The following is a 72,089-nucleotide window of genomic DNA, read 5'->3' on the forward strand; positions in this document are numbered from 1 at the left end:
TCTTGAGAAGTTGGAATAAATTGATCTACTTTAAGTTTTTGAATAATTCGCACAGAATCATTTGCATAATTTCAGAAGTTTAGAGCCACCAGAAGCCATCCCAAGTAACACAAATTAAGCCAACTAGCATTGGGAAGTTTTATTATAATTTTATTATATCATCATGCTTATATTTTTGTTTGTACCATATGTTTTCAGAGAGTTTTGAAAACGATAATAAAGCTTGTATTAAACATACTGTTTTTGCTGTTTTGAAAGAGTTATGAATGCTCTGTTTAAACTGTAGTAGAACATAAACTCAGAAGTTTGCCCCAGGCTTTCTTTGTCATGTTTTGTAATAGCACTCAATGCTTGATTTTTAAACCGCCATAAAACTTAGTGACAGTTCTAGATCAAGATGTGGAAACAGGACACGCTCAGGTAAGATAACACATATTTGAATTGGAATTCCCATTTTTACACATTTTTGATAAGCTTTGTGTGTTGGTTTTGAGTTAAAATTATAAAAAATATATAAAAATTTTTGAAAACTTCAAATTACCGGAATATCGTTTTGCCAAAAAAATCAAAGATTAGGATATATTATCTTTATATTTTACCTACTATAAGCTGTTATCACTACGCTTAATATCTATCGATTATTTTGTCCAAAAGATTATATTTCAAGGCGTTTTGAAATTCGAGGAAAGTTGTTATTTGGCTCGCGAAATCGTATGACTTAAAAGATAAATTTTTACTCCCTTTCATCTTGAGTATTTCAGTAAAAAAAAAAGGTACGTGCATAAATAACCTTACCAGACGTCCTACTTTGATAGGACATTTCCTACTTTTTTACCTTTTGTCCTACCGTTCTTCTTTAAACCCTAAATGTCCTGCCTTTTTGACATTTTGTTGGTCCAAAGTTTATTTCATTGATAGATTTTGTGTTTCAATATTTTTTTTCATTCGAAACCACTGAAGCACACACAACAAGTGATTAATTTGACAGTTGACTATCTATCAAACTTTCTCCAAAAATGTTTCAAGCGCCTGTCAACAACAAAGTCTTTTTTTTTATATATATTTGATAAAATTCATACACACCACTTGAAAGGCGAATTCCTCAACAATTACAAAAATATTGTTTCGATAAGTACTCTCAATTTTTCTCATTACACAGGTTATGTTCAGAAAAATTTACGTCCTGTACCCAAAAACAGGACGAATTCCAACTGTTTTTAGGATGTCAAGTCGTTTGAAGATTTTTTTTACAGTTTTGAATTACCAAATCGTGGAAAAAGGGGTATTTTTAATAAGGTGACGCAACGAAATTTAAAGGCATTTAAAATTTACAACGCGCTCGCAAAATATTGTAATGAAAGTTCTAATTCTCTTCAAACCTTTGAAGCCCCGTAACCCCGTTCAATGATTTTTTCAGAATAAAAATCGGTTGAGCAATATAAAGTTACAATGAGTAAATGAAATGATGTGACGCAATGTGAACTGTGTTAGGGAAAAAACTGTTTGCTTGTTTGCATATTCGTATTTTTATAGCGCCCTTCAGGTGCTCATTTTCGTATAACATATAACTTTTTTGGAGATAACACTTAGAATTTTAGGTCATTTTCAAACCATTATAACTTTTTTATTGTTACTCTAATCGAGGTGCAATCTCGGATGAAATGTTTTTCATGATATAAGGTTTAACAAACTTATCATTCCGAAAAATAGATTCCTATTTTAAAAAAGTTATTGATGAAAACCCAGTGCTACCATTTTCGTTGCGTCACATCAGGAGCAAAGCTCTGTTGCAGAAAAATCATGTGATGTGTGTAAATACAAATGACAAAAAAAAAATACGTCAAACGAGCAAACAGTTTGTTACCTAACGCAACGATAGATCGCTCGTAAAATTACAAAACGCACTTAAATTGAAAGCCAAAAACTTCAAGTATTTTGTCAACTCATGCAAAACGTATCAACAAAATTTCGTTAAATTCACTCGATAAAAAAGCAGAAATCTTCGATAACGTAAAGAATTTTGAAGACGCTGAAATTCCGCCTGATGTGACGCAACGAAGTAAAAGGCTTTATCTTGTAAACCACTGTATGGAAAAAAATTTATTGGTTGAAAATTAAAGGTAAACTCGAACATATCACGGTGATTTATAGTTTGTCCAGTAAAATTCCAACACCTAACAGTTCCCGAGGTTAGAGAATGTGCTAGCTTTTCTTACAATTAAAAATTTAGAACGTGCTACATTTTCATGAGTTGCCAGTAAGTGGATTTTTCCAAGTATCTAATTGTGTTTAAGGATTTTCTCGTTCGAGATAAATTTGATTATTTTCTCAAATGTTTATCTAAAGTTTTTCTCTTTCGAATGAGTTATCATTATTATAAAATCTTTTGACAAAATTTTATTTCAAACAGTTCGATTACATAGTTACCAAAATTACAGAAAAAACGGTATCATACATCCATCATAGAGTATTTTTTATTTTGATTGCATGCTCTTGACCCAAATGTTGCAGCCAAGTTGATTTTGTGTACTGGTAGTTGCATAATGGTGGGAATTCAATGCAATTATTTAAGTTAATTTTTTGTGAATTGGCTCATTCATTATTAGAATTTGACTTAAAACATGGCTCAGCGAATTTTCTTCACAAGGCATTTTAATTTTCAGTCTATTTCTAATTTATTTGCGCTGCATGAAATAAAAAGAAAATGCTAAATTTAACTTTATTGAATCTGTCCAGAACTAAGGACAAATACAGGTCGATAAACAAAATACAATAAAAAAAAATCAAACTAGACATGTTTCAGCTTGATAAGCACATATGTGGATTTATATAAAAAAAATGACGATTTAATGTGGATGTGAGTAGTCAATTCAGCTTAGCTCTAAAAGTATCACCAAAATAATCAAATAAGTTTTCCAAATAATGTCATGCAACGCTAGAAGAGCTCAAATACATCATTATCCACTTCTGCTTAAATATTCATTTTAAAACCGTTCTTTTCTAAAATTCGTTTAAACTAGACGTGTCTTCCAGAAAGAGGTTGTTACTCATGCATAGTTAAATCTTTAAACACTTCCAAATTCCAATGCAAGTTCTTATTTTCAGGATTGTTTTGTTGCTTCTTTTGATAAGTTTCGTTCAACCTCTCTTTTTAATTTGATTTACAATAAAAAAAAATGAAAAACAATAAAAGCTATTTGTTTAACAATTGCTAGCAATGGTTTTCTAACAAAAATAAATTATAAACAATTTAACAGAATACTATGATTTTAAATAAAGCTTAGTTCTTTTAGAAATGGGACAGTTACGAATGTCTGTATCTAAAAAACCATTCGTTTGAACGAAATACTTTCTATGAAGAAAAAGAAGGTAATGTTATGATCTTTTATGAAAAAATTTGAAAAAAAATATTTACCGTTTTTTGTTTAAGAAATTTCTACTTTATTCGTGGTATCTCCCATTGGCCGGCGCACACTTTTTTCAGTCATGGTATTGATCAGTTTCTCCAACTTATACTTCGTAAAATCTATATTTTAGGTGGCTTCACCCTCCTTCTTCAATTTCTGATACTTTTTGGTCCAATACTTCTCTGGAAACTGGAAACTGGAAGCATTTTAGTGGATACAGTTGTTTCGAAATGAACAAATTTGATTATTTTTTACCACATTTTTGAACGTTTTTTTTCGGTACCGGTTTTACAGCTTAAGAGCTTTGGAACTATCAAAAAATGGATGTTTGAAGTTGGATTTCAATGAGTCATCACTAGGCAACACTATCAGCTTATCGGAGAAAATTGTTTTGGACATTTCAGCGATCTACCCTTAGTTTTTCGTTTATTAAAAATTAAAAATGCTGGTATGAGACTTGACTTCCTTGATGATCCTTAACCGTTGTTGCCGATCATGTGCTTCACTCCAATGCTTGATTTGAACTTTGTGAACATTATTGACAGTGTTTGCATACTTATCCACCACAAAAAGTCAGTAATTCTTTGAATAATCAACGGTTTTGTCAGCTATCAATTTGATAATGACATATTTTAAAGGAAACTGTGCAAAATTATTTTTTTCTTTTTCTCTTGCATCGTACATATCTCAAAAACGCGTAAATTTTAAATTTTGAAAAAAATAGGTCGAATAGTACTTTTTACAGGCAACAAAATGCTGTCAAAATTTTTAATATCCAATAACTAGTTAACGAGCTATTATCAAATGAAAGTGTCCCATTTCTAAAAGAACTAAGCTTTAGACATGTGTAGCATTGAAAATAAAGTTCTTTTTCTCTGTAGTAATTTCTATTACTGTACTTTTAATTTTTCATACACCACAAGGGTTCAAAAAACATTTTTGGAATAACTTTACAACTGATTCTATAAAAAGCATCAATTTTGTAGAACGGCATTTGTAGAACGTTCTATGTGTTAACAATTAAAAAAAAATCTTAACCTTAGAACACATGAAGGAAAAACAAAACTTTAAATTTTGTATTTAATATACTTCTAAATATCAGTTCAGCGAAGGAAGTAAAAATAGAAACAATCCTCAAGATAGAATCAGGCTAACACTCCATACTGTTTTGAATTCATATTTTTAGGGCTGTAGTAATGACTGAGTCGATTTGGGGTCATAATAGAATTTCTCAATCTATCGGGTCTAAAAAGTTTCGTTTTGGTTGAATTTGAAGTTTAAGGTTTGTATCGAAAAATTGAATATTTTGTATGAAAAATCAACATCATTTTTGTTTTATCTGTAGAAACGAGCCTACTAATGGTTTTTGTGCCAATTTATAAATTCTATAAAGAAATTTTTCCGCTGAACATCCTTGTGCAAGATCGTAACCTCGATTCTTATTAGGGAAAAAAGTTATAAGCTGTTTAACAGGGGTATGTCTTATGGCATTGAAAAACAATAAATTCAATTGACATCACTGCTTGTGCCTCACGAAGTATTGCATGAAAAGTATTCTAGCAAGGCCTAAATAGCAGTGATGTCAATTTTATTTATTGTTTTTCAATGCCAAATGACATGCCCCCATTCAATATCAAATTTTTTTTTTGTCTAGTAAGATACGAAATTGAGGTCTTCAAAAAAGTTGAACAACGATAAATTTCCTTTAAAGAATTTATAAATTGGTCAAAAAATTATAAATAGGCTCGGTTCCACAAAAGGAACAAAAATTAAGCTGATTTTTCAGTACAATATATTCAATTTTCCCATACAAACCTTCAAGCTCAAATTTACTCATGTAGACGTTAAGGCAGAAACACAATACAGCGTCGGCCGTCGCGTCACGTCAGCGGTCAACGCTGTCGATAAGTACTAAAACGCGGACGCGACGCACCCGACGATTTTTGCATCACAATTCAGCGTCAAGAGGTCGGTCGTCGCGTCACGTCAGCGGTCAACGCTGTCGATAAGTACTAAAACGCGGACGCGACGCACCCGACGATTTTTGCATCACAATTCAGCGTCAAGAGGCATCTTAGATGTCTCTTGACGCTGAATTGTGATGCAAAAATCGTCGGGTGCGTCGCGTCCGCGTTTTAGTACTTATCGACAGCGTTGACCGCTGACGTGACGCGACGACCGACGCTGTATTGTGTTTCTGCCTTTACTAAAAAATTCTGCAAAAAATCATGAACGAGTTTTAATCCAAAACGAAGCTTTTTAGACCCCAGGGTTTGAAAAAATGCCCCCAAATCGACTCAGTTTACAGAATACTTAAACACCATTACTTTTAATTGATAGCTTTGGATTGGAAACTGGTTTTGTCAGTATGGTTTACCTGCAAAGGGTCACATATTGTTCGAATTACCTGAAATTAGAGAAAAAAAAGCACATTCATTATTTATTCATAAAAAGTAAACTGATAAATTTACAACAATCTTTCTATCACATCTATTTATTTATTTTGTATTGGAGTGAAGAATATTTTATGTAATTAATCGAATATTTTTGTCAACATTTCATGTTTTCAGTGCTGATGCGACGATACCATACTGAAAGAAATATTGTATATTAATTGCGATCAAATGTAAATTGGTTGAAGGATGGTTTAGTTCCGAATAAGATGAGATTGATATTGTATGGAAGGATCTTTCAATTATGCGAGAGAAGACTAAAACTATCCTCAAGTCCGAAAACTTCATTCATTAATAAATTATACAAAGGGTGGCTGAGTGGTGTTTGAGTTGGTTGATGCTTAAGATTAATTTACTAGGGAACTTCTTCTTGCCCAGTTATAGAAGAAGCATAAGTTTCTTTCTGGAAATGTTCCTTACATAATAATCTTTAATTTTGTGGGACCCCATCACTCGTTTAAATTGATAGGATTCAAGGTTATTTTCAAAACCGTTCTATGAAGTCCAGAAACTTTACCATGTCAAATTTCATGTCAATCAGTTGAACAATGTTCAAAATGCATTGTTTTTGACGATCCTTTTACCTGCGATTACCTGACTTTGAATCTATTCTTGGAGTCTTTTTCTTATCAAAATAAACATCGTCATTAGGATGTGATTCAAAATAGCATTTCGTCTAGAATTCTGGAGGCTCATCCTTTACAAGACAGCTTTGGGCGTTAAATAATCATTCTTATGGCTGAGACTCAGAAAAAAATATGTCTAGGAGTCGCATTGGTTCGTTTTTTAATAAAAGGTCATTTATACGACTCTTTTTCATAATTTTATCAGATCTCGCAAAAGTATAAAATACAAACTCTTACATTCTTAGATATTTACCATAACGTAGGTTTTGAACTATAAATTAGCTGAGACTGTTTCGAACTCTTCAGTTGTATGTTTGATTTTTTATTATTATTGTTATGAGTTTTTAGGAAAAAAATATTTTTAAACAACAAATAAATAACTTGCAATTTTATGAAGTCTAAATTTGCAAAGGAAAGTGTTTAGCCATTAGTTGTTTCAAACTCATTTAAGTTTTACTGTATTCAAAAGTCACAAATTCATTTTTTTTTCCAAGCATGTTCATTGTTTTTCTTCAATGATTAGTGAAAATGAAAGTCATTGCGACTAATCAATAACTTATGTTTTTTCTTCCAAAGCCGATTATCGTGTAGACATATAAACTTTTGATAAATATTTAATCAAAATATTTCCATACACTGCCAAGGTGACTCGGTGAAGAAAAAAAAACGTAAAACTCTATACCTATCTACATATACTCACTAAGTAGTAGAACCAAACAACAAAATAAGTAGTCGAATCAACGATAAGCTTCTAATAGCTGTTTCACTCCAACAAAAAGTGAGTGAGAGAGATAGGAAAAGAGAGAAAAAAAAGCGCAAAACGTGAACGCCTAGTCACGGGTCATCACTGCTACTGCTGTTGGCCAGGGCCGATGGAATGGGCGATTCAGCGGAGCAAAAAAAACAAAATTGTGGTTCAGTAGATACGGTACAGACTAACAAATATATCTAGGGAAAACCTTACAATCGGTGCAATCCCACCCACTCCTGAAGGAAGTCTAGCCACGTGTGTTTGTTGAATAAGCACAAAATGGGAAGGAAGAAAAAAAACCTTCTTCACGTACCTTCCTGTTCAGGTCTAGATTCGCTGGAATCAGTCAAGGAAAATTAATAATTTTTTTCCTCCAAAAAAAGGTCTAAGAAACTCTTCAAGGCTTTTCCAAAAGCAAAATGAGAGAAAAATTGGGTACGAACTTTTCCGAAAGTCTTGAAGTTTTCGAACATCACATCGAAATACAATAAGATTTTTTTTCCTGAAGCTACTACATTGACCTTTACGAAAACGAGGGAGAGAAATTTCTTTTCTCCAGTGTGTTATGAATATTGATGATGGTTGTTGGTTGGATTTTGATGTGCTCCAAGGCAGAGGGAAAAACTTTTTAATGCAGGTTCATTTGCCTGAATCACAGCATGGCTCGAAAAATTCTTAAACTCATTTTCTTATTTTAATTTACCCCCAATTCTTTGATTTTTTAAAATAAACCATGAAAAATTCAGTTTTTGTTTGCTCTAATTACATTAGATTTTGAAACATGATTTTTATAGAACAATTGAAACTCAACAGATATAATCCATGAAACTTGAACCAGATAAAAGAATCTGAACAAAAATTTTTAAGCAGATTGTAAAACTTTGGACGTTCTCTTGAGCTTCGAAGTAGACATCAGTAGAAGTAGGTATATCAGCCATATTGTCCATATGGAATAACAATTTTCTTCTCCAGACGCCCACCAGGGAAAAGTGAAATCGAATGAAAGACGAGAGATTGTACTGTCCGGGAAAGAACTGCCAAAGCAAACGAAAACCTAGCATTTCCACCAGCGGAAGCTGGCGATAACTTTTTTTGCAGCTGTCTAGCAAAGGATATTCACTTTAAGGAGTGAATAACTTACTTTTTTTCGAAACAAAATTCATGAAAACTAAAAATTCCGAATTCAAACTTTTTGAGAGATAATCCTTGAATGTAAAATCATTCGCCTTAAATGTTCTTTTAATTGTTAAAAGCCAAATTCAACCTTCAATAACGAAATCGAAAATGCGTTTACCTGACACCGGTCAATGGTTTCCATCCTCCTCACACCTAGACTCCACACCCTCCATCAATATTGGTGCTAATTTTTTCCATTCAATTTTAATAACCGCCTCAGCGATGAGTAACCAACCATCAGTAGTACTTAGCCTGTAAGGGGTAGGTATGTTTTCATCTAGATATATTTGTATGGGTGCCCATTAGTAGGGGAGCCTGTCCTAAACTTTGGAAGAGTGGTTCATGTACTGAACACATTTGCGGCGCGATTTGAATCTGATGTAATCACGGATCCGATATTGCTCGCCGCGACCGACCGACTCGGAATGCCGGTCTATGTTTTTCGTACAAAAACATATCCCCTCCCCCCCGGTTCCATCTACATCAGCAAAGAGGGTATTGCAACTATTTTACAATTTTTTTTTTCTCTCTCTGTGGTGCATACATACCTTGCATAGAAGCATGTATGCATTTGACTGCTGCCGGCCGTCCGTCTGCCTTAGTCTAATGATGTTGGTGGTGCGGTCAGAAAAGCCTTTGACTTTGCGGCAACCAGCTAGCATTCGTACATATTTACTGACGCATGGAGAAAAAAAAATTCTTGCACGAACGCGGAATTGTTAGGGAAAAATAGCAGAGTTTGAGCGGTTTTTTCGGACGAAACATTGTTGTATCCATATCCAGACCAAAAGAAAAAAAAAAGAATATTTAAGGGTCTATTTCTTTTGGAAAAGATTGATATTTGAAAAATTGAAAAGTTGAAAAAACGATCATGGCTTTGAAAATGTCCCAAGTTCATTTTTACAAAAGTTCTGTACTTAAACGGTGAGCTTCTGAAAAATACAACCGTGAGACTTGAGACTGGAGACCTAAGAATTAAAGCTTAAGACATAAGACAAAAGACATAAGACATAAGACATAAGACATAAGACATGAGACATAAGACATAAGACATAAGACATAAGACATAAGACATAAGACATAAGACATAAGACATAAGACATAAGACATAAGACATAAGACATAAGACATAAGACATAAGACATAAGACATAAGACATAAGACATAAGACATAAGACATAAGACATAAGACATAAGACATAAGACATAAGACATAAGACATAAGACATAAGACATAAGACATAAGACATAAGACATAAGACATAAGACATAAGACATAAGACATAAGACATAAGACATAAGACATAAGACATAAGACATAAGACATAAGACATAAGACATAAGACATAAGACATAAGACATAAGACATAAGACATAAGACATAAGACATAAGACATAAGACATAAGACATAAGACATAAGACATAAGACATAAGACATAAGACATAAGACATAAGACATAAGACATAAGACATAAGACATAAGACATAAGACATAAGACATAAGACATAAGACATAAGACATAAGACATAAGACATAAGACATAAGACATAAGACATAAGACATAAGACATAAGACATAAGACATAAGACATAAGACATAAGACATAAGACATAAGACATAAGACATAAGACATAAGACATAAGACATAAGACATAAGACATAAGACATAAGACATAAGACATAAGACATAAGACATAAGACATAAGACATAAGACATAAGACATAAGACATAAGACATAAGACATAAGACATGAGACATAAGACATAAGACATAAGACATAAGACATAAGACATAAGACATAAGACATAAGACATAAGACATAAGACATAAGACATAAGACATAAGACATAAGACATAAGACATAAGACATAAGACATAAGACATAAGACATAAGACATAAGACATAAGACATAAGACATAAGACATAAGACATAAGACATAAGACATAAGACATAAGACATAAGACATAAGACATAAGACATAAGACATAAGACATAAGACATAAGACATATATTTTTTTTATTTGCATAGTGCTCCGTCTTGCGACTAAGGTCGAATTCACAGTGAGCGCGAGGCGAAGTGCGAAGCGAATTTCCAATTCGCGCGAAAAACCGCTTCTCATTGAAACACGTTGAAAAAGCATCGACCGGCCACAGTGCAAGCGAATTTTCGTGCGAAGACCCGGCTCGATCGCGTGAATTCATTCTGTTCATCCAGACATACACTGAAAATATTCTTTCGAATATTTTTCATCGCAAATGATTATTTATCAAAAAATCTTTTTCAAAAGTTTATTTATTTAATTTTCATTGCCGTTTCTGTGTTGGTTATGAAAAATTCACGGTTTTTTAAAGCGGATTTTTGAACAAACGTGGTTTCAGTCTTTTTCAATTGAAACTAATTCTAACTGGCAATAAACGTTCGGCATAGGTGTATAGGGTGAAGAGATTGAACGGATAGAAGTTGGAATTCGTTATCCGACGCCATCTTGAAATCCAATATGGCCCCTTCCTCTCAACATTAAAATGCTGGCAGTGACTGAAAAGCACATGAAACTTCCACAATAAGGGTATTGGATGAAAGTGCTCAATAAGTAGAAGTCGAATTTGGCTGTCCGACGCCATCTTGAAATAAAAGATGGCGGTTTCCGCTAAATTCAAAATGCAGTAAATAACTAAAAATCGCATGAACCATCCACAATATAAGAAATAAGTAAAAGGGATCTAAAAGAAGATGAAAAATAATTGACAAAAATTTAACGAAAATTTTAAGAAAACTGCAAAAAAGCAGTGAAAGAAATAAACAAAAATATGACAAGTGCTATAAAAATTAAGTAATATTGACAAAAATATAACAAAACTGTGGCAAAAATATGAATAACTATTACTAAAATTTGACAAATGACAAAAATTTGAAAGAACCATGACAAAAGTATGACAAACAAAATAATAACAAATGACAAAATTTTTAATAAAACACGAAAAATGTGCTGAAAAAATTATGCCGAAAAATATGACAAATATTACAAAATTTGACAAAAATATGAGAAAAATTTCACATAAATGGCAAAACTATGACAAATGTGAAAAAATATGACAAAATTAAAATTAAAATTTGACAATAAAATAACCTGACAGAACTTATATATATAAGGATAACTATTTGACTACTAATTTACAAAAATGACAAAGTAATAAAAACAATTTACAATAAAATCACAAAACTGACACACATATAAAACTATAAAAAAAATATTTCAAAGGTGGTAAAAATATGGCAAAAATTTGACATTAAAATGAAAAAAATAAGACAAACGGGCTAGAATATGACAAAGTCCTGGAAAAAATATGACCAAAATTTAACAAAATAATGACAAAAAACTGACAGAATTATGAAGAATGAGATAAAAATTTAACAAAATACCTTTAAATATATGTAAAAAAAATTACAAAATGATGACAAATACGACAGTAGAATTACAAAAGTTTAACAAAATATGACAAAAGTCCTAAAATATAATGAAGAATGTGTTACAAATATATGGCAAATACGACGAAAAAATGACAAAATATGACAAAGACAAATCTATGGGCTTGTGATATGTGTAGCTCAATTGGCGAGTTCAAATACAAGAGTATACTTATAATCATTATATAATCATCGAACACAGTTGTACCGGGTAAGACTTTCAGTATGAAGAGAAGATGGTAAAACGACTATAATCAAACGAAAAAAGACAACTATAAAAAAAACTTACAATCAAATAAACAAAAATCTGACAGAACCATGAAAAAAAACGACAAAATGCAGATTTATGTTATTTTATAGCAAAATTTTGTCATTTTTGTAATTTTTGATTAGTTATTATATATATATATATATATTTGTCATATTTATATTTCATTTGTCATATTTTCCATAATGTTGTCAAATATTTGTCAAAGTTTTTATTTCGTGTATTGTTATTATTGTTATTTTTTGTTATTTTTAAGTCAATTATAAATAATTTTTATCAGATTTTTTTAATATTTTGGTCATGGCTTCACCATTTTAATGTCACATTTATCAAAGTTTTGGTATATTTTTCTAATATTTTTGTAATATTTTTATCACCTTTGCCATATTTTTCTCAAAGTTTTGTCAGCGTTTCGTAATTTATGTTTTCATAATATTGTAAAATTTCTTTCCATAATTTTGTTATATTTTTGTCATAGTTTTGGTAGATTTTTTTTTCATGCACTTTTCTGTCATTTGAAATATTTTAAAGTTGAGCGGAAGCCGCCGAATTGGATTTTAAGATGGCGTTTCATAGCGTCAGACTGCAAAATTCGACTTCTACTAATTGATTCCTTTTACCTAATACCCTTATTATGGGTGTTTTATACTATTTTCAGTCATTTAAAGCATTTTGATGTTAGGTTGAAGCCGCCATCTTGGTTTTTCGGAATTAACGCGGAATGTTTTTTTTTTTTGCGCGCGCGCGTAATCCCCGCTCACAGTTTGATTCTGCAAATAAATTTGCAAAGATTTTTTCACGTGTGAATAGTTTTTGCAAGACACAGGTTTTTTTCAGTGTTGAACCGCTTCGCAATTCGCGTGCACTGTGGCCGGCCTTCAAAAACGAACTTGCGAAATTCATCCGGTGAATGAATATTTCGCTTCGCAGTTCGCTTCGCGCTCACTGTGTTCGTACCCTAAGATTGTTCGATCTTGACGAAAAGATCAATCCCCACGTTTTAATTTAGCTACTCACGATTTATCGAAATCGGCACACAAAAACTCTACTAAAGCCAATATCGAATTGATATCGAATTGATTAAGGTTTCCAGAATTTTCCCAGCAAAAATAAAACATTAGAAAAGCTCAATTTGAGTTTATGGTTTGGTTTTTTCCAAAAAAGTGGTTAAATCCGGGCCAAAAACAGGGATTTTTTCAATGAAATCCACGCAACCGGACCATACTGGACCTTTTCCAAATTTAGAGGTATAAAATATCCGGACATTCTGGCAAACTTAGACTAGATGCTCAACAGTTGGCACTGTTTGACATTAAATCGGTAATCAAAATTTGGTCTACATATCTCCGCTCAGCGAGAAAAGGAATCCAAAAGATCGGAAGATCATATCTAAAACAACCGATCTAATCGATTTTCTCCATGCTAAAGAATCGATCCAAAAAATCGAAAATTTTAGTTGAAAAAATCGATCCGAGAACGACCAATCCTACTCACGACATAACTTGATGAACAACATTTTTCAGATAAACTCGGCCATGGCAACCGTTTTCCAATTTATCTAGCATCCTACATTCGCCAGATCACGCTCCACATGGTCTAACCACATCGTCTGTTGCGCCTCTAGCCCCTGCTCGTCTCGTTTCCAGAGGATTCGCAGCGAACATCTGTTTTGCAGGACAGTTACACAGGACACTCGATACACTTTTTTCTTCTTTCAAGTTGTAGTCCTCTCGACTCGCCTTAAATTTCAATCTTATTTCAAGCTGTCCTCTTAACTCCTTCTAATTTCAAGCTGTTCTTCCAACTCGCTTGAAATTTCTATTTAAGCCTTCAGGCTGTCCTCTTAATACGCCATTCAATATCAAGCTGTCCTCTCAACTTGCTCGAAATTTCTATCGATACGCTTAGGCAGTCCTCTTAACTCGCCTGTCAATTTCAAGCAGTCCTCTCAACTCACTTGAAAATTCTATCGGTATTTTCAGGCTGTCCTCTCAACTCGCTTGACATTTCTATCGGTACATTCAGGCTGTCCTCTCAACTCGCCTTTCAATTTCAAGCTGTCCTCTCAACTCACTTGAGAATTCTATCGGTATTTTTAGGCTGTCCTCTCAACTCGCCTGTCAATTTGGCTCGAAATTTCTGTCGATACGCTTAGGCAGTCCTCTTAACTCGCCTGTCAATTTCAAGCTGTCCTCTCAATTCGCTTAAAATTTCTATCGATACATTCAGGCTGTCCTCTCAACTCGCCTTCTAATTTCAAGCTGTCCTCTCAACCCGCTTGAAATTTTGAACATGATCAAGCTGTCCTAACCACTTGCTTGAAATTTCATTTTTATTTCATGTTGTTTTCTCAACGGAACTTCAACCGGATTCACCATTTACAGACTCGGCATTGTTTCACAACACGTCAACATGCCAAAAAAAGATAATTATTTAATGGCACGTTTTTCCCTTTTTTACTTTTTTTCCTTTTTTTCTCTTAAATCTTGAAAGCCACCGGAAACCATTCAACAGTGTTGCATTTCGTTACAACTACATTTCACTTAATTTGTATTCGAGTTACTCATTTTATCACGGAGTTGAAAAACTGATTGATTTTCAAGCAAGCTTGATGAAAATAAATTCAGCGTGAATCGATAACCACGTTTATTTACTTTTTCGGTTCGTTTTTTTTTTTTAATTTCTCGTTTATAAAGTTATCAAGAAATTACCTGACACGACCGCCAAATGTGCAGACCTGTTTGGAGGTCTACAACCCGGAAGCAACACAGGTAAGCTATCCGATCTCGTACTACCAAGGGAACCACTACAAGGCTAGCTCGCTTGCTGGCCGACTGACTGATCGACTGACTCGCTGCACGTTTTTGACGAATGACGCAGTATCAGGTAAATCCAGTCACACAAATTAAATGATTTTTTTTTGTTTCTAAAGCGTAAACATTTTTTACATACACATTTCAAGCCCCACATTAGACGAACAACCATCAAAACCATTAATAGGCTGTCGAAGACGTTAGATCAACGTACACACTTCGAACTTTCAACTTGTAGCTTGAGACGCCGTATTCCGTAGATCACCGACCACAAACTTTGTTTTGCATCAGGTGAATGCCCTCCTTCAGGACGCGTTTGTAAACCTAGAGTTGGGGAACAAGACGTTCGGTGCTTGATCTCGACCCATTGGTCCCTGGTGATTGGCGTAGGAAAGATCGGTTGCATTTTGTACAAAAGTTAAATTAGATTTGGCCATTTAAACACCTGTGGTTACTTTTATCATTGTCTTTGATTGAATATCTCTCTCGAATAGCCCCGACCTAGAAAGCATAGGAAGTGGTAGTGTACCTACTGACAAAAGTTGCCAAGAAGTGTTGTCTACCAAAAGGTATGTTGTGGAGATCATCGCGCAATTGGAGCGCCGTGTAAAACTAAGTTCATTTTCCTGACAGATTCTGCCAAACATCCACTACAGCCGCCTAGAGGAAATCGTCTTACACCGATCCATGTTGTTAAGAGCACCTTAGGAAGACAAAAATGGTGAGGCAGTGGTTGTCCAACACCTAAAGTACTCCAAAAGCACTCCTATTCGAAGAACATGCTGTTTCAGCGATTGCTATAAATTATTCGTTATCGGCTAGCAACTTTCGCAAGACTTATGCTGCGCGAGCGCGATCATTTAGTCGCACTTTTAAATCGTAAACTAGTAGGACTAGCGAACCGCATAAAGTAACCATATCATCGAATTTTGTCACTCGTTATCACATGATACAGGTGGCGCTAAAGCCACCCATTTAAAACGGAAGTGTCGGGCCTCACGCTATATGGTCCGACATTCTCACAACGTGTATCCGGCAGCCTTGGCCACCTTCTGGGTTGACCGTAGAGTAGCGTGAGCTCGTGGTTCATTCTTCGCCTCCCCACTCCGTTCTCTTACCAATGACGAGCCTTGACACTCATCGCTCGAATACTTCGAGGGTGGACAACCGCGAGGGCTAAGTTTTCTCGAATGCTTGTGGAGTCCACAGTAAGCACGACTTCCGCTGATAACTCGCCGCCGGATCTCACGGCTGGTGTCGTTGTCTGTGGTCATCAGTGAGCCGAGATAGACAAAGTCTTCGACTATCTCCAGCTCGTCACCGTCGATCGTGACCTTGCTATTATCTACTGGACAAGCTAGCTCTCGGATCCGTAGGCCAGCATGTATATCGTCTTGGACGTATTAATCGTCAACCCAATCCTTCCTGCTTCGCGTTCAAGATTGCGGTAGATCTCCTTCACCGCCACAGATGATTTGCCGACTATGTCAATTTTACGTCGAGAAAGCAGATAAATGACACCTTCCAGCGCCACGTTGAACGTCATGCAGAATAGACCATCGCCTTGTTAAAGCCCCCTGCGCGATTCGACTATTTAACTCGACAATTCACCCGGACAGCGTTCCATCAATCGTTGCCTTGATCAGACAGGTTAACTTTCCCGGAAACCCGCTATCGTCCATAATTTTCCATAGCTCGTCACGGTCGGTTGTGTCGTATGCGGCTTTGAAGTCGATGTATAGATGTAAAGCTGGCCATGACTTCCCACGAATCTGTTTGCTTGTGGCGTTAGGCTGCGGAGAAGGATTCGGGGTAACTCTTCGTAGGCGGCATTGAAGACAGTGATCGCTCGATAGTTCTCACAGTCCAATTTTTCGCCCTTCTTTTAGATGGGACATATTACCCCCTTCTTCTACTCCTCCGGTAGTTGTTCTGTATCCCATATCCGGACCATCAACCGGTGTAGTTCAGAAGCGATGCCATCCTTCCCTGCCGACTGGTTGCTATTCAGCTGGCAAATATTTAGCTTCCTTAACTTCACTCTTCGTTGGGAGTGGCTCCTCTAGGTCGTTGGCTACACAGGCAATGTATCTTTCCCCATCGTCTTGGTCTCCTGCATATGTGCCGTTCGAAGTGTTCATCGAAGTGCTGCTTCCACCTTTTGATCACCTCACGATTGTCCGTCAGGATATATCCTTCCTTATTCCGGCATATTTCGGCTTGCGATACGAAGCCTTCGCGAGATGCGTTGAGCTTCTCATAGAAAGTTCATGTTTCTTGGGAACGATGCAGCTGCTCCAGCTCCTCGAGCTCCTCTTGCTTCAGGCGGCGCTTTTTCACCAGAAAAAATCGGACTTGCTGCCTCTTCCGCTGTCGGTGATTTTCCACGTTTTTCGACGGGTCTTTCTCTTCGTCCATCACCCTTCCTCGTCAAATCAGTCGGTCGTCGAGTTCGTTCCACATGCCCGATGACGTTCTCTGCAACGCTGTCCTGATGGTATTCCAACAGTCCTCGAGAGGAGCTTCCTCCAGACCTCTACCGGCCGCGCTACTTCGAGCGAATGCGAGTAGTCTGTCGCGATCTCAGGTTGCTTACGTCGTGCGATATTTAACCGAGGCGGGCGTCAGTTTCATATGTTGTTCACTACGGAGAGTTTTGGGCGTATCTTCACCATCACCAGACAGTGGTCTGACTTGATGTTGGCGCCTCGAAAGGATCTGACATCGTTGATGTCCGAGAAGTGTTGGGTGTCTAACAAAACGTGGTCGAACTGTGATTGCGTTTGGTACGGTGATCTCCAGGTGTTTAGTAGGCGAAGCTGGAAAGCTGTACTTCATACAGCCATTCGTTTGAGGCGTCAAAATCTAAGACTGTCTCTGGTTTCAGGTCTCAGGTATTATGTCTTATGTTTCAATGGTTTGGTTCCACTTTTGTAGCACTATAAAAAATATTGAAAAAATCGGAGCTCATCTCTAGAACGCAGTTAAGAACCACCCAAAACAAGGTAGGTACAAATTTCATTCACATAATCGATGCAGATTGTTGCCATGCCACCTACCGAAAATATCGAGATGAAAATGCACAACCTTCAAAACAGCAACGTACTCATACACACAAGATGGCTGAACGGAAAATCGTCTGCCTCGTCCAATGAACAAGACAGAGAGAAAAATAAACGTCGTTCCGTGGCAGCAAATTAAAGTATAGCGATTCATAGATTTGAGTATAGTTAACCGGTCGTCCGTCGAAAACACTCACATGTAGAGCACAGGAAAATTTTCGTTCGTTCGTTTTTCCCCCCATTCAAGGTGGCGAACTTAAGCCGGATTGAGTCAGCCAATAGTTATTTTGTTTGTCTTCTTGTTGTTGTTGCTGTTAATTTCGTCTTGGCAGGCGCTAAGTAGACGATATTGATCCGTTTGAATATTGTGGTTATAAAAAATTAAAATCGCTTCGAAGAAGTTATGATGTGTAGCCGGTGTGTGGTTCAAGAGAAGAGAAAAAATCCAATCAAATCCGAATCGTACTGTTTGCGTTCGCCGTGCAATCTCACTTCGATATCGTTAGCAAAAAAAAACGAGATTCGACAGCAATTAAAATGGTGTTAAAATGTTAACTAGCGATACACGCGGATGTACTGTATGTTTTCAGTGCATTGCCGATCAGCGCTAACGTCTCCCTTACTTAAGATTTTTTTATAACGTTTAGACGTTTTTTTTAAAGTAAGGTTTAACCACGATTAACAGCAGTTAATTTTTCAAATTGCGAATGCATTCACGAAATGTCTTCTCAAGGAATGAATCGCAAAACCATTCGGCAAAATTTGCAACAAAGACAAACAAACGTGTCCCTGAAAAACGTACGAACCATCATCAGGAGACAGATGTACGGCTCAAAAATTGCTGACGCATGTTCCCATTTTCAAAACAAAACGCTTTGCTTCTGCTAAACTCATTCTCCCAGCACACATTTTCACATGCCGGCCGCCCACATTCATCTTGCCCCAGCGACATTCGTAGAGTAATTTAGACGACAAATTTCTTCGGTCCTACCCCTCATTCAAGAAGATGTTTCTCTGTGGCTATCTTTTCGGGTTTTGTTTTATTTTTTTTAGAAAATAAAAAAACACACTCTTTACCGTATTTGGGCGCCTAGGAATTTAATCAAATCGTCCATCGCATGGGAAGGCGACAAATAATCTTAATATATAATAGCAACAGCGTGAGCACTATGACTCGTACGAGTTTATGAACGATAGCAACATAAACAGATGACGGAAACGTGGGAATTCGATTCGGTTCTAGTCTAGCTGATTTGGGAACTTGGTTTTGGCTGTAGATGGTGGTTTACTGAACTCGCAGAAACAGTGTCTCGACTCTTTGAAAGATAGAAATAAAATTCGATGAAACATAAGGGCATGATAATTGCTTAAACGAAATCATAATTTAAAAAAAGTTCAAGTTCTATTTTAAAGGATTGTATTCGAAGAAAATGCAACACTTTAATTTGTGAATAACTTTTGAGCGGACTGATGAAAATCTGTGAAATTTTCAGTTATACTACCTAATAATGTAATGTTTACATGTGCAAAATTTTGTGGCTTTCTGTTGTGTGATTTTTGAGATTTCGTCCAATGAATAAATTCATTGACCAAAATGTTTGGGCAACAAATGCGCCATCAATATTGCACACTGTGAACTAGTATTTTTCTAAATCAAAGCTATTTTTTGTTGACGTTATTCATTTCCTGGAGCTTGATCTTCAAAATAACTCAAATGAGTCTATTTTTTCGAAGTTACGACCAGTTGAGCAAATTGTTCTCCTTCTGCCAAAAAACAGCATTATTGAATTTTTATCAATCCACAGTTTTCGCATTATGGCACGGTTTGAGATCCCACAAAAATATAGTATTTAATTATGAGAAGCCTTCGAAAGTGCTATGGGAGGAAAATTGTCGACATTTGTAAGCATTTTCTTGTGTGTTTGGCCGTTGATTATGCCAATCGTTATGTACCACTTATCGATTTGCATCTTCCACAGATCGTCAGAAAAAGTTAGTAATAGATATACTTAAATTTTCTTCTTGTTGTTCTCCGGACTTTTCAGATGGAGCTTGTTAATGGAAAATTTCTGGCTGGAGATACGCCAGGTACCCGCCAGAAAGTTCATTTCGATTTCCTATACTAAATTTTTCAAATTCCACCATTTTGCGCACCATTTCACCTTTGAATTTTGAATATTTTATCGGTGGACAATTTATTTGTCGTTATGACACGATGTTTGGTCTGTTTTTGTCTGTTGGGTGAATCAGACAGAAAAATTGACCTGTTTTATCACTTCTCCAATTGAAAGGTTTGGATTGCGCTTTATTCAACCCCTCACTTCCCAAACTTTCATAGAATTGATCTTTCTTACTTTTATTTAAATTAAAGCTCACTGTAAGGTCCTCTAGGACTTCTAGAACGATTAACCACATGAATTATGGTGGTAAAGTTGATTTCCAGCAGTTTTGGGGGGACTTTCCAAGATTTTTCACGATCCTGCCCAAAAACTTTGCCCAATGAATTTATTCATAAAACGCTGACACAAAAACCGAATGACAGATCGCCACAAAATTTTGCACATGTAGATATTACATTACTAGATAATTTCACTGAAAATCATCAATTTTTATCAGTTATTAAAGTGTAAATTAAAGTGTAGCAGTGTTTTTTTTAATACAGTCCTTATATAAGTGTTGTATTCCGTATTCCAAATAATAGTCAGGCCGAATGAGTTCTAGGTCGAACGTTCATTAGGCTGAATGGTCGCTTGGTCGAATGGACGGTAGGACGAATGGACGATCGGCGATCTTTATCTTTTATATGAATCTAATCAGACCTTCTTTGAGGTCATTTGGTCGAACGCCGTTAGGCCGAAAGGAGTGAGACTGAAGTTGGGTTACTATATCCTACAACGTCAAAACGAGTGCATTGAGATCATATTTCTATTCAGGAGAGCGGAAAACTAGGATAAAAGTCATCAAATGCAGCCAATTATTTGCATATTATGTAAGTTACATGATAATTCTAAATTTTTGTTTAAAATACTTTTACCCTATCTGAAATTTGACATTCCAATTGTACATTTTCTTTTAATTGTTTAGCGAAAATTCGAAGGCTCAATTTTGTAAGATTAAACGAAACAATAGAAGTTTTTAATTTTATGCTGAGAATATTCTGCTTATCAAAAGACTGTTTTTCATAGCAAAGAAGACTTCTTTTAGCCCAAAACATTATTTTTAATTCATTTGATTTTCATTTGTGTGTGATTTTTTTTAAGAAACATTGTTGACGTTGGGCATATTGCTTACTATTGGCATGTTTTATGCATATTCAAAGGCACTGATTGCCTTCACAATTTAATTTAACCGGAAGATGCATTTTTAGAAATGGATTTATTAAAATTCTTTCTAATCAAAGAGTTAACTTTTATTTTATTGGTATCAATTGTTCAGAGACTTCTACATAAGAGGCAAAACTAAAGTACCATTCAAGGAATGCAGTAAAAGTTGATATTTTTCAGGAATTCTCCTATATGTAAGATAAAAAAACTTAATAGTTTTAAAGAAATAAATACGATCTTTCATAAAAAATGTGTTTCAACAAAAAAAAGAGTGCATTAAGTAAAATTTCACAAAAAAAGAGTACGCTCAATTTTTGATCGAAAAAGAATCTATGTACTATTGAAAAAGTGCATATGGTATCCCTAGACTGAAGGTCACCAGGCAAAATGGGATTTCGTCTTTGACGTTTATCTATGCATACAACCTTGTATTGATAGTTTTCCATTTATCTTTTAACTGTAGTTTTTGTTCGATCCAAAATGAAAGAAAAAAAATTAAATCTAATATTACGCCCCTTCATTTCTATAGACTGTATATATTTTGTTACAAGTAGGGGAGATAAGGGCATAATGGCCACCTTAAGGAGGACGCTTATTTACCATAGAAAATAGCTATAATATGTGAGGTACCTAATTGTTTCGTGTTCAGACGCTCGAAAAGTCTAACTGTTTGAAACCTGAAAAAGTAGTTAAAAACTTTGAAAAATGCATTTTAAAATTTTTTTTCGAGAGCTGAAAATCAGTCACTGTAGGGGCAAAATGAGAATGGTAAACCATATTTTATATAGGCAATTTTTACATTTCAATAAAACAGATTTCATTACAGATTTCTTGTTTTAAATTCAAACCACCGCCAAGCTGCCCGACTGTTAGCAGCTGTGCGTGTGTATGTAAGCAGGCAGTAAGAAAGCAAAAAAAAATTTTTTTCGTTTCCAATTCCTTTTCCCATCATAAGACATTAGACAATACGGGCAAATTCCCGGCCAAACGCCAGAAAGCCAGCAATGCCTCAGTAAATATGAAATCGTGTCAGAAATGATAACTTAAGTTGTTTAAAATGGTATTGCGAATCACAATTCCAACTGCGTAGTGAAAAGATCGTATAAAAGTCGTCTGAAGTCAGTTTAAATCGGATATGTATGATAGAAAGTCCGCATTGTTTGTAAATTTCGAAATGATTTTGCTCCCGCGTAGGCTTCAAATGAAAAAATCATCGTCTTGTTCTCTCTGCAACTAGCAGTGCATCCAGATGGCTTCAAATCAGATAGGAATTGAATAATATTGACCAATGAGAGAACTGGAAAATACTTTTTTTCTGTTCATCGCTCCACATTTTCACTCTAATATGCGTTTTGAACCTACTTGGTTGAATAATTGATTGAAGTGCGTTTATTTGGGAGGGTGCCGTGCGCCAAGCGATTAAGCTCCCTTGCTTACTTGGTTGAATAATTCTACCTTTTTTTAAGTAAGAATTAAAGGGAATCTTTTAATTGCTTTGATACGGCCATATTTTCACTTTTTCAATGGTACCTAATCCAGTTCCTAACTTCCCATTTTTCATCACATTCGCAAAAATTATGCAAAATCAGGCATATTTAAAAAAAAATCAGGAAAATTCAATGACTTATCAGGTTGTCAGACTGAGCCTCGAAAAATCAGGCAAATCCTGAAAAATCACGCACATTGGTATCTCCGATTGTCACTGTCCACGATTTGAAAACTATAAGAGTAAAATCTTGCACTCTCTTGCATTCTACCGATAGGTACGAATAAGTGTCGGATTACGCCCAATTGTTGTAGTTTTTGTCGCTTTAGAAAGAAATTAAATTTATGTATGTATATTGCCTTCACTTTGGTAGGTAATTGCTGTTTTTTTTTTTTCAACATTCATACGATCATTTTTTAATGTATGGAACGTTTGATATACAGCATAAGAATCCCAGCAAACATAAAATCGTAATAAAAATGATAGCTCATGTCGTTAACAATGTCAATGCGAATCGCAATTTCCAACAAATAAGTAAACGATCGTAAAAATAGTTTCTTAAAGTCGGTAAAAATCGGATATGATAAAAAGTCCGCAATGTTTGCCAATTTGCTCTCCCTCGTGGGATTCAAGTGAAAGAAAAACCTTGTTGTTCTCTCTGCGATAAGCAGTGCAGCCAAATTGCTAAAAGTCTGATGATTCATTTGGGAAAATTGTCCAATGAGAGAAGCTGGAAATATTCTTGCTGGCAATGGTTTGCAAGGTTTGAGAGCAAAACTTAAACTCTCTCGTATATTTTCAAGATGTGCGAATAAGATGTTGAATATCGCCCAATTTGTATATTTTTTATCGCTTAAGCCATTAATTAAAAATATGTATGTATATTGCCTCCACTTTGGTAGGTAAACGCTGTTTTTTTGAGTTTTTTGCGATGGTTCTATAATGTATATGAAACGTAAAACAAAGTTTGTTGCGAAATATACGTACAAAAATGTTCACTGGGATAGAGCTACAAAAAAGTATGCTGAGGTGCGTTTTTTGTTTGTTTGGCAGAAAACTATGACAATTAGGACTCATTTTCCATCTAGCTTAAAAATCAAAATTTTGAAATCATTTCGACGAAAAGACGGAATTGTTGAATATCTAACCCCTGTGAAACTCCTGTGAAGCTGAAAGGGAGAACTGCTGCGCTATTAGAAAAGAAAATTATTTCTTTCATCGACAGAAAGCACTTATTTTTACATTATTGTTTCCTTAACCTGAATTAATACTTCATTGTAACTGATAGGCTACGTTTAAGTTAATAAATTACAAGTTACAAATTACAAATTATTTTAAGGACTGCGAAAAAGAAATTTTAAAAAATTTGATCATATTCTGCTTTCTTTGTGTTGTTTTTTTTTTTTTTGTTTTTCTAAATTAAATTTGAATTTATAATTCTCACGTTAATATAAAGAAAGAAATAAATTCTTCCATCTAATTTCAATTTGCCCCCCATTTCGCTCACCCATCATTTCAAATAGATCGAGTACAGGTGCAGCAATCAATTACACTGACAGTCGGTGCAAATAAACTCCAATTTCCCGAAATCAAGCGTTTGCTCGCGTACCGCTATATACGTACAAATTGGATGTATCGATTGCCGTCAGAATTTTCATTGCACCTTGACAGTGATAGCTTCGATTTGTGAAAGTGTGGAGGGGTGACACTGAGCTTTTGACTGGCCGCTTTCTGTTCGGCCCATAAAATACACTCGGGCCCATAAAAATGGGGAAAACTGAACACCGAAATGTGTGTGTGTGTTCGACAAAATTTAACTGCATTTCTACAATGGGGGTGGTGGCCCCCTTCTCGTCAAATGTGTCCCCTGGATTAGCTATTCGCGAAATACCTCACAGATAACATGCCTGCCTGGCCTAACATGTGACCAATTGCGCGGCGCGTAGACCCCGGATCCTGGTAATTAAATTGGCGCCTGAAAGCCCCGCGGAACGTGTGTGTGCCGTGATGATGAGGAGGGCAGGTCAATTGCCGGAAGGGAGGAAGAATTGGGTGCAGTCCGGGCGGAAATAAATCTATTACCGAGCCAGTCGCCTTTCGGTCACTCGGCCACCAAGTTAGTCCCCCTTGGCGGCATCACAAACACACACACAGACGCATCCACGCACACACAAACTCAAATTCAGGCAGTCCGCCAGAGGTAATGGAATTGAAAAGTCGGAATCACGAGCCAATCGTCGTTGCTTTTTTTTTGCCGTTGTTGACTGAAAAGCCGCCTGATGCCGCCTGTTGGGGAGGTAAAAAAGTGTCCTTCAAACGAATTTTCCCCAACGGGCAGGCACGGTTCGGTGCGTGTGTGTCTGTTTTTTCTCCATCCTCTATTCGTTTGCGCTTTCCTCGAGGCAAACGCGCCTCGCCAAAGGGAAAGTGGCTGGCCGTGATCGATGGATGTAGTTTTTATCCAGTTGGTTGAAGGTCCAATACCGGGGCAAAGCTGTTTATAAGTGAGTAAGAACACATGTGACACATTCCAGTGCCAATGCAGCGCGTTTGGAGTGTGGAAAATTTGAAAAGCTTCATCCAAACGACTGACGCCGATCCGGTGCAGAAATAAATTGATCGATTGATGGCCGACCCGATGAGCTAGCAAAAGTTGCTGTTTTAGGTGCGTTCTCAAAATTGAAGCTTTGGATTGAGAAAAACTGTGTTGGAATTATGGATTGAATGCAGAGTTACTTTTTTGCCATCGCAAATTTCCTCAGTAAGGCTGTACAAAACTAAATATTCTTCTTTTGTTATCAAAAGAAGCGACATGCTTGCCACCCACCAGAGGCATCTACTTTTGCGTCTATTTTCGATTAAATGGAAATTTAAAAAAAAATGGTGTGAATTAAGTATATCATTGTATTATTTAAAGTTGAATGATGGCCTCTACTTTGATCCTAAAATGCCGGAAATTGGAAATAACTCATTTCACTCGCAAAGGTTTTACGATACTACTAATCAAACAATGAAATAATGTTCTTCATTCAGCCAGCATACCGTTTTTTACCATAAAAAAGTCATTCTAAAAAAATTTTCCACGTTTTTAGAAATGTGCTTCTACTTCAGCAGTTCATCAAAACTCCTCAGATCGGCTTGTCCAGTGAAAGAGAATGCAATTTTTTTCGTCTGCTCCTCCAATCTGTGCGGGAGAGATAAATCGCACTAAAATCAAGAGTGAGATTGTCAACACATAAGAGTGAGCGAGAGCAATCACATCTACTGATGGAGAGAATTCCTTTCTTATGCACATTGTATTGAGGAGAAATCTGAGAGCTATCACTGTTTTTTCTTGGTAAGTTCACGAGAAGCGACGCTGCTCTCCGAACCAAAGGTGCCAGAGGTGTCCTGATTTCCGAGAAGCCGTCCCGATTTCTGGGAAAAAAGATTCTAACTATAATTGAATTTGTAATAAAACAGTTTATGCTCTGGAACCGATGGTAATCCTCGGTTCAGATGCTATTTGAATGGCGTTTTTTTAGATATAAACTACAAGCCAGCTAACTTCTTAACTCGCCTGTTGCATAAATTAACGCGTTTACAGTACCGTTTTTTCGCCTGAATTTATGCAATCTAAGAAGAGCTGCATTTCATTTCCACCAATTTACTGGTGTCCTGAAAAATTCTGTTTTTTTCTTCGTGGTGTCTTGATTTTTGAAGAAACCACCTGGCTTCGAACGCTACTTTTTGCAAAAAAAAAATCCAAAACAGCCAACAGCAATGGGCATGGTAGCGTGGGAGAAATTGTTGTTATTTTTTCTACGTTCTGTGGTGAGAGTCTAAATATTTTTTTTCTTCATTCACATTGAGATGTATGACTGAAATACTAGGGCGCTCTTTGCTTAGAATTCTCTTCCTCCCACTCAGATACGAAAGCTCTCACACTTGCTGTCCGAGTCACTTACAGCCAGGGTTGCCAACAATTTTTTTAACAAAAATCAGGGAACTGGTGAAATAAAAATCATGCGAAATCAGGCTACGTTAAAGTAACGGAAATTTCGCTCAAAGTGATGACCTCTTTTTTTGGCCATCGCTCCACATTTTCACTCTAATATGTGATGTGAGCCTACTTGGTTAAATAATTCTACTGAATCAAAGCAATCTAAAGATTCCCTTTAATTCCCTTTCCTTTTGAAATAAAGAATGACAGAGAATCTTTCGATTGCTTTGATTCAGCCACATTTTTACTTTTTAACTTCAGCAATGGTACCTAATCCAGTTCCTTAGAGCAAGTTCACTGGTGTTGGGAAAAAGTGGTAGAAATTTTTACACTTACGGCACATTTTTAAAATTTTGCCATGCAAAAACATTTTCAAGATCTGTGGCCTTCTAGTTTTTTGACAACACTTGTTGTATTTTCGCATGCTGTGATGCAAAAATAGCAATATTTCTATCACATACAGTTGAAATAGAAACAGTGTTGCAAAAAAATACAACACCCCAAGATCTTGAAAACATTTTTGCATGGTGAAATTTTCGAAATGTCCAAATTTCTACCACTTTTTCCCAGCACCAGTGAACTTGCTCTTACTACCCATTTTCATCACATTTGCAAAAATCAAGCAAAATCAGGCATATTTTAAAAAATCTGGGAAATTGAATGGCTTATCAGGTTGTCAGGCTAAGCCTCGAAAAATCAGGCAATGCCTGAAAAATCAGGCACAGTGGCATCTCTGCCTACAGCTCTTGTAAACTCGGTTTACGAGTTGCGCACGATCAGCGAAAGAAGATTACACTCGGAAGCCGAATTGAAAATAGTGTTATTTTCTCTCGCCTCTTTTTTGTTTGGGAGGAGACGACCAACCATGCTCTTACAAATTTTTAAGGGAAGCTGAACATGAGCTAAACAATTTATTTTTTAGTTAAACTTTTAACGTAACTTGAAGTTTCAAGGTTGAAGAAACCACCCACCCGCCAAACGGAATAGAGATTTAAATACAGGCAATTTTTACATCATCAAAAAGTGTGCCAAACTATATGAAAGCACTAAGACATTAGTTGTTGTAATGATATGAATTTATTGAATATGAGAATCTTCATTTGATAAAATAGGAAGCGTCTATCAATTTCATCTAATTTTGTTTCAAATTTATTGCGGTGTTGATTTTTGAAAACGGCAAATGCGCCAACTGTAAACTAACCCACATTATCATACAAACGTGTTAAGCTTTCTATCATACAAACGTGTTAAGCTTTCAATTTTACGTCCGAGAATTAGATCTTCTTTTTTACTTTTCTCATTTAAGATTCTAAAAATTTAATTTTTAAAATAAAGCCAATCGTATTTTTATGAGTGCCAATCAGGGTTAGCCCTTTCGCCTTATGATCCCATATGCAAAGCGTCGTTTTTGTTTTGATTTCTTTTGAAAATATTTTTTTTCCTCCCAAATTTCATCACGAACAAAAGATCAATAGTATCATTGAATTAAAAAAAAAAAAGGCATTCTATTTTTTAACAGCAGTTTTGCAAGGCTAAAAAACGCCAATTTCAGTGAATTTTCGATAGTAATACGCTGAAAATTGTGCTAATGTGAATTTACTAGCTGTGTTTTTAAAGCCGAAATTTGCTGTTCTGGTAAGTGGACCAAAAAACGATCAGTCATTCTTGATTTAAAAAGGGTTCTTACATTTTGACGAATAGACAAAATGAGCTAACAAAAGGGCATAAAATCCAATTTACTAATTTTTTTGGTAACAATCACGAAAAACCTATATTATCCTATTTATTTCGGAACGAAATTATGCTTATTTTCAAGAAGTTTAGTATTAAGGAAAATGATTAGATACACAGAAAAAATTTTTGACTACTACGTGTCACTAAAACTGCAATCTTTAAAATAAATCAACCTGTAATTAACAAAACCTGTAATTTTTAATTGTGTTCCTTGAAAGTTAACGAAGATTCATTTTTTATTACAGCAATTGTCCTGTAAAAAAGTTGTACACTGAAAACTAAATGTCACGTAATTTGTTTTTTTGACCTGTAAAATTACGGTAAATGTCCTGATCCTTTTCGTTACAGGACATTTGCGTAATTTTACAGGAAATAATTTTTGCTGTGTACAGCGAAATAGGCAATTGACTATATTTTCTGAATATTCGAATGAGTTTTTCTCAAAACAGAGGTCTTGGCGAATAAGCCCTTTTCCAAAATCGATATCGATTTGTAAATTAAATAAATTATCTCATTATGTCAAAACGCTTACGTTTTTTCATTTTTTACAAAAATTCTTCGAGAATTGTTGAAATTTTGTAAAACTTTTGTTAACATTGTATGAGAGCCGCCCCCTTTTTTTAATCAAGAGGGGTTTGAAAGTATTATAGAAACCATTTTCGGTCTTGAAAACAGCTTCACATGAAATTTCACTTTAATCGGTTCAGTAGTTTCCGAAAATTGTTCGAATTGTGTCGTATTTCTATTAATTTTGTTTGGGAAACCCTACCTTCTTTAAGTCGAAATTGTTTGAAAGTATCTGAGAAACCATCTCCATCCCCAAAAAACTCTTACAAACCAAAATTCACATTGCTCGTTTATGTAGTTTTCGAGTCTATAGGAAACAGCCGACTAACATTCTTTTTTATATACATAGACTACCTGACCCAGTGTGCATTGCTATACCTTCTTAAAATAAATTAAATTTGTAAAAAATATTACTTTTTTTTGTACAGTTTAAGTATAGCTTTGTATCAAAGATGATTTCTTATTGAAAGTAGATCTTCAAATTTGTTTTTCAAGATCTAATCCCTCTTCCAAAGTGGGGAGGAAACGAACTTTTATTAAAACATTGTTTGTATCTAAATGACGTCACACGTCTCATTTGACTCCATTTGTTTGATAAATTTTCAAATCAGGCCAGAAAAAATATGAAAAAAAAAACTTCTATCCTTCCTGTTTCCACCCTGATAAAAGAGAAGGTCTCAAATTATTCGTATGCATACAACCTATCTTATAAGAGATGGTACTTTTTGATTGATAAGGGCTCGATTTCTGCCAAAAAACGCTGTATAGGAGACAGCCCCCTCCCCCCCTTCCTTTTTCAACACTCCATCCATCATAAGGAGGTAGGCGTTTCATATGACCATCCCCGGTTTTTCGTACCCAAAAATGCCAAAAACCCTTTCATTTCAAATTTGGTTCCAATGGTCAATAATTTCATGAGCGATACAACAAAATTATATGGAACCTCATCCTCCCCTCCCTTTTCCTCCCTGCAAAGCGGAAGGGTTAAAAGAAATCTCAGAAAAATATCTCGTACCCAAATATCTTTCCATGCCAAATTTGGTTCCTTTTGTTGATTAATTCTCAAGTTATGCTAACAAAATAGTATAAGGGCTCCTCCCTCTTTCTATAAACTTATTGAAAGAAAAGTGGTATCTCAAATAATAATTGAACAATTTTTCGTGCTCTAATCCTCTTTCATGTGAAGTTTGGGATGAAAGCCTCTCTACTCCCTTCCTATATCCCAAATAGAATAACAGAGGAGTTTCGAATAATCATGTTACCATTTCTCGTATCAGATGCTCTGCCATACCAAATTTGGTTCCATTTTCCTTGTAAACTATCAAGGTATGCCAACAGTTGTAAAGAAATCCCTTTCCTATCCCTCCACTGGAAGGAGGAAGCGGTTCCTAATAGATATCAATAGAAACCTTTTTTGTTCTGAAATACCCTTCCATGCTAGATTTGGTTCCATTTTCTTGAATTGTTCTCGAGATATACAATAAAAAATGTATGGGAGCCCTCTCTCTCTCTCTCCCTATCCTCCCTCTGGATACCAAGTGATGATTTGTATCACCAAGGATTCAGGGTAATCATTTATTGTACCCTGATACCATCCCATGCCAAATTTGGTTCCATTTGCTAGAATTGTTCATCAGTTATATTGAAAAATTGTAAGAGAGAGCACCCCCCCCCCTCCTTTTCCCCCAATTGAAAGATGGGGTTCTCAAATACTCATTAAAAACATTTCTTATTCCCAAATATCCTCCCATGTCAAATTTGGTTCCATTTGTTAGATTAGTTCTCCAGTTATGAAATAAAATTATATGGAAGGCACCTTCCCCTCTTCATATCTCCCCACTGGAAGGAGAGAAGGGTGCCAAATATTCATTGGAACATTTCTCATACCCTAATACCATCCCATGCCAAATTTGGTTCCATTAGCTTGATGAGTTTTTGAGTAATGTAAAAATAATCATCAATATTCAAATAATCATAGAAATATTTCTCGTCGTACCCAAATGCTCTCCCACGTCAAGTTTGGTACCATTTGCTAGATCGGTTCTCGAGCTATGAAAACATTTGACATTTGTTTTTCTTTTGTAACTATTAACATCCACTTAATAAACATCTCTGCAAATCATTTGTGAACTCTGAGTTTCAAACCACACAACCAACTAAGTTTTCCCAAAAAAATTCTCACAGGATGTTAGCGTCGTGAATCAAGAGCCTTGTCAAAGGTTCACTGTAATCCACCGGAAGGGCTGCGGTCAGTATATTTTGTCTTGCTCTAGTTTTTTTTCCTTTCTTTTGGTCTGCGAGTAAAATCGAACAAAGAAAGAGCAACTAACGCCGGTCTGGCTTATATTTGTTGTTTTGCTAAAAAATGACTAACCACTATCGAGATCTATAATTTATAATTCAATTTTGACTACATTTGTATCTCCCCTACTTTTAAAAAGAACAAACATTGACCTGAGGGAAGCAATCCTCCCTACATGCTTTCATTCAAAATGCATGTAACCGTTATCAGTTGCATAGTCGTGGCTATCTTCTTGAGGTTTTTATTTTTTTTCCTTCTGCTTAGACGATAACCGGTAAACTAAACCACATACCTACTCACAACCGAGTTTGCTGAGAAAGTACAAACCGGAGTACAAAAAAAAATACAAACAAACAGCGTACATTGACATTGACCGATGGATGGTTAGCTGGTGGCAAAAAGATGAATGATTTACTGTACTATTACCGGATATTGGTATCAACAAGGCGTTTATTCTTATCAGCCGGTTGAGAAAAAGCACAGCAAAGTGTTGCTGAATTTTCTAAAAATGCATCCTGTTGTTTTATTAAGCTAAAAATTATGTTTTTGTGTTCTATATAAAAAAAAATCAAATTGCAATCTCAATTAGGCTCTCAAATCTATGAATGGTAATCAAAAATTTCCAATCAATCAGAAACCATTAAAAAAACGAAAAACCACTCTCAGTAATTTCCTTTCTTCACAGGATCCTATCTTAATGGTGCCCCGAAACAGGTCATACCTTTCTTATCAATGCACTTTTCTGTTGCTGCACCGATTGCAATCCACCTCCCAGAGGCCAGTGAACGGAAAACAACGAAATAGATGGATTTTTCCTTCTTCTTCATCAGTTGATGGCTTGTTTCAGTTCCATTCATTTGATTTGTCGGTTTGGGGCGCTCTGCCTGTTGGTGTTTCTGTTTCGAATTCTGCGGTAACTTTGGCTGATAACACCATTTTTTTACTTTTTTTCTTTCTGTCGATTGACTTCATTTGCTTCAACAACCGCGATCTAGCTGTGTAGTGCACTTTTGGTTTGGCTGGCCATTGAACGATCACGATTCGCACACGATCGCGATTAAAAAGACAATTTCAATAACAATATACCTACAGTAAAAGAAAAAACAAACAAACAAAAAGGCACCAGTTGATGGAAACAAATTCAAAAATAGCGCACAATTGCAGTTTAAAATTCGATCGGTGAGCCGCCCATGTTTTTTGGCAGTTAGCTATTTTTGCCAACGACTTGATTTCAACGTTTCGCAGCATTTTTTTTTGTGTCGTTCAATCACTCACACACAACCAAAATTGCTTTTGTCCGAAAATTTTGCATTCGACGTCGTGGCGCTATTTTGCTGATTAACCAACTTTAATGGCCGCTCGTCGTCAGCAGCAAGCAACTATGGGGTGTTAATTTGTTGTGATGGGTCCAGTTGAGTGCGAAAATATATGATGATACGAGGGGCAGTAAAAATGGACCCCTATAATGCATATTTCTGATTTGAATCGCTTCATTTGGTGGTTGATTTTTCAACAGCTTAATGAGGAAGAAAAGTTTTCAAACTGCTTCTGTTTGAAAATAAATTGAACTCTTAGCTATGATATGCTTGGTAGATTCAAATAAAAAAAATAATCAAAAAGGGCAATACGTGTTAAGAAACGGCAATACGTGTTTGAATTACGATATTCAAAGGATCAATAACACAAACAAATGAGAACTTCAAATACAATTTTTAGGCTTTTCTTGAAGAAAATGTTTGAACTCTTTAAAAATATTATGCTCGTTTAGCTACTCTCAACACAATTACAAAACTACACGAACAATTAAAGCTAATAAGAGCTTTTTTTTAAATTACTCTGAACCTTATAGTAACACAAACTCTCACAAAAAAAATAAAAACTTTTATTTACTGTCTAAATCGAACAGGGTGGTAAAAAGGGGTATGTATCCGAATTCAAACCTTGAGGACTCAAATGGGTTAAGCCAAAGGGCTTTATGCCAATTTAAAGCTCAACAGCTCAACTCTAAGAGGTCTGATTCTATACAAATGCTTTGAAGATTACAAGTGCTTTAAACACAAAATTGGCATGAAGCCTTCCGTTATATCCAGAATCAACAACTTCTATTTTGACCACCCTAGAAACAGTTGTAGCACTTTTATATTAAACGTATAAAATAAACTAAATTTAGTATTAAAAAAAAATAATTTAAAAATATCATTTAAAAATTTCTTATTTATTATAGAGTATATTTTCGTCAGAGTTTCTGAGTGTTGAAATTTCAATCAAATTAAACAATATATTTCTTCGAATGAAGGCAATACAAATCACACATTTCTGCGATATTATGATGCACTCAAAGGAGAGGTTGAAAAATTTCGATGCTGTTTGGGGCTAACTGTATGCCAAAAAAGCGCAGAAAAGTGTACTGTACCATGATATGTTTGGAAAAGCAGAACTGGCATAAAGACTCGAGCCCCCAGGCAAAACAATGCATTACCACTACACATTATATGGGTTTTTTTTATCCTATCGGATAATTAATCCCAAATAAAAAAAAAGTTAGAATCGAACCTAACGCAACATTCTTCTTCGACTCGCCAATCCTATAACTTAACCAGTGCACCACCTGAAACAGTAAGCAAACGATGATTTATTGTCATAGTCCTTCTGCCACGTCAAAGAATCTCGGAACCACGAGAATATTTTTCAAAGATATATTCACATAAAATATTCTAGAGGTCAAAAGACATTGGTTCATGGAAATTCAACTACGATGCTTCAATGTATATGTCAGACATCAAAGAAAATATGCAGAAAAAATACGAAAATCAAATTTATTTATTTAAAAAAAATAGATTTCGAATTTCAACCTTTTTTTAAATATAGATGAGCCACAAACATCTTTCTGCACCTAATCAACAAAGTTTGGAAGAAATTTGAAAATCGTATTGAAATAAATCAACATTATTATTATCAAAAATGGTTTTCAACTTTGATGAGCTGTAAATTTTATAAGACTTCAATTAAAGGCTTCAAACCGGTTCAGTTGTGTTATTCGAATAAAAATGTTATTATTTCACTGAAAGCCATGCATAAGAAAAAAAATTCTAGAAAAATTATCTAGTTCGAGCGAATATATTTTTGATTTCTTTAAACTTTTCAAATTGAATCTCTTAATTATTTGTCGATTTTATATGTGGAATCCTTGAACTTTGTTTCAAGGCTTACTTTTCTTCATTCCAAATCCAAATTATGATTGAGTTTCGATTACAGATTCGTAACATATCCACCCAGCAATCATTTTTGTTTATACGTTCAACATACGTTGTAGAATGATCGTATGCAAGTTGGAGAAACAGCAATTACCTACCAAAGTGGAGGCAATATACATACATAAATTTTATTTCTTTCTAAAGTGACGAATACTACACAAACTGAGCGTTATCCGACACCTTATTCATACTTATCGGAAAATGCAAGAAAGCGCAAGATTTTTTCTCTCATAGCCTTCAAATCGATGCCAGCGATAATATTTTCCAGTTCTCTCATTGGTCAATATCACTCAATTCCCAGCTGATTTTTAGCCACCGGATGCACTGATGGTTTCAGAGAGAACATAACGATAATTTCTCTCTTGAAGCCCGCGTGGGAGCAAAAACATTTCAAAATTTACAAACATGGCGGACTTTCTATCATATCCAATTTGAACTGGCAGCTGACATTTTCTACTTACTATTTTTTCACTATGCAGTTGGAATTGCGATTCGAAATACCATTGTAAACGACTTAATTTATTATTTCTGATTCGCTTTCATGTTTGCTGGGCAAGTTTCCCAGCAAACAATAAAACGATAACTGAAGTCGTTTACAATGGTTTTGCGAATCGCAATTCCAACTAAATAGTCAAAAGATCGTATGTATAGTCGTCTGGAGTCTCTTTAAATCGGATCATCCGCCATGTTGGAAAATTTTAAAATTATTTCGCTCATTTTTTTCCTTCAGCATGGGCTTCAAGTGAGAAAATCATCTGTTTGTTCGCTCCGCGAATAACAGTGCAACCAGATCGCCAAAATGCAGAAGGGGATTGAATAAGAAGTGTATTCGAAAAAAAATGCAACACTTTGTTTTGACAATAACTTCTGCATGCATGAAGGAAAATTAATGAAATTTTCAGTGAAGCTACCCACTAGTGCAATATTTACATGTGCAAATTTTTGTGATGTTTCGACAAGTGATTTGTAAGATATTGTTCAATACAGAATACACTGAGTAACAAAAAAAAGATTTATTGAAAATTGTCCAGGGTTTTCCAACTGAACTAGACTAATATTGACGCCCTGAGTCCGAAAATGACCACGGTTTTGTTCAATCAGGTCAGGATATTAGAATACTGTGTCTCAAAAAGTTGACCTGATACAGCAACATCAATGTGATATTCTAACTCAGGACACAAAAATTAGTCTAAATCAGCTGAGAAACCCCAGACTATTTTTTGGCTGTCACCCAGTGATATCATTGAAAAATTGTTTTGGGGCAGGATCATGAAAAATTCAGGAAAGTCCCAGTGGGGTACTCAAAACCATGTAGAAATCAACTATTCGACTAAAATTTATTTGATATATCGTTCAAGGAGTCCAATAGGATCTAAAAGTGTGCTAATTCATTATAATAGTCACAATTCATAGAGTGAAGATGATGAATTCCATGAAGGTACGGAATACTAGAGGTTTTATCAAGCACAAATCAAAAGCTTCGATTGGGGAAGTAACAAAAAACCTTTTTATTCTACTATTTCATCTAGCTGACTAGTAAACACGTCTGACTTCATTTCTGCAAGAAAAAAGCTGCCCGCCGTAAAAAAATAAAATACGGTTGCCAAATCGTGCGCAAAATATTGGAACCGCTAGCGGGGAAATTTTTTTCAAATTTACGTGTAGGAATAGCAAAACGAACTCTTTAGTGAGAACCTGGCAAGTTTCCAGCCAGAAAAAAATGAAAATTTTGATGTCTAGCACTTGTGGTGGCTGACAATCTGTGAAAGCTGCAAATCGATCAGTGCTACATAACTGAATGCGCTATTTTTCCCTAAATAACACTTTCAAAGATCCTACAAAGTTGAAACTATATTTTGATGGGATCTCAAGTGGTGAAATTATTCTAAATCAGAAGTGGAGCGATTAAAAGCCAAATATGTTGTTTTTGTGTCGAAGATGGACAATCTGCTAAAATTGTCAAAACTACGATCAAATTAAAAATTGTGAGTAATTTTGAAAGTCAAGCTTAAAAAAATAAAAAAAAAATTAAAAAAAGCCTTGATTTGGAAAAAAAAAGGTTGTTCATAGTATGCTTTATAGATGGCGCAAAATCTTAATTTTTAAGTCAGTTCGGATTTTTTTTTTACATAACATAATGGAAATAAATGTTTTTTTTTAGATTTGAATGCAAATATGTAGATGCGCTTTATTTTTTTTTTTTTGCAATTTTGAGTTTCAATTACCGTATACAAGAATTGAATTGCTTCTGATTCATAAGGCTTGACTGAGATTCTGAAGTCAACATTTTAGCTAGAAAACAGAATTTAAACTACATCTTTTCTATCATTGTGTTTTGTATTTCAAATTAGGATTAGGATTTTAATTTAAATTAAATATTTTTTCAGTCTGGTATTTTCTAATGTTCACCGATTTAAACTTTTCTAAACGAAAATATATGAAATTTTTGCTAATGATTCTCAATTTCAGATCAACTCTCTGAATTCGACTTTCTAATCTTTATATCTGAAAATTAATATTTTTCTTTCTGTCTGTTCTCTGCAGGCTCGCAAATGATTGCACCGATAATCGTGAAATTTCTTAACCCTTTATTTCATGATTTTTTATTTTCCTTAGAAATCATTTTAAACAGTTGGAAATCATGAGTATGTACATAAAGAAACAAAATTAAAATAAAATACGATTTTTCACTTTTTCCGTACATCAATTGTTGCAAATTTGTTACTTTATGAAACGAAGGGTTAAAAGCTACGAGCATTTCCCACCTAAGAGAAGAGGGGGTTCCCATACATATAATCATAAAGTTCAATTCAATTCAGTTTAATAAAATTTGTACACAAACAAGTTTTAACATAGCGTTATAATTCATTGTACTGGTGGACAATTTTTAATATATTTTGCTGAATTATTTTATTGGAAAACCCCTTATTTTGTTCAAAAAGAGAAGGCTCTTTTGTATAAATTTTGATCAAATTTTGCAACCATTCATTTTTGTTATGATGATTAGATTAATTAAACTGCTTTTTTAATTATAATAAGACGTTTTTCGTTTTTTTTGAAAGGGGGCTCCCATACAAAATACATCCAATGCTGTCAAATTTTAAACCAATTTTTTTTCGTAAATTTATAAAAATCTTTTGAGGTTGTTCTCGAAATAGATTTTAAAATTGAAAATTCTAACAATCATAAAATGAGTTATCAATAGTCCGAAATTTGAATTATTGTTACAAAAGTAATTATTCTATAAATTCCAAGATTCAAAAATCCATAATGATTTGAAAATTTTAAAATTGTTGGAATCGAATTGCCACTTTCTTAGAGTTTACTGGTATAGGTTTCACTCAAAAGCTGAATGAAGTCGACGAAGACAAATTTTGGATTAAAGAAATCAAGTGGCCTGTAGAACAGTGAAAATTCTTTCAGTGTTGCGGAAGCGCGTGCACTCTCCATTTTTTAGTACTCAAAATTATATATAAGTGTTTTCGGTTATCCTGTAAAATGTTTTATAGTTTCAAACAAAAAAATAACTTTTTTCAAGATGACAAGTACATTTAATTTTTCCCGAAAAAAAAGTTGCTAAGAACATTTTTGCATCAGTCTTAATGTAAAAACTTAGAAAAAGTCTACAGTCAAGAAATACTTTTGATATTCTTTCGGTTTTCTCAAAGGTTCTGAGACTGTAAAAATTAATCAATTTAAAAAGTTTCATTTAAAAAATGAAATATTTTTGAAATCAACTTTTTTTACAAGCGAAACAGATTTTTTTTCCAAAAATAGGATCTACATATAAATATGTTCAAAACATTGTAATGTGTTTTCCACCGCCTTAACCTTCAATGTGCTTCAATGTTCTTTTTATCATTTTTGATTACTTACGAGTTCTTATAGTGTCTGAATAATTTTTAATTTACCTGCAAAGAGAGAAGAAAAAAAACAATTTGTTAAAAAATATTATTAAAAAAAATATCAAGATTAAGGTTAGAATCTAGAAAATTCCTCCTAAAATATCCCTAATTCAATTTCTTCACAAATTCACCTAGTCCCCAAAGCCAAACAGACTCATTGAATCCACCCACTTGTTGTCGGTGCTCTACAAGACGAGACACGCAGAAATATTTTCATTTTGAAGGCAATGAAAATAAGAGAAGCAAGGGTAGATACCTACCTTCTTCTCACCCAAAATTCCCACCCCCAATTAGTAGATACCTCAATGCTGTCGCCAGCCCGGCCTACAAACCCAACCAAATTGGATGATGTACGTTATCAGCATTCGTGTTACTAGTCAAATCGATGTCAAGTGCAGGCCCATCATCAACATCATCGCCATGAGATCGTGGTGCAAGAGTGCAAGTGAATGGAACTTGGTGGAATGGTTCAAATCTTTTTGAAAAAATCTAAGTTTTCCCTATAATTAAAGAAAAAAAAAACTTCCAGAAGGGAAATTTCGAAGACCTCTAAAATTTAAAAAAAAATCAAAATTGTGTTATGTGATTTTTTTTAAATTTTACTAAATTGAACCAATCCACTCAAATAACTGCATATTTCTTTCAATTTGGACTGTGCCAAGTTCCAAGTGAGGTGGATTTATGACGATTTAATATTCCAAAGGACAACAACTCGGCAAACGGCCGGCTTCGAGGGATGATTCACTGCTGCCCCTAGCTCAGCAGAAGAGTAGCTACTTCGGTTTAATTGAATTTCTTGAGAAAAATCAATTTATGAGGTGCAGGCAAAGATTGAAGCATTTGGGTTAGATACGTTTATTTTCGAATGGAATCGAAATTCTTTTAATTTTTAAAAGTCTAGCTATGTTTCACATCACAGTTAATTTGATTTAGTCTGATTTCAATTAAACTTCAATTTGATCCTTAAAAGAAAAAGAATTCATTTCAAATATCTTGAAAAATTTTAATTTTGAAAAATAGTTTCAAATGAAACATTAAAATTCAAAAAATAAAACTTATCAACAATTTCAATCTTCGGCTTCGAGAAACTTAAACTGCATAACGAACTTCAACTTTTCGAGCCGTGGGTGGGTGGTTTGCAATTCGTTTTCGGGTAATGCGGATTCGTTTCTTTTCAGGCATAATTTGTAAAGCGATTAATTTTAGTTCGGTAACGAGTTTATCAGCAAAATGTTGGGCAGCTCCGGCATGGCAACATTCAGAGAGAAGTCAATAGATTTTCAGTTGCTAGGAGGTGCCAAAGTTTTAGGACGGTAATTTAGCATGTCGAAAGCACCTGTTGAAAGGTTTTTTTTTATTTTGAAAGGTCGAAGATCGAAAAACTGATTTTGACAGTCTGTGGTGTCGAATGTTTTCAACTTTTGATTTTTATTTTTTACGTTCCGGGCATCTGGTGGATCGTCTCATAATCGTTTAAATAATATTTAGGTATGTGAATTCAAAATGATGGCATAAGCTGTTTGGATCGTATAAATCTCACAAATCGAAAAGAGCAAAGAAAAGGTTGCCAAATTTCAACGCCGATTGGTGCTAATTCTATGTCAAAAATATGCTAAAATGTGCATTGCACCAAAAATGACCTATAAGGGATTTTCAACCTTTCTCAGAAATAACAAAATTGATAAAAAAAAAATGGCCAATGAGAGTGATCCTCGAACTCAAAACAATTGTCAGTTGTGTAAGTTGGAGGGCGATGGTTTATTTGTCATAATGTTAGTGTCATGGCCTTTAGGGTGTGTCTAATTGAAACTTTTTTCGAATTCTTAAAACGCCTGTAATCTAAAAAGTTTCTATGTTTGGCAAAACGAACGTCAAAATTTATACAGATTTTGAAATGAAATTTAGATACCCGGGTAAGTTTGGTAAGAATGTAAGGTAACGTTAGATTGTTACTTTTTTTGGTTTTTCTTGAATAGTTTGTTCTTACGAGGTGCAAATGAAATCCCAATATATGGAGCTAACTGGAATATTCTCTGGCCGTACTTTCTTACATTTAAAATTTTGCTCATTGCAAAATCGCGTTCTTTCTTTTCGTGAGAGCATAACATGATAGTATGCTGATCCCTTTATTGTTGGCGTGGTTGTTTCCTCGACAATTTTTTTTTGTAATGGCTGAAGCATAAGTCAAATATTCCATGTGATAGCCAAGGAATCGAGCAGCTGGTTAAAATGGAGTCTGCGGCCTCAGACAAGGATTACTCCATTGAAAAATGGCATGCATTTTATCGACCCCAACAAGATGCACTATTGGAGTACCCAAAGTTAGTGGAAAATGCGATTTTAACAGTTCATTGTAAGAAAAACAAAGGCAATTCAACCTGATGTTAGTAATTTTTGCCAAAACTTTGCATCTGGTGACTCTACATTTCTGGTTATCCTTATATAATTTTGTCCAATGATAGAGAATTGAATGTAGATCATTTCATCAGAACATTTTAAGACTTTAAGATCTTTCTTGTTGAAATAAAATATTCTGTATTGAACGGGAAAAAAGACCACAGTAGTTCTAATTATTTCAGCTGGTTATACCAATCATCTAAAAGTAGTTGATTTTTGCGAATCCAACTATAAGAGACTCAACTACAAACTGATGATTGTCTATACGCAATCAACTATGAATATCATAAAATCAACTGTAATGATTCAATTGTTAATATGATAAATTCAACTACATTTGTATGATTAATTTCAGGCATTTAACTATAAATATAATAGATTCAACTATTCATTCCTGGATGACCTCTAACATTTAACTATAAATACCATAAATTCAATTGTAGTTGTATAATTGATTCAACTGTAAATATGATAATTTCAACTACAATTGTATGATTGTTTTTAGTTTTCAACAATAAATATAATAGATTCAACTATACATTTCTGGTTGACCTCTAATATTAAACTTTAAATACGATAGATTCAACTGTAGTAGTACTATTGATGCAACAGCAAATATGATAGATTCAACTACAAATAAATGATTGATTCTACGTATTGACCAAAAAATAAAGTAAATTCAACTATATTTTTATGATTGATTGCATGCTACTTGGATACTATAGTGTTCATCCGAGTACATCAGCAAAAATAAAAACAAAAATCGTAAGTGTGAGACCAGTACGTGTTCCCTGCAGCAATCTAAGTGCTGTGTTTAGGGCTCAGCCGACATTTTCTGACGTCGGTGGCAAAGTGCAAAAGCTCTCCGGCGATGCCAGTTTCTGGCAGCAGTCGTGTTTTAGGCCGACAGTTCCTGGAAATGGGAAAGGTACACCTTCTCTAGTTGCCCGCGAAATCGACGTGGGTCTCAACGTTCCTTTACGTGATCTTGGCAGGATCCCAAAGGAAACTAGCATTGGTAAGCACTGGTAAGTCAGCGTATGATAGATTGATGTTATGATATTGAGTGAATTTTCCCCTCACAAGTCAATCTTCGCCGGGTGCAGAAGCACGGACTTCTGAAGACGTCTTCCGGGACCGATTAGTTAAGACGCACAATTTGCTTGGCAACCATGCATCAAGATGCAAAATGAACAACAGCGGAGGAACCAGGACGTGGATATCGGGATTTCCAGTCAGTTTCGTGGCGACTAAAACGAACTAGATGCAAAATGCTAGAATAATAAATTAAATGAAAATAAAACGTAGCCATAAAATTATTCCGAAAAAAAACATCTTAAGATATGATAAACAGAATTTAAATTTACAACATTTATAGCTTACCTCATTGAATCAATGATAGATATACAAGTGGAACTATCATACTTATAATTAAATCAATCATATAATTACAGTTGAATCTATCATATTTATAATTAAATCAATCATATTTCTATAGTTGAATCTATCATATTAGTAATCAAATCAATCATATTATCATAGTTGAAACTGCTATGATTATTGTTGAATGTAAAACATCAATCGTATGTTGTTGAATCAATATATTTATAGATGAATGCACAAAATCAATCATACAACTATAGTTGAATGTATTATATATGTTGTTGAATGTAAAAAATCAATCAGATTATCTATTATATGTAAAGGGTGATACGGTCAAAATTTGGTCAAGGGAAATCGCGTGTAAATCGGTAAAATCGTTTATTTAAAAAATCAAATTAAATTTCTTTTTCAAGTTTAATTAGTATAGAATTCAGGAAAAATATTCAGTTAGGCTTCCGCTTTTCCAAATCCGAATTGCCGGGCCTTACGCTTAACCCCTGCCATCAGATTGAAAGAAATACGTCAAGTTGATATTGACCAAATGTTGACCATATCGCCCTTTATTGTTGAAATTTTGATAATTATAATTGGTCTAGAAGCAATCAGATCAGATATATGATTCAAGTAAAATGATGATGATAAGTGGATTATTGTTGGAAATACCATACTTTTTCCTCCGTGCAAGTTCCATAGAATGGTCTCTTAGAAGCTTACTAAGCCTGATTGAAGGCTTTATGGCGTTCTACTCAGCTGAAATTTTAAGTTCTAATCGATTATCTCCAATTCCATAGTCAGAGCTGAGTTATTGTTTCTTAAAATGTTTATCTGCATGCTTGAATGAAGAAAAACTTTTTAAATCATGTTGATATTAAATAAAACGTAATTTGGAGCTTTGATGACAGATTTTCGCTTTCTATGGGTCATACTGTAAGCTGACATTTATACTTGAATTAAAAGTTGTTTTTTCGCATGGTTTTCTCAAATATTTATCATAATGTCAGCCCAGTCAGCTATAAACAATATTGAACTGATTAGCTACCGTGCTCTGCATGTAACATTTTGATAGGAAAAAGTTGTCGATTTCCGTCAACTGTGCAATAGGTTTGAAAGAGGTTTGCAAAAGCTTGAATCGTTAGTTGAGTTATACCTAACAGAAATTTTCGATGCCTTGTTCTCACCCTCTAAAACGTTTCTGGTTCTATCTTCACATAAAAGATAATCATATTTACAAATGGCAGCGCGGCCATAAAGTGTCAAATTTAGCACCGCACCGCACACCCTGTTCGGCTCTAAATTTGAAGAAATTACTTTCCTCGTTATCGGTTGGAAGTACCCGTTACCGGCAGCAGATGGCAGCACTGCGCGCTGCTCCCCGCACCACAACAACATTGGGTGTTCAACATGACTCGATTCGCTGTGTTCCTTCGCAGGGGTGGGTGATTTAGATGTTTGGAGAGTTTGCTTGCGTTTTCGGAGCATTTCGGCATCTTGCCAATGCAACAAGCCGCGATGATGGGCAGCTGTTGTAGTAGGCCCCGGATAATTTCACTCGAAAAATTAGAAAATTGCGTTTTCCATGGCCGGGCTGGCCCGGCTAATCGGTTAAGACGTTTTCGTGTGTGTCAAAATCGAAAAATGTTGGTGGTGGAGAAGAAGTAGAAGAAGAAATGGTAGGTAGTTGATGATCAATGGAAAGGGGGGTATCCCTGCGCCATTGATCGCGGTACAAGAATGTAAACGCGTCGAAGAAAAAAAAAAACGTTATTCACAATCACACCGCGCGATCCAATGATGGCGCTGCTTGGGGCTACGCGATGCATGATAATCGTTTTGGAATGAAAGTGAAAACTGGTTGCTGAGATGTGTTTTGTAGTTGTTGCTCAGCTTTTTTTTTTGTTTTGCTTCGTCTAATGTGTACTCTTCAATGGCCGCCGGAGGATCGACCATTTGGCGCGGAGCTGATTAATTTGATAATTATTACGGCACGGCCGACACATTGAAGCACGCGCCGATTTTTCTTTGCCTTCAATGGAACCCTGCTGCCGGTCGTTTTTTCGGTTGAGAGTGGTGCGCGTTTTAGGAGACGTGGCGACGCTTCGATTGCGTCATCCAATTGCACCCATTGCTTGCGGCTAAATTTGCATGTAAAAGTAGCCGCATAGAGTTCGCTTCCTCGGTCGGCTAAAAGCATTTCTATGTCAGGACACAGAATGGTTGGTCAAAATCAAACATTTCGTGTGAAATTGACATCTGCCTCGTGATTGAAGCGACCATCCCCAAACCTTGACTGGACCGTTCGAGAATTTTTTTTTAAATGGCAAATGTTGGTTTAGCATAAGTACTTCGAAGTCAATCGACTTGCAAATACGAAGCATAAGACGGCCTTGAACTTCGATGAGGATTCAGTTAACAAATTTTGGTTCTCAAACAATATATTTTTGATTTTTAAATTTCATCATTTAACCCATCTTATTTATATCCTTAACCGCAGCTCTGCTGCAAAGTCCATTGTCGTGTCATTCTAAAATAATCACCAGGCAGAAAAACTCCTAGGCGGCAGTTGCCCGTTGGGTGTGGTGGGAAGATTATAACGACTTTATGCTAATTTGACATTTAAGGAAAACCGAAGCGCGAGAAGAACCAGCCCGGAACAAAACAAAACCGAACCCCCTTCGGGGCCTGAATCTCCAAGTCGTTGGAATGAAAACAAACAACTTTTCTGCAACGGCAACGTCTCAAGTCTCAAGACGATCACCGGATTATCGTTGTTCCCACACACCCTCTCTGACATTTGCGGGACGCCTTCCAACCTGTTTGGGAGACGATCGAACCTGTTGATCTGGTTGTTCCTGATCTAATAGAATTGGAGGTAGGAGTGTCTAAAGAGATGTTGCAAAACGTATAAACTCGAACGCAACAGCGCTAATAAGCTCGGTAAAAGGAAGTTGACAAAGCCACTAATAGATTTGCGATTATATAGCAGCTGGTTGGAGTTTTTTACACCAATTTTTTTAATTTACTCAAAATAGTGTGTTTGTTTCGTGCAGAATCTTTCAAATTGTTCTTTTTATAATTGATGACTTATTATTTGAAAATGTAGATTCAAAACCGACAAAAGTTTTATGAAGCACTCTAACAACACGAAATTATTGCGGCACATTCAACGAGGCATAACATTTTTTACCATTGGGTAAACATCAACCAAATTTTGCACACTTTCTCATTGATGTGTATTGTTTACATGCTGTCACAAAAACAAAAATGGAGGTGAACCAACGCGAGTCGAGAGAGCAAATTCTTTCCAAACACCTGACATTTTCTGACCTGTCGTACCGGCAGTTGGGAAAAATTGTGAACATTTGCCATTCAACGAACGTCTACAGAGTGTTGAAGCGGTTCCAGGAGCTGTGGACGTTGGACTACGGCAAAGGAGCTGGAAGAAATCCGGGACCGGAGAACAAAAAGACGGAGGGAAAGGTGAAGCGGATTATTAAAGCAAATCCCAACGTCTCAAGCCGTGGTTTGGCTAAAAAGATCAGCATGCTGCAGAGCTACGTCCAGAATGCAAAGAAGAGAGCTGGACTACATACATACAAGGTGCAGAACTTCCCAAACCGCGATTCGCGGTAACTATCGACGGCTGAAGCTCGGACACGGAAGCTCTACGAAAAGATGCAATAACTATGGCTGCTGTGTGATGGACGATGAAACGTATATAAAAGCCGATTTGAGGCGAATTCCGGGGTTGGAGTTTTTCACCGGCAAGAGCAAGCTAGATGTGAACGACAAATTTAAGAAGAAAAAATGTCGAAGTTCGCCTCCAAATATCTCGTTTTGCAAGCCATCTGCTCTTGTCGACTGAGGAGTGAGCCATTCGTGACAAAGGGCACAGTATATGGCGGCATCTACAAATCTGAGTGCCCAGAGAAGCGCCTTTTGCCGTTCTTGCAGCAGAACGACGAAGCTCCACTATTTTGGCCAGATTTGGCCTCATGCCACTATTCTAAAAGTGTCCTGGAGTGGTATGAGGCCAATTCTGTTCTTTTTGTTCCAACAGACATGAACCCGCCAAACTGGCCGAACCTGCACCCGGTTGAGCATTACTGGGCAATAATGAAGCGGGAATTTCGTAAGAGCAAGAAGACAGTCAAAGATGGGCACACGAGCACTATAAAAACATTGTGTCTAAGTGTCTAAAAACTGACCAGTGACCAGTGCAAAATTTGAGCTCATTCAAACTGAATTGAGGGGTGCCTCAAAAAACTGATCAAGTTTCTGTTCTTTACCCTAAAAAATTATCAAGGAAAAGGAGGCCAAAGAAAATTCGGAAAATCTAAATTTAAATTTTGATGCCAAATGACTCATAAATGCATTTAAAAAAATTATTGGCCAAAAATCGACTTTCTTTGATTTAGTCGATTTTCCGAAAGTCCCAGAAAGTCGATTTTTAAACAAAAAAAACTTTTAGAGATATCACAAGATATCGACGTTTCATGCATTTCTTAGTCATTTGACATCAAAATTAAAATTACGAATTTATCTTTCCTTTGATGATTTTGAGGGTAAAAAAACCGAAACTTTAGGTGCTTTCAATACAAATCAAGTCTGATTTAGCTGAAGTTTTGAACAGGTCTGTTTTTTGGGCCAATCTTCAACATGTATATGATCGGTTTGCGAAATTTGACATAACCCATTTGGCTGCCACCGTAATATGGCTTCATGTTTCCTGTAGTATTTTGTACATAGTTCAAAAGTTCTAAGGAAGTTTAACGAGGACAGGAAAAACTAATCCCTGACATCTGAATTTCCAGCCTGTATTTTGATACAGTCAGTTTGCTTACTTATATGCTTCATGTTAATATAAAATGTTAGTTACATATATGTTGGTATACAGAACTGTTCATAATCGTATAGAAATAGAAAGCGTATAGAAATGTCACTTCGACTTTGAGCTAACTAAACCTTTACTTTGATGAAATTTTCTAATCGAATTTTTTGCGTCAGAAACATCCACTTAAGCTTGCTTCATTCAGAATTGGAACAAACTTTTGCTCATATTGTGGCGCTCCTAGTGGACGGATTTGGAAGCTCTTGGCACCCAAGTGTCGCGAATTTTGTCTGCCTCACGAATGTATCTTTGACATTTCGCAAATCGACTATACTTTGTAAACAATCAACATGGAAGCCGAAACAAGGGGGAAAATTGTGCACAGTTATTAGGAAAATCCATAGTGATTGTGGTCTGCATCTAAATAGGCTAGCTAAACAGCTGAAATTACTCAGAAATACCATATGGCTCGTTTCAAAACGGTAAGAGAAAACATTGACGACGATTTGGAAGCCTAGAACCAATCGTCAGAGTGGAACTGTAGACCGGAAACTGCGTGGTAAGATTTTGAAGACGATTAAGAGGAATTTCAATCTGTCGGACTGTAATTTAGCCAGAAAATTCGATGCTGCCCATAGTACAATGAGAAGAATTCGACTCCGGAAAGGAATAAAGTCGTATCTAGCTACCAAAAAGCCAAATCGGACCATAAAACAGAATACTGTGGCCAAAATCCGTGCTCGGAAGCTATTCGACTAGGTGCAGACCAAGTTCGATGGGTTTCTTCTAATGAACCTATGCCAAGACTGACTTCTACTAGATACCAGATCAAAAATTTCACTTGACAACGGCTTCGGGAGATGTTCCAGCCAAATTAAAATTTGTTTTTGCCGACAAATTTGCATGAAAACTTCTGATTTGGCAGGGCATTTGCAGCTATGGCAAAAAAAACGAAAGTTTTCGTTACAAATAAGACAATGACGTCGGAAATTTACCAAAAAGAGTGTCTCTAAAGACAAATCATTAGATCCCACGACCCACGACACGTAATATTTTGGCCAGGTTTGGCAAGCTGTCATTACAGCTAATCCGTTCAAGAATGGTATATCGAGAAAGGGGACCAGTTTGGTCCCAGTTCCACCCTTTTGAGAAATACTGGGCAATCATGAAGAGGAGACTCAAGGCAAAGTGAAAGGTTGTTACAGACATCCATCAATCAATAAGATAGCTAAAACGATGGACGAAAAAGGTGTGCGCCGTCGTGTCAAAATTTGAGAATTCCTTCGAAAATGAACAACTTTTCCTTTTTTCTTTCATAAAAGCATGAAAAAAACTCTACATTTGTGTTAAAAAAAGATCATAAATTCATTAATAAATAACTGAAATACAGCAATTATATTTGTTCCAATTCTATCTGTAGCCAGCTTTCTCATACTATAATTTCACAAAATTTGAGTTTTATAAAATTTGTGTGGTCTTAGAAACAGTAGTTCCACGAAAATCGGACTTATAGGACTTTTTTCATTCAACTGCAAAATCTCAGAAGCTACGCAACGCATATTATTAATAAATTTTGCATGTCCATCAATGAATTGGTTGCAACGATGCTCAAATTTGAGGAAAAAATACATTGAAGGTATTCATCTTTGGAGGATTGTAAGCTAAAGTCTAAAGGCGACGTTTGATTTGAGGTGTCAAACATTAACTCTAAGCATCTCTTCCAACACATCTGCAGTTTATCATATCTTTAATTCTTCTATAATTTCAATCCTACAAATTCTTTCAATAAGATAGTAATGCCCGATGACCACATTGAAATCTTTTAGTCAACCGTGATTCATCTGTGAAAACTGTAAAAACAAATGATGATTTTCATCATCCTGGAATTCATCATGTAGAGATCGATGTTAAAAAAAGAAAACTGGATCCTCGTAGAAGTTCCATTTGGGTTTCATATGGAACCAAAAAGTTCGTTAAAAGTTCATAAGAACGCTTGATAGTGAACAATTGACTATGAAATGTCAATAGCGCCGAGAAAGCACAACATTTTTTTTAATGTAGTTATATAAACATTAAAAATTCGTTCAAAAGTCTATAACTTCGTGTACTTTTTTTTCAGTCTGATATTAAATTTTAAGTAACTATGAAACTTTTGGTTACTTTGGTATCTTGTTCAGTGAGCATTTTTAATTGATAAATGTGTACCGTGTTCCTCCCGAAAACGCTCACTGAAGAAGATAGTAAGTTGCTATCGTAATAACCCCAAGTAACAATTTTAGCTTTAAATCCAAGCCCTTTCACCAAATACCCATATTTGTGGGGTTTTAATGCAATTTTAATGATTTTGAGCATTTCAAAGTTCAGTGGAAGCCGCCATCTTGAATTACATTATGGCGTCGAATAGCGAAATTTGACGTCAACTAGTTTATTTATTTCGCTCAATACTCAAATCGTCTCATATCATTTCATTTCATATCATTTCATTTGATTTCCAGTGATTAACAGCATTTCAAAGTTCAGCGGAAGCCACCATCTTGGATTCAAGATGGCGTCGGAAAGGAAAAATTAGACGACTTCTTGTTTAGCCCTTTCACCCAATACCTATATAGTGGCGGTTAATGCGATTTTTGTCATTTACATCATTTAAAGTTAAGCGAAAGCCGCCATTTTGGATTTCAAGATAGCGTCAGATAGAGTAATTCGACTTCTACTCGTTTAGCACTTTCACCAAATACCAATATTTTTGGGGTTTCATGGGATTTTAAGTTATTTTCAACATTTTAAAGTTCAGCGGAATCCGCCATATTGGATTTTAGGATGGCGTCAGATAACAAAATTCGACTTCTATTGGTTGATCTCTTTCAAGTTATACCCATATTGAAAGGGTTTTATGCGATTTTCAGTCATTTACAGTATTTATAAGTTGAATGGTTGCCACCATATTGGAATTTAAGATGGCGGAGGATAACGAAATTCGACTTCTACTCGTTTATCACTTTCACCTAATAACCATATTGTGAAGGTTTCATGATATTTTTAGTAATTTACAGCTTTGAAATAAAAGCGAAAGCCCTCATCTTGGATTAATGATGGCGTCAAGGAACAATTTTTTTCCTACTATTTGTGCCCTTTCACTCAATACTCGCTCCCAGTAATTTGAAGCTTTTCGAAGATTTTTATAAGTATTTTTTTATTTGTACTCAAAACCAACACACATAACTTATAAAAAATGTGTAAAAATGGGATTTCTAATTCAAATATGTGCTATCTAACCTGAGCGTGTCCTGTATTGACATCTTGATCGAGAACCGTCACTAACTTTTATGGCGGTTTAATAATCAAACACTGAGTGCTATTATAGAACATACAAAGAAAGCTTTGCGAAAACGTTTAAGTTTGTGTTTTGTTATAGTTTAAAAAGAGCATTCATAACTCTTTCCAAACAACTAAAACAGAATGTTTAATAAAAGCTTTATTTGCATTTTCAAAACTATCTGAAAACATATGGTCGAAACAAGAATATAAGCATTTTTCATGACTATAATCAAACCGTCATAAAACATAAGCTGTACAAAAAATGCCATAATTAAACCATAGTAAAACTTCCTAATGCTAGTTGGCTTAATCTGTGTTACATGGGACAGTATCTGAACTTTTCTTATACAGTGGTCGAATTAAAGGGAATCTTTCGATTGCTTTGATATAGTACAACCAACTAGGCGCACACCACATATTAGGATAAATATACCACTGGACTTTGGAGTGTCTTGCATGGATGCATAAAATTATCCAATCCAAACATCAATATGACAGTTCATATTTCGGAACGTGCCATTGTCACTTCTACGCAGGAAAAACCATCTTTCTGGGCCGACCATCTGATTGCCTTAATATCAGCAGGCGCTGGAAATTCCCAGACAAACAGACAAACCGTCACGATTCCGATTGTAAAACCATATTCGACGACGCTTTCTTCCAGCTTAGCTTAGAATGATAACCTCTTAACCCAATTGGCGTTGGGTAATGACTTTATGAAAAGCCACAGAATAGATCAAGTTCAAACTCTTCTGTCCCCTTCAGTTGGGTGCCCGCTACAAAGTTGGTCCAGCTGCAAAAACTGCTGCTGCTAGGGGGGAAACGAAAAGAAAGGGGTCGTAAAATTTACACATTTCCCAAGAAAAACTGCACACGGCCAGCAACGGGACCAATCAGAAACAAATACACACAAAATCGCGGGTTGTCCGGCTAAACTGCGGAATGACTGCAGCTTTTGATTGTTTATAACTCTTTTTCCTGTTATTGTTGGTTTGTTGGAGACGACTCGCGCGGGTTATTATTAGTGGCGCAAGTCGTTACCAATTATGGCTGTAAACCACCAGCACCAGCAAACAATCGCTATTGCCACGAGTCCGAACCCGAGCTAGGGCTCTCTAAACGTAGGTACGTGCGTGGTATTGCATTCTGGTGGGACTGACCGTAATTGACTGAATTAAAACTCAAACCGTACTAGCAACAACAATAACAAAACCGCGAAAGTGGAAGGAAATAACTGTCATAATACCTTTTCTTGGATTACATTTCTCGGTTCTGACCGAAAGGCTACGATTTTCTTTGAAGGGATTGTTTTGGTCGTAGTTGTTCAACAATAGGTTTCACTTTTTAAGAACAAAACAGAACAACACTTGTCAAACCATTGCCAAACAATACCTGCTGTCGTTGTTTTTGTTGCTATAGAATCAATATTGCATTAATCGATTTCACCATAAAGTAGGCGTTTGATCACAGCTGTTCCAGTTGACATACATGTGATATCTAGCTTGAGGAAGCAAATCGATTGACGGTCCATAAAGTGTAATCTTTATTGTCAACAACTGAACGGTTTATTGTCAAGGAAAAATTGCAATTGGGATAGACCTTAAAAATTAAGATCTTTGAAATCAGTAAGATTTATAAAACTCATCGCGTGTGACCTAACATTTTAACACTTCAAACGCTTTGATTTATTGGACCAGCTTCAAAGCAAGTACCGACAATTTTTAATTGTTCCATTGCAAGGACCCACGCGCTTCCAACTACATAGACTTGGACATTATTGGGCGTGTATCATTTAGAAGAAAAAAAAACCATTTGTAACGATTTCCTTCCCATCCGTTTGCCCTTAAATCGAAAACGGATTTTGATGGGTTTCAATCAACTTTTCAAGGGTTCGAATCGAGTCGTTCATTTAATAATCACCGAGCACGATCAGAATGAAGCAAACCAGCAAAAAAAATGTGCTCAACCACGTTGCGTGGTTCGTAAAAAGTAAAAGTAAAACCGATCGGAATTAACCGAGTTGCACCACATTTTTCGATGTTGTTGTTGTTGTTGCTGCGGCAGTTGTGTACTATTTTTTTTTTGCTTCATGTCTGAAGTTCACGCTCCTGAAGCCATTGGAGCATGCAGTTCTTTTTTTTTCAAATTCGTTTCGTTTCGTTTGTAGTAAGTACTAAAGTACGGCCGCCATATTAAGTATGACTTTGTGTAGTGTGTTGGGGCTGCATTAAGTACACCAACTTGATAAATGTGATTTGGTGTTTTTTTTTCGGTGTCATTTCCAGAGCAGCCCCTCCAATAAGTCTAAGGGGCACTTATAATAGAGGTGCCATTGCATTACCCCTTCGGAGTGCCCCAGAGTATGTAAATTAGGTAGATTGAAATTATTGCAGGCAAGGTTAGCCCCTGTTTGGTAGGTTTTCGTCGCCGATCGTGGCAGAAAAATAAAGTCGTATGCCTACTTGGCGTACTTTGCACGAACTAGCTACTCGAAAGAAAAAAAGAAAATAAATTAAAACGTGTGGTTTTGATACCGTTTGACGTTTTGTTTGTTGGCGTACATGTTTATCAGGTGCACCGCAAAAGGTTGTTCTTCTGATTAAGTACTATCACCTAAAAGCTTGATTTGAAAAAAAAATTCTAGCCCGATTTTAAGCAGCAGTTGTCTTTTTAAGGGCTATTGTATGACACGATTTAAACAATTTATTAAATTTACACGATTCAATCGATTTACACAATGTATAAGTTCAACCGTTTCTACGATGTGTAGTACAACTTATAATTAGAAATAGAGGCGATTTTTTTGTGACTCCATGGCTATGAAACGGGCAGAATGACTAGAAATTTGTTACCTAAATTTATGAAGAATAGTGTCAACCCCTTCATTTTCTCCCATACAAAATCCATTTAAAATATCACACTACTTTAACGATTTCCAGGGGATTTAAAAAAAACAGAAGCAAAATTTTGCACGATTAATTGATTTGAAATGCAAGTTATTACAACGTTAAATAATTTATTTTACAAAATGGGACATATGCCAGATTGCCTGGTTTTATACTGGTTTGCCCGGTTGTCCAAATATCATTGAAAAAAGCCTGGATTTGGCCCGGATTCAATTTGCCTGGATATTGCCCGGAGTTTTGGTCGTCAATTTTGAAATCAAATGTCCGGTACGGATACGTGCTATAAAAATTCTAGTAAACTTAGCCATATCACTTTCAAACCCTTGGGCTTCTCTTCGAAATCAACTTGTTATACGACAAAACGCAAACAATTGTAGAGCGAACTTGATAAAACTTGGTCCACAAACATGTTTTGACGTTAAAGAAGATTTATTTTAGTCACTTTTGAAGCAGGGTGGCATGATACAACCTATGTATAGAAATGAAACCTTTTTCTCTGTAACCTTTGTTGTTCCTGATAGTTTCTTCAGATGATTTATATAATAGTTAGAAGACCTTCCAACATTTAGGGGTCCCACATAAAATCAGCAGAAAACATGACAAAACTCGATTTTTTTAGATGATTATCATAAAAATTGGTTCACAAGCATGTTTTGACATTAAAAGTTGATTTGTTATCCTGCCTTCCCAATATTGAAACGGGAGTCCCATATAAAATTAATAGAAAAAAAACATCATGATCCAATGCAATAAGAGTGTCCTACCCGATATTTCCCGACCGGAGTTTTCCGGAAAACAAAAAAAAAATGAAAACTCCCGAATCCCGGGGAACGCTAAAAAAATCTCGGGAATTCCTGATAAATGAATAATGCTAAAAAAAGTGCTAAATCAATTAATTTTACACAATCTAAATAATAAAAATGGATCAGATGGAGCAAGGAAAATGGTAGTTCTACCTCGGTATATGGCTTAGACTGAAACATTTTGCTTTCTAAAACTGGTTAATTCATTGAGTTTGATAAATATGTTTCTTCGATCGAAAACTCAGCGTAAAATTGAAAACGACAAAGAATGAAACCAAACAATTCCAATTATGAAACGCTACGGAAAGAATCTGAATATTCTATTTTACAAAACTTATCATTTACAACTTCCGTTTCGCAAACTTCCAGTAGCAAAATCAACGGTAAAGATATCACATATTTTGAAACAAAAGGTTGGATGTCTGAAAATTTACTAGATTTGATGAATCACCTGAAGTCTAGCTAACCAAATTCTGTCGATAGTGAGAACTTTTTCTCAATTTTTTTCAAATTTTTGCAGCAAAAATCAGTCAAGTTTGTCGGTCAAAGTTCTTAGGTTTTGGTTCTTGAGTTTTTAAATTGCTAAATAGTTGAATTTTTGAAGCATTAGAAAAGTTTAAATTGTTTTGCAATACTCTACCAAAAAACTTAAAGGTATTCTGTAGAGTCTTAAAATCTTCATTTTAAATTTTTCCCGGGAAAGGGATTGTCAGATTTCGTGATTCCCGGAAACTCTGAAATGGCCGGGAAATGGACACTCCAAATGCAATTTTCATGTTTTTTTTATGTCAAGTTTTGACATGGAAAGATGATTTGAAGTAATAAGTGGCGTACTTCGAGCAGACTTCAATGCCCAAATCAATAGTAAACAGGAAAAAAAATGAGATCAGCATGATAGCATGATTTGGTATCTAATTTTCTGCGAAAAAAAAAATGAAATCGAAAATTTAAGTTTAGCTGAGAACAAACCACGAACTCATTATCATCATAACGCGCGCATTATTTTGTTTTGATTTCTCTGTCATAGAAAAACTATCGGTATCGATCAAGGAATATTATATTTTATTTAGGCTCTCGGCACTACCTTATTTAAATATTCCTTGGGTATCGATAAGGTTTTTGTTTTCATTTCGCCGTATGTCCAATACAAATTATGGAAAAAAAATCAAATCGAAGGAGTTGGGAAAGCACAATGATGCCAAATTTTGGAATCATCGGACACCAGAAAGTGGCATCTTTGTGCTATCAAAAAGGCTTTTTTTAATGGTGGCTAAACGAGATATCAGGTTTCAGTGAAACCTACACTTGGCATAACTGAGATTTTCCTATATGGAAGTTTTAAAGCGAGTTTTGGCATTGTATCAGCTTTAGTCGGGCATAATATATCCATATCTTGCATTCAAGGAATGATAGCCAAATAAGAACATCAAAATCTTCTCAGGTCTTCACTTTCAAAACGGGATTGAAACTCAAGGTATCTCGTCTTGGTTTATAGCGATTTTCATAAAAAATGATTAATAAGCAGGTTTTGAAAAAAATCAATTCATTGTATTTATTAAATTAGAAAAACAAAAAAACTTGGTACAATTTATCATAAGCTTGCCAGATTGCCCGGTTTTATCCGGGTTTGCCCGGATATTTGATGCAAAATTTCGAGAAAGTCCGGTCCGGCCCGGTTGCCCGGATATCGTGAAAAAAGTCCGGATATTGCCCGGGTTTTCACAAAGAAACCAAAAAGAAATCAAAGTTTTTAAGTAAGTTTCAGCAAAATCGATTAACGGTTTGGAAATTTTCAACGGTTGTTTCAAATAATTTCACTGATTTACTTTTATAAACCTTTAAATATTTAAGTGTTCCAAAAAGTTTTTGGAAGTCTGCAATTACATTAGTAAAATATTAATTTCATTTTTTTGCATTTTTTCTTTGCTTTTATATACAATAATACCCGAATTTTGCCCGGTTTTTGCCCGGTTTTTGGATTTGAAAAATTGAAATCCATGCCCGGATTTTGCCAGGTTTTTTTGAAAAAATGCCCGGAATTGCTAGGCCCGAATGGGAATGGAAAAAATTCTGGCAACCTTAATTTATCAACTAACTAATTGGACGTGAATTTTGGTATCCGGGGTAAGGGGCCAAAGATGAGTCATATACAAATTGTTGAAAGTCTCTCCTAATTGAAAAAAGTAGAAACCAGAAACAAAATCAACTATACAACATATAATAAGAGGCCACTGAAACAATTTTGACCTTGTTTATTTTTTTTAAATGCTTCAGGGTTTCACACAACAAGAATATAAATTTTACTGAATTACTTACCTTTTCAAAAAAGGGGGGAAGTTTTTCCCTTTCTAAATAAACATTTAAATTCAAGTCAACTTTAACATTTTCCGAAATATTCTCTTAAAAAACGCAAACCAGTTTTTGTATAACGTAATGTCTTAAACGAAAAGATCCACCTAACCTTAAAAGGGGGAACCCATTTTAAATCAATCAAACATTCGAACCGTTTCAAGTGATTTTCGTGTTATTCCCAGCAATTTAAGAATTCCAACAAGTTCTACATAAAGAAAAACTCAAATTATTCAACGACCTTACATACAATGGGTTGAAATTATCAATGTGAAACACGTTACAAATCGAAAAAAAAATCAGCATTTTTTATCAAATTTAGTACGAAACGAACTTTCACTCCAAAAGACTTTAAATGGAATGAGAAGTACACTGTAGGGTGTGACGATATGCAACATTATTAGAATTTAATATCGCCTGTAGTGTAAAAAGTTTCGTTTAAGGTGAGGTAAATGCCGATTTTCAAAATGAGTTTCTGGTACTCGGATTTTTATTTGAAATTTTGTAGAGAAAAGTGCGGAAATTTATTCGGATATAAAGTCCTTTTTCTGGGTTTCCTTGAATATTTTGATCAAGGTTAGAGCTAATACTTATGCACACAAGAAAAAAAAAATCACCCAACCAATTTGCAAATCATAGCTAGTGGGGAATCGTGGGCCACACATCTTGAACCACCTATATTTTTTATTTTTTTCTACACATTCAGAACTTAAAATACGTTTTCCTATCTGTAAAGTTTTCTTATGCCAAATGAAGAGTTATGAAAAATATTTTGTCCATCCTATATAAGAAATTTCGCCAAAACGTTCGCGGGCAAGGTTTTGGAATTTAGCATTCAGGGCTACATAAATGCTTATCTAATGCTTAGTAGCTTTAATCCATCTGCCGTATATGCGTATATAGTGCTACTTCAGGTATCAGAATGGGGGTAGGCTCAATAGCGGCACGTTATCCAAACATACGGGAAAATTGTGCCTACAACATTTGTACCGCGTTTATCAGCATCACCTGTCATCAGCAATCATCGATCTATTGTTTTCGACTGCGAATTGGACATAGCAAAAAGAACCAAAACAAACAATGTTTTGGTTCTACTCATGGCAGCGGAAATCGATTGCCGCTGTTCCGGATGCCGTTAGGAAACCGTAAGTTTCAACAAGAACAAACAAAACACCGGCTATGATTCAAAGGTAACGTGATCAGTTCTCCCATGACGGGTTCGAGTTCAAATCTTTCAGCATAGAAATTTATCGAGGAATTATGAAATATATCAAAAGTAGAAAAGATACATCAAAATACAAAAATAAAAGAGAAGCTAGGGAATTTTTCCCTTGTTTGTTTTTTTTTAAAGTCTCATGCATAGGCTGAATAGCCTTAGCTTTGACTATGGAACTTGAAAGTATCTATAAGAACTTTGTTGAACTTACGGCTTTCGGATCCTCCAGAGGAAATCGTATCCCGGCAGCAGAAGATCCTGCTGCACCGTCGACGAACCAAATCACATTGTTTTGGTTCTCCGTTTGTTTTGGTCAATTCGTCTATTGAGAACAATAGCGATTGATCATTGATGATTGCTGATGACAGTTGGTGATGATGTACACGGTACAAATGTTTACATCATCACACTGTAAAGCAAACCTACTCAAACTATGGTTAACAGCAACACTGCAGTATTGGCTGATAAGAATGAGTAAATTTATTGGATTACTCATTCAGAAATGAGTCCTTCACCGGATAGGGAATATGCTAAGTGGAGAGTGCGACAATTGCAATCGCTAATGAGTTGTGTAGCTATGTTTTTCTTCCTTTTTCCCGGGATTTTAATCAAAAAAAAGAATCCCGTGAAAAAGAAAAAAAATGTGTATTTTTAGCATGTTTATCATAAGTGTACCTACGACTTTCAATAGTTCGATTTTTAAAGTTTTGCCTTCAACGCTGAGATCCTCTATGAATTATGAAAAATGAAATCTGATCACAGCACGTGCCTCAAAATTTGGCCCTGTGCCACCAGAGGCCGAAAGCTTTTTTCGGACCCACGCGTACGCTTGCTGACGGTCTGACTGGGCACATCAATTTCAGCAATGCCTGGGTGGTGATGAAGCAAACGAAACGAAAAAAAAATCGAGAAAAAAAGCATGTCTAAGCCCATCAGACCTTGGCTAGCATCGCAGTGTGTAAGTACTGCCGCGTAAAGCCGCGGATTATTGCACGACTGGGTTGGCGGCAGGTTTTAAGGTTTTGTTTTACCTCCCGGCCTTCCAATCTCAAACCATTGCACCAGGCTTAACTATTACCCACAAATTCCTGCAGCCTCATCCAGTGATGATGATCTGTCGCTTTTGCGTGTGTGCATGTACTCAATGCCTACTCTATAGGTAGATTGAGAAAAGTTTGTCGAGCATTTCCCAATCAAGTATTACCCATATCCCATTACTCCGTAGTCATAGGCAGGCAAGTCACCTGTAACGGAAACCTCGGGACAACCGAAATCCAATATGGCGGCGGCGGCGGCGGACGTAACGCAATTCTGGCGTCACTTGTCGATTGAAGCCGGTGCACTGCACTTGCTAGACACGTTCTAGTGAACTGCGACGACGACGACAACGACGATCAAAAGTCACAGTCCTCGATCGGCTTGGCGGATTTGTGTGTTTGTGGGGGGAAAATCGACGACGCAGAATGACGTCAGCAGAATTTGCCCTCAGCACCTCGGCCATATTCAATATATTCCGCTTAGAACGTACCCGTAAGCCATGCCCAGCTCGATCGTCAATATACTGATTTAATGGTCGCAAGAACACACAAAGTACAGGTTTGCTCGGTTCGGTTCTACGGATTGATTTCGCAAGTCAGGCCAGCCGCCTCGCGATCAAAGTTATTGATGGGTGCCTCTGGTTGAGGTTCGGCTGAAGGTTTTGCTGCCGCGGAACTCTGCCATACAAATGGATTTGATGCATGATAGATCAGTTTCGCCGCCATATGCGTTCACTTTTCGACCAAGGTACTTTTCAAATTTCAATTTTCTGAGTAAAACAACAATAAACTCATTATGGTCTTTTTTTCATTAAATTTTTTCAAATTTTTCAACGAAGAGATTATTATTTAAAAAATGGTTTCCAACAATTGCTAACCATTTTTGGACGTGTAAATTATACTCAAATTAAAAAATGCACTTTCCTGTCTATCATTCCCGGGAACCAATCATTTTGAAATCGAACTTTATGTTGACGTCAAATTGTTCTGACGAAATTTCATTTAGGCTCTGCAAATCATCACCCGGTGCAGAAATTGAACAAAGTAAAGACAAAAAAAAACCGCACAAACAACGAAATCCGATTTCCACTGAATTGCGTTCGATACATTAGCGAAAATCAAGTCATTGGCACGTGCTTCCAATTTAAGCTGGGGAGATCGAGTTGAAGATTGGAAGATTGTCGGCAACAACTTTTGAAGCAAGTTTTACCCGAAGCAAACGAAAAATTTTCAATTTATCTAATTTGTTGATGTTTGTTTGTTTTCTATAATATAAGTTGTTGTTAAATTTGACTTTTTTCTAGTAATCATTAGTGTTAAGTTTTGATATTTTTCAAAAGTATGCACGAATTTTCGATTAAAAAAACAATATCATCAATATCCCAAGTAACCAAAAGTTCCATAGAACAGTCTCTTAGAAGCTCTCCTTTGAAGCTTAATATTTAAGTTCTTACGGAAACTTCCAAGTTCCATAATTAAAGCTGAGTAGAAGGCTCTTCAACCTCTGTATAAGACTAAGAATAAAAACCCGATTTAATACACTTGACAGTGGATTGTAGCCTTTCTTACAGCCTGTAAATTATATTTGGGTACATATGTCACAAAATGAATTATGATTAATGAATTTCATACGCTGTAAATCCAAAAAGAATTTAGGAAATAAAAATTTTAAGTTTTTAATTGGAGATTTTTGAATGACTAGATTCTGAAATATCTTGTAAAATTTCGTTTCTATGACATTATAATCTAACTCAATTTACTCTTTTTGGAGTTATAGCATATGGTAACTTCAAAATGGAAGGGGTATAAAAATTAAGAATACAATTTGAAAAATGATGCATGACCATGTATTTCAAATAATCCAACCTCTCAAGTAATGGATACATAGATAAAATTATTGGATAAAATTTCAATTGCTAGAGTAAAATACGATACCGAAACGTAGAAAATCGGTAGAATAAATTTTGAAAATCAAAAATTTTGAAAATTTTGAAATCGCAATATTTTTAATTATGTAAGTTTGCCATTTTTTCAATTGCCAAATTTTTCAATTTTGTCAAATTTGTCACTTTTGTCAAATTTGTCAATTTTGCCAGTTTTGTCAATTTTGTCAGTTTTGTCAATTTTGTCAATTTAGTGAAATTTGTCGATTTTCTGATTGTCAATTTGGCCAATTTTAACAATTTTTTTAATTTTCTAAGATTTTGTCAATTTGTCAATCTCTTCAATTTTGTCAATTTTGTCAATTTGGTCAATTTTGTCAATTTTGCCAGTTTAATCAATCTTGTCAATTTATGAATTTTGTGGATATAGTGAATTTAGTCGATTTTGTCTTAGTCAATTTTGTCAATTCTGTCATAGTACTGACAATTTTGTCAATTTTGTCAATTTTATCAATTTTGTCAGTTTTGTCAGTTTTGTCAGTTTTGTCAATTTTGTCAATTTAGTGAATTTTGTCGATTTTGTCATCGTCAACTTGGTCAATATTGCAAATGTTCTCGATTTTGTCAATTTTCTCGATTTTGTCAATTTTATAAATTTTGTCAATTTTCATGATTTTGTCAACTTTGTCAATTTTGCCATTTTTGTCAAATCAGTGAATTATGTCAAGTCAGTCAAGTTTGTCAATTTCGTCAATTTGGTCTATTTTGTCATTTTTTTTTTAATTTTGTCAATTTTGTCAATTTTGTCATTTTTCTTTTTGTCAACCTGGCCAAAATGGTTAATTCGGATAGTTTCATCTGTTTCTTCATTCAACTTTGTCGAATATTATTATTAGCTTTTTAGCTTTATATGCATGTTCCAAAAAAAAACCAAATGCTTCAAACTCTACTATGGAGGGCTTGGTGGCGCTACTGTTTGGTTGTTATTTTCCACTGGCTCCAGCAAGTGAAAGTTCGGATTGACTTCCAAGCCGTCCTTGTTTTTTCTAGACACCAACCCCAACAACAACAACGCAACAATTGCACAGGTTTTTCGATGCGAACGAAAAGTTTTCATCGCGCAACGTTAGATCTGGAGAGAGGAAGAGAAAAGGGAACAAAAAAAAACCAAGCCCGAGAGCTTAAAGCTCGAGAGGATTCAGTAGCATTTGTCCTATTGGATTCAATTTGCTTCCACGGGCGAAATTCTCTCCTGTCGTTCGTGCTTAGAAAAAGCTCCCTGAGCACGAACGGCACGTGAGAAGATGAGATGGTGTGCATATATCGTCCGCGTTCCCTCCCGTGTCGTTTTCCCCTTCTCAGAGCAATCTATGCTTGAGAATCTATCGTTGGGCGAGACGGGACTTACCATCACTATAGAAATATGCGATGTGAGGGTCTAGTCCTTCGGCTTGAGCCATTCGAATTCGGGGTTGTACCTCGTGTTGCAATCCCTTTACATGAATTTTAGTTCTGGGTAACAGTCCCGAAATTAATATTTTGAATCCTGTTCGCCTTAGGGTGGACTGGTTTACAATTATAGAATTTCTACGTTTATTGGTAAAATATAAATATGACATTTTGTTTACTGACATCTATTTGTCAATAAACTCATTTATCGTTCGATTGGAAGCGCCCTCTGTTTTCCTTTTGGGGAATTACACGGAGTGAAAGCGTACCCAGCGCTTATCGCTCCATGTTTTCGATCATCTTCATGAGTGATTGTTGGAAAATGCTGGCAAGCCAAATGGATACGTTTTTTGGAGTGATGATTTGATGATAATTACTATGAAAATTTATTTTTCAAACTATTTTGTTTTTTTTTCTTTCTTTTATACATTGAAGAGGGAAAAAAATCAAATTTTTTAAGACAAAAATCATTTTTATTGTACTGCCCAGTTTCGCAAAAACGTAGTGACAAAGTTTACAAAAATTCACACCAATACATACAAATACACTGACATCGTCTGAACTCGTCGAGCTGATTCGATAGGTACCTATAAAGGTATATCTAAGACCCATAATTAAGGATCTCACAAATCGACCGATAACTATACCTTTCTGAAAGAAAGGCAAAAAGATTTTATGAAAAATACTAGTGAAAAATTCAATTTTGTATAAGCTACAAAAGCTATATTTGTGTATTTTGTTGTCACTTTTCAATTTTTTTTATGAATTTGATAGTTATTTGGAAAATGTGTAGGTATGCTGAAAAATTTGAACCGGGACCCATAACACATTGCAGACCAATAATGAGAATTCTCGTTTTTCAGCTTGCCACGAATGTGCTACTTTTAGAAGCATAACTAAATCGTTGTAAATTTTACAATGAAACTTTCTTCTACAAAATTGAACTCAATACTTTCGGTAACTGAATTTTTTTTAAAATTTTTAAATTTGGTCCAGGGAATTCTGAGACACCGAATTTTGGTGATTTTCGGCTTAGATTTCTTCGCGGTCCTCAATGTGTTAAGATGAGAGCTGAACACGCTACTTTTGAACTATAATATATAAATTTTGTAAATCAGGCCCCAAAATTGATATCTTTCTATATCTATCTATTCTATATCTATCTTTTTATCTTTTCGATACCGAACGCCTAAAATGATACTTTGATTGGCATGAATATTTTTCTTCCGGAGCAGGTGTAAAGTAAATGTAGCATTGCACTATTTCATACCTAGTTCAGAAAATGCTTTCAAATTTTGCCATTCCTAAATTCGAGCTTAGTAAAAGCCGTCGATGTAGTTGCTATTTTTTAATTCATACCACCTTCTGTCAATATTTATAAATTACATCGTAACTGCGGAATCGGTAAATGAGCTCATTAAGTTTTTTACAATAAATTTCATATTTTCATCTCATCCTCGAGTCAAAAATTGTAACATAAATTCTGAACTGTGGATCGTTCTGAAAGAATTCAACCCACATAAAGAATTTGTAGCTCCGTAAATGATTTTTTTTTATTAATTTGCTCCTTAATTCTATTAAAAATTTGATTCTTGTAGAAAAGGTTAGCTCTTAGCAAAAGATTAATCTTCAAATTTGGAAAACTCAAACAGGAACAAGCTCTGCTTAGCATGATCGACTACTCACAATACAATAAATACACAATTTTGAGAGCGAAACAGTTTTGGAAATGGAAAAATAATCTCTCTACTATTCGTAATATTAAGTGTTGTAAAAACGTTTCTATTTGTTTAATATCAATGAGGCACTTGAGATCAGAGGGGTGCAAGTGCTATTATGTTAGTTTCGAGAAAACGGGCTTCAAAGTTGTGAAGGTGCTCGAGCAGTTTTAATTCGATCAAAAAAGTACTCAAAAAAATTATAAAAAATCTGAGTTTTGCACCAGATGTACATTGAAACATGAAGAATCGATTGGTATACTTAATTCAAAATTGATGATTTTGGCACTTGAACCCCTCTAATCTTGAGGGCCTCAATTTAAGTTCTAGGCCTAACTCAGATTTGAAGATGTTCATTTTGTCAATGAACTTGCGCTGGGGGTGTTTTGGAGATTTTTTTAACACTTTTTTCCAAAATATTTGAGGTAATATTTCTTTGTGAATGGATTAAAAGCAATGAATGTTTGGGAAAAACTTCAGGATCGAATTTAGAAAACCAACCATATAAATTTTAAAGATTGAAGCTCGATCGGACTCGATTTAGGGGTGCCTCAAAGCACTCAAAGTTTCGGTTTATTTACCCTTTTTTTAAAAATAAAAAGAAGTTCTTTTTTCAAAAAACATTCTAATTAGTTACAAAGGTTTACATATTTTCCAAAATGTTTCTTCAATACAACCCTATGATTCCATTTGTATTCGTTAAGGCGATCTTTAAAAATGTATAAATTTCCTACTCTTCCTATATATAAACTCATTCCCCTAGCGACTAACCATAGCACAGTTTTTTTACATTGATTTTTGGCTGTATTTTCCACGAAAGAATATCTTCAAGAGATTGTACAGTTATTTTCAATTTTCTTTAATGACTTTTTCTATCAATTTCCATACAGGCTTTGCATTTGTGCATTGTTAGATGCGATGTAGATTCGTATCCGGTTCTGAGCAAATTTCGCAATTACTGTTTTCTAGGCGACCTATGTTAAAAGAACGTAATTTTTCTTTGTTTGGCAACAAATCATTAACTAACAGAAATAATCGCGATCTCTCTTCAGCTGCTAAGAAGTTGCTATTTAAATTTTCCCGAATTGTTTCCTAATTTATCAGTGGTAAATTTTCTTCAATTTTTGGTATGATCTTTTTTGTATCAATGAAATACCAATATAAAGCTCTGACATTTGTCAATGAAAAGTTGGTTTTTAAAAATATCGCTTCTTCAATCCAAGCTCTCCCATTCCTCGGTAAAATTTCAAATGATTTTAGGTTAAGAAGGTAGACCTCATCCAAATTTTCATTTCCACTAGTTTCATAAAGAATGTTGCGGATAAACAAAGCTTTAGCTTTACTCTCAGGATCTATAAGATTTAGTCCATCTTCTTCAGGTCTTTAATATTAATTCCTAACTATTTTAAAAATATTTTTTTTCCAGTAAAACTGTCCAACTGCCTTTTTTATTTTAGCTATGTGTTGATTAGTAGGAGGGAATACTTGTGCTACATACCAAAATTTAGATAAAACAAAGACATTCAAATAAATCACTTTATCGATTAAATTCATATCACGAAACTTGCTGTTCAGTAATTGTAATTCTAAATTATCAATCAGTTTTTTATACGTTATATTTATAGTACTAGTCCATTTGCAAGTAATTATCACTCCTAATATTCTTTGAGACTGTACTTCTTGTATAGGAAAAGGACCTCCTTTACAATTATTTATCCGAATAAAAGATGATTTTCCAAGGTTCAACTTTATTTTTGAGGACCAGCTGTAAGAATCTATTAAGCTTTTCATCAAAAACCTTCAAAATCACTAAAGGGTAGCCGGAAGAAAAGTTGTAAAAATCTAAATATTAATTTTGATGCCTAATGACTTGAAAATGCCTAAAATTTTGATCTGGTTATCTAAGATTTTTTTTTCTTCAAAAATCGACTAAAAATTTAAAAAAAAATCCAAATGGGGGACCAAAAAATTCGGAACATTGAAATTTCCATGATTCCAAACGACTTAAAAATGCATGAAACGTCAAGATCTGGTGCAAATTTTAAAGACGATTTAAAAAAAAAATTCTCGAGATAACATCGGATTTTGTCGTTATATCATTTTTAGTCATTTGACATAAAAATTAAAATTTCGATTTTTATGATTTCATTTAGTTCCCTTTTTGATGATTTATTAAGGTCGAAAAACTGAAACTTTGAGCGCTTTGAGGTACCCCTAAATAAAGTCCGATCGAGTTGGAATTTGCACAGGTCAGTTTTTTGAACGAATCTATAAAATTTATATGGTCGGTTTTTCAATTCGACCCAGGTTGCCGAAAAAAACTATGTTTTGTCGAAAAAAAATCTGACTTTTCATTCAAAAGTCATGTCAAATAGAATCTTTTTTATAGAGCATACCGAATATTGACCTTTTCAACTATTCAGCCAAACGAATATTCGGTCGATATGAAAAGATGAAAATTTGAAAAATACCAGAAAAAAGTCCATTTTATGTTGCCACAATCATCTGAAGATACCAAAAAAGGCCTTTAAGAGTTATGAAAAAAAATAAATGATGACAATATATTTCTATTTTTGCATAGAAAACCATCAATTTTCGAAAACCTGAACTCACAGCATTGTAGCAAAACGAAAAAAACGAAAAAAAACCAAAAATAATATAAAGCAAAAAAAAATATTAAAATTGAAAGGGACCAAAAATAAATAAAAAACAAAAAATAATAAAAAAATCAATAATTCAAGTATCAAATTTAAACTACATAGGTTTGAAATATTGTCTAATTTTCTTCACAAAAATTCAAATCTCAAATATCACGGGATTTTTTTTTAACATCTGCAAAAATCATGTGCTTTAAAGTCAGAAAATGACCCAAATTTGAAATGTTGGTGAAAATATTAAAATTTCGAAGCGAATTATCAAATAATGTAAGAAATTCTCACTTTTGAACACAGTCACATTTGAATTCTGCGCTAAGAAATCTACGAGTTGAGATCCAGAGAAACAAGATAATCCCTGGTGTACAGATCAACGAAAACATTAAAACAAAATAAAGATTTAAAATTATGGAAACTTATATTTGAAATTATTTTCAATTCATTTAAATATACCAACTGAATCCAGGTGCAAAATAAGTAAATTGACAAAATTGTAAATTTTGATAACAGTTGCTAGGTTGAAAATTTCAAAACCCACATCAGATCAAAAAGTTGATTTACAATAAAACGTATGGTGATTTAAGCCTGTTTTCGAGTTGCTAATCTTAAGTGGAACGCAATATTCATCAAAAACAATATGGGGGAGAACGGGGACACTTGATCCCATTTTTTCCTATTTTCATCATATCTCATCTCATCATCTTACCAAAATTTAAAGATAAAAGGACCATTAACTATTTTTGCCCATATAAGTTGTCATTTCTTATTTTATAAGTGTCAGACAAAAATAATTCTAAAAGTTAATCACCTATCAAATAGTCATTGCATACTTAAAGGCGCAAGTTTATAATTATATTTAAAAAAGCTCTTTTTTATCACACAAATATTGGATAAATAATATTCATTATATAAATAGTAGTAAACTCGTGCTAAGTAATCATTAAGATCCATTAAGAAGAAAAATAGAGCTTTTTTAACTCCATACATTTTCGAAAACTTTTTCTAAAAAAAGAGTTTACTATTGCTTTGAAAATATGGCATTTTTAAGTTCATCTCCAACAGATTTTCAAAAAATTTCTCACTGGTTGATAGATATGTAAAGACTGTACTCGAAAAATGCTATCAAAAGTTATTCACAAAAGAAGTTGGTGTAAGAATTTTTGGTACAGTCCTTGGAATATCGAATTTTCAAAAAGATTAGACATACTTACTGATTGCCCGGATTTTGTTTTGCGAATGTTTTAACTTAATTTGCAAAATCAAATTTCGAAATCAAAAATTTCAATTGCATGATAACAATAAGGTAGCTTGCGTCCAAATCAACTTTTTTTTAACAAAGTTTATCCAAATAAACTGGATGATGTTTCGATGAAAAAAAAAACAACTTATCGAGTTTTTTTCTTCTTTAAATAAAATTGAGGAATTTATAAATTTTCCTGGATTTTGCCCAGATTTTGGGTTGTAAACTTTGAAATCGAATACCTAGATTTGGCATGATTTTGGGATAAAATAGCCCGGATTCGCCCTGCCTGGATAAGTGATGAAAAATAAAATAGCTTAAGTTTGAATCATTTCCGATGTCCTGGTTCCTTTTTTTTTTTTTTGAAAATCTTTATTTGTCGCCTGTGACAGGACTATGGAATCTGTATCCAGCTTATTATTCTTGATTTTAAGTTCGGTTTATCATTGGGACAAAATCCTGATTCGAATCTTGGTTTTGCATTTGAAACTCAAAAAAAGATTCATTTTCCTTGTTCGAAGCTCATTATTACGGAATATTGAAAGAAATATAGGGGAGAATGAGGATACTTGATCCCAGGGGATACTTGATTCCTTAGCTAGATCTCGAAACTGGAATGTCTTACAAAGATCAAATGTTCTAGAAAAATGTGCCAAAATGATCAAAATAACAATGCTTGCAGTTTAAATTTTTTTAACAAATTAATTATTTGAGTAATTTAATTTTGTTTGAAAAATTTCACAAAATGTAACTTGAAGATCTTTTTTCATCACTTTAAAATGTTCCTTACATGGGAAAAGTATGAAAAAAATATTTGTTCCAATGTATCAATCGTTCGAGCGTAAAATGAACTTCATAATGCCATATTTTCAAAGCAATGGAAAACTCTCAACTTTTTTCAGAAAAAGTTTTCTAAAATGTTGATTATGGGTACAATTGATCCCCTAGAGTTGGGTACAATTGATCCCCCCTTCCAAACGGCATACTCTTCTTCTGAATTGATCGTTATGGTTGCTGATTACGAAATTACTAATATTTATCCAAAAACTAATATTTATCAAACAATTGTCTTAAGAAAAGAGCAAAAATAATTAATTTTTTCTAAATTATAAAAAATAGCGCCTTTAAGTATGCAATGTTATTAGCGTTGAGACAAAGATATAGAATTTTCTTCTTATGTCTGCTATAAATTGGGAAATGAGAACAAACATGACCAAAATAGTCAATTAACATTCTATCTTGGGGTTTTGTTTGATTTTTACACAAATATTAGGACTTCCTGAATAAAAGATCAAGTCTCCTTCAAAAGGGGATCAAGCCTCCCCTAACTTCAGAAAAATCGCAATTTTTTTACTCCCACGAAAATGCTTCTAGTTTTTCAACGGGTTCAAGTATTGTTCTAATTTTTGGATCATAGAAACTTGAAGTTACAAGCTGTCAGAAAATGTCAAAGACGGCGAGTTACTAAATTTTTCCAAAAAGATATGGTGAAAATAAGAAAAGGGGATCAAGTATCCCCACTCTCCCCTATATTTAAAATAAAAAAATATTTCTGAGATTTGGATTTGAAATTTTGATATTTGTTCTTATGCAGAAATTCTAGTTAAAAATGTTCCATAATGGTAATCCAGAATTAAAATTTGAGAGTTTCATCATTCGGAATGTTTCATTCAGATTCAGGAGTTGAATTACAAATAAATAATTGAAGAAAAATTCATAAAGAAAATCAAAGATTCAAAATTCAAATAAGACATTTCTGTTTCAGGATATTTTAGCTGAATTTTCCTTAACCTGAAGATTAAGTTCAAGTTTTTTTATCAACAATAAATTATCATAAACAATTGATTTCATTTTAAAAATTCTGTGAAAAAAAAATATAAATGAAGATTGTTCAAAGAAATCAATTTCGAAAATATGCTCCGATCTTATTTTAGAATATTGGTTTTCATCTGTTTTGTGTTTTGTTTTGAGCATTTTTGAATTTTAATTCCGAATCTGAATTCTGCATTTTGAACCTCAATAAAAATCCTAGTTTGGAATCAATTTCAGAATCTAAATTCCAAACAAAAATTCCCAATAAGGTTCATTGTGTTCAAAGTTATAGGGAATTTTTGTTTGGAATTTAGATTCTGGAATTGATTCCAAACTAGGATTTTTATTGAAGTTCAAAATGCGGAATTCAGATTGGGAATTAAAATTCAAAATTGGCCATAACAAAACACAAAACAGATGAAAACAATTTTCTAAAATTTATAACCAGTAATCAGTAGCATAAAATTTCAATTACCAATGACTGGATCTTCATAAAGGTTTTGTTATTATTTAGAACGGTGGTTTTTTATGTTAATTTTCTACAATCCAATTATTGTCACGAGAAGAACATCTGAACCGATTGTTCAGCTTTCAAGTAACCTACACGTGTAACATATTAGAGCACATAAGTATGATAATAAACACTTGTAGCCTCATCTAACTCAACAACCGACAGTTATTCAAGTAATTGCTACTCTTATACTACCTATCACTTATTGTTTGAGGTTACCAATTAGATATGAGTAAAAGTCACCGAAAAGCCTATAAGAAGAAATTACAAAGTGCAATATAAAGTTTTAAATAAATTATTTCATGTGAATTAATAAAAAAATGAACAAGAGCAAATTCATTGAAGACGTGGACAAAATTTGGCGATTTTTCTTGGGTTTACCTTCCAACGCACAGACAAAATTTTTCATGCAGTAGGTATCTATCATAGTAACCCAAGTCAACAGTCAAAATTCCCCTCCACTAGCCTTGGAGCTGCATGCAAAATCGCAGTGGCAGCGGCTGAAAAAAATTTCAATTGTGGAGAAATTGAAAAATAAAACTAATAGTGTTTTCGTTTATTGGTAGTGGCAACCTAGTTATCCACGAGTTTTGCCCTAACTGCTGTTTTTGTGTTCGTTTATTAATTCAGAAGTCCACTAGTTTTGCCCGAGGTTTGAACCTCAAGCAGGCGGTTGCAACCCGTAGAAACTGTCAGTGTTGGGGGTAAGCATAAGGGTGAGTATAGTAACCATATGTTTGCATCGTCCTGGGTAACGATTCTGTTTGTTTATTCAGAAAAAGTTTTGCCCCGCGCCAGTGAAGAAAAACGAAAACGGCATAAGGAAAAAATTTCAAAACAGACTTTTTTCTATGTTTTTGTACGCCAAAAGGAAAGTTTCGGTTAACTGAACATTTTGAAATTTGTTTTGCAAAAAATTAAGATCAATTGATCAAAAGAACGAAGAAATACCTCAAAAACATGTCCACACGAATATTTTTTCCGTAAATTTTATCGTCCGCTCAGAATTGTCAAAAAAGTTTTTGCAAGTAAGTTCATATTATACTACCTTTTCTGTAAAGAACCTAACCTGTCGCAGTCTATTTTTAATCGCCATTGGAAAAATGTCCTTTTTTTAATGAATAACGCACTCTAACTTAACACATTAAGGCCACTAAAAATTCTTAGGTAAAATAAAAAAAAACTTAAAATTTTTTAACTCAAAAACCACTGAACTAAATTTTACAAAATTTTTATCCTTGAGTTACCGAATATCATTTGAGTTATGCTCCTGCGGCAAGCGAAAAATTAGATATCTCGTATTTGGTCCGCAATGTTTTAAGATGCAGAACCTTAAGAGTATTTTTTGCATTTGAACTTAAAAATGGAAATTCAAGGGTTTAGATTATTGTGATTTAAAAAAAAATCAAAAATGACCTTTCTCCCCAATTTAAAAAAAAAATTTCATTCTCTTTTTTTTTTTAAAGTGGTCTGATTAACCAATTTTAATCATATTTCAATTTGATCTCTCTGATGACGACTTTTAACCCTTTGCCATCGTTTGGTCACCCCCAATTAGAGTAAAATCCTCCCAGATCAAGTTTCCAAAACAACAACACTTCCCAAGAATTTAAGATCGCATCATCAGCTGCAGCGCAGAACATTTGCTCGATCTGACGCTCGATGCGCAAACACGCAGCAGAAATCCAAACCAAATTGAACAACCCGATTTAATACACTTAACAGTGGATTGGAGCCTTTCTAACAGAGTTTAAATTATATTTGGAAATATATAAAATAATATAGAATATACATGATAGATTCCTTCCCTCTGAATCATATAAGTATGATTTCAGATATTCAAACACGAAAAATTCCAATCTCAATATAAAAAAATTATGCCTGATACGTTTTTTTGGGGAAAAGCGAACTGGTATGTAAGGAGCTCATTTTATGTATGGAAAGAATGGTATTTAAACAGTAGAATTTCCAAGATTTATAACACGCTGAAATGGTGCCGTGGTAGCAA

Source organism: Uranotaenia lowii, chromosome 3 (genome assembly GCF_029784155.1).
Source record: "Uranotaenia lowii strain MFRU-FL chromosome 3, ASM2978415v1, whole genome shotgun sequence".
NCBI classification, from domain to species: Eukaryota; Metazoa; Arthropoda; class Insecta; order Diptera; family Culicidae; genus Uranotaenia; species Uranotaenia lowii.